Raw genomic sequence first — 63,667 nt, forward strand, 5'->3', positions numbered from 1 at the left:
TCAGTGACAATTGTTAAACCTGTGTGTGCCTACCTGATGGAGATGGGCTCCACAAAGGTTATTGTGGACAAAACTTAGCCTGAAAAGATGTGTGCCTGAGGTGATGGCAAGGGAGAAGTAGAACTCGTATTACTGTCAAAGCTCGTGAGTGTGTAGTTTTGCAGCTGATGCTCCCCCCACCCCAGCTTTTCCAGTTGTGAACTGAGAACATTTTATCTAGAGTCAAATTATATGGTAAATGTGGAACTTTGCAATACAAGTTTTGTTCGGTTGTTTTTCAAACTAGACTGGTTAAATTCATCATCCCACAATGAGACAAAGTCTTGGCATGAACCCTGAAGTCCTAACCCTTTGCTAAGCCACATGGAAAGAATTTGTTGCACATCTTGGGAGTGTTAAGTTCTGCTATCCTGAGCAAATGTCAGTTAAAAAGATCATAGTCTACAGACATAGAATTCCCTTTTGTTTTGGGTGGACAAAATGGTTTCACTCACATTTTTGGACCTGAACTTTTTGGGTGCCAATGGCTGATAAATGTATGCATACCTCTTATTAAAGAAGAGGGAGCTCAAGATCCTAAATAGTTCCTGCAGGAAGGGGGTTGCCATTCGTGTTCTCCAACTAGAGTAGTCTACAAGCTTAGTGTTCAAAACCAGTTGTGTAGGCTCCTTATGTAGTGAGTGTGAAAGGGCTGCTTATTCCCTGCTACAACAGGTGTTTGAGTTCAGGGATGTGACTCTTGAATGAAATTTTGGGAATCTTCAAAGAGAAGGACAAATTAGGGATGAAGACACCAAGGAGACATAAGTAAAATCCCTTGCAGTGCAAGATTCTTGCCTAGCATGATGCTGGGAAGTTGTTTATAGAACAGCTGTTCTGTGGGATTAAGAACAGGCTTAAGCATGACAAGCTCTGCAGCCCTTAAGCGTGACAAACTGTGACTTCCATGTGTCTCACCTACACTGCTGACTACTGGAGTGCAGACCTGAAGTATTCACACTCTACGTAGGAAGAGTCAAGCTCTGCCAAGGTGCTGAATCACGTTGTTGCGTGGTTGGGTTGGCATCAACTGTGCTCAGTTGGTGAGAGTTTAGGTGCCTTCTGGGCGATGGTCAGGCTTTTTTCCTCATCCTGGAATCTCAACCTCAGTCCAACCATGAGTGTATTGCTTATGTATAAAAAGGGAAAGCAGGCAAAACTGCTTAACTGACAGTTCAGTACTGTCTTTACACTGTTTATTTGACTTATTTGTTAGGGTGAAACTTTCCTTATCTCACAAAGCGAAAAATTTGTAATTCATGGTAATACAGTGTGGTTTGTGAGGTGGAGGAAAGGCACTGGGGAAATGAAAAAAAATACGGTCATTTGTGTCTAAGAAGCACTGGAGTGAGCACTTACAACTTATGTTGATACCTGTCTTTCCTGCAGGCTGGATGCATGCTGGCTACCCCATCATGGGCCACCTAGAGTCGGTGAAGGAGATGTTAGACCTGAAGCACATGCAAACTACTGGTCTTTGGGGCCCTGTCCATGAGCTGGGACACAATCAGCAGCAGCAAGCATGGGAGTTTCCTCCTCATACCACAGAGGCCACCTGCAACCTCTGGTCTGTCTATGTCCATGAGAACGTGCTGGGGATTCCCAGGCATCAGGCCCATCAGGCACTTAGGTCACAGTGTCGGCAGGAAAGGATAAGAGAGTATCTGAAGAAAGGCGCTCAACTAAAAGACTGGATGATGTGGACTGCTCTGGAGACATACCTGCAGGTAACTGGGAAAAGCAGATGTATTCTTAGTGCAGTCAGTGAAGCCTGTGTCAGAAGGATGTCTGCAGCCTGGTGACTGTAGCTGCCATGCCTTGTAAGTGTTTGCTCACGATCGGGGTTCATGTTGGGTCCAGAAAGCACCAGAGGCAGACTGTCTAATGCTGATGTCTCCTGAAAGCCTTCGTATGCCAGACTTGGGCTTAACTACTCAGGGAGAGAGCTTAGTGCAATATACTAATCTTTCTTCCTAGGAGAGAAACAGAAGCTGCTTCTTGTTATACAGCGTGGGAAAAGGATGATCAAACTTGGGCACAGCTCTTTAATCTGCTGCTGATTTCTTGTGCAACATTGGGCTAGTTGGCAAAAAAACCCTTGGCATTGTAAGTGTCTAGAAGAGCTGGGCTTCTAGCCGTGTCCTGGTGAGTTATGGGGCTAGGCTTCTCTTTACAAACCATAGCAAAGAGTGGGGTGTTTGTATCAGCCGATGCAAGCTGAGTGGAGCCAGCATCAAGTGGCTAGGGGACAGATTCAGCTTACCCTCCTGCACATGTAACCAGATCCCTCACTGTGGTCAAGACTCTAAATCACGAACCTTGTCCTAGACTGAAAAGCATTCTCTTGGGAAGCATGTGAGATTTTTTTCCTTCCCCCTTTCCCTTAATCCTTTTAGCAACTACTAGTCTAATGGAGAGAGCACTCAACCTGATTTTAACTGGGGACTGTAAGGTAAATGTCCATTATAATGGCTTAACCTACTGACTTTTGTGAGGTGAGTATCCCTCAGCCCCCTTGTCTCAGAAAGTGAGATGTAGGTCGTGGTTTGGTAAAGAACTATGGACATCGAGTAGACATTCTGCATCCTGTCATATTGTTGTTCCAAGTCAGCTCTTTGTATCAACCTCATCTTGAGCAACAACGTAGGTTTCCCATCCTTCTTTAAACTCATTACTCATGCAACAGCAGTTTTTCTGTCTGAAGCTACCTTTGTCCTTATTCCTAGCCAAAGCATGCCCTGCTCACAGTCTCTCCTTGCTGTTCTCTGATTGCTCCTTGTTTTCCTGTGCTACTTCTTTCTAGGTTTTCTGTCAGTGTCGTCTCTGATGCTTTTTCACTGCACAAGAAGCTTTCCTTTGTCCAAAGCAGCAACTTGTATAGTAGGTTGCTGACATTTCTGACTGCTCCCAATGCATCTTTCATCTCTCTTTGTTTTGGGAGGCCTGTGTAATGGGAAGGTTTATTTTTCTGTACTCTAGTGCTGTAAGTTATGCTCTGAAGCCTGAAAGTTGGATGCCTTCATCTAACTTTACATTCAGTCTAAAAGACACTGCAGAAACCTATGGAATTTTCTATTGCTTGTAACACAGGAATAATGCCAGTGAAATGAGAACTCCATTGTTTTTATACTATATTCTTCTCCATCAGTTGCAGGAAGGGTTTGGTTGGGACCCCTTCACCCACCTCTTCTCTGACTACCAGAAAATATCCACCGTCCCAAAAGACAACGCTTCTAAGATGAACTTGTGGGCACAGAAGTTTTCTCAGCAGGTGAATAAGAACTTGGCTCCATTTTTTACAGCCTGGGGATGGCCTATCAAGAAAGAGCTGTCTGTGGAACTGTCCTTTTTACCCAGCTGGGAACAGGACCCAATGAGATCCTATAGACCGTGAAGGAAAAATATCTAAACCTTGATTCTCATACTAGCTATGGCCTATCTTTTTCTCCTTGTGTGCTGCATGATAGCTCACTGGGTGCTTAGTTTTACACTGAATTCTTTAGCTTCTTGCTGTCAATAGAGGTCAACCCCACAAAAATACAACAGAAACTTGTGTGCAGATCAACAACCATCTAAGCCATCTTCTGAAGGGTTAAATAATGAATGAGCTTTGTTCTGGGTTCTTCACCTCAGAAGGAATATAATTCTGAGTAGATTTAGTTCCTGCAGAACCTTTCTTTGATGAGATGGGAGTTTTCAGGGTGGAGCAGTCACTGGAGCAGTCTCAAGGACAATACCAATAGAATATGGATCTTTAAAGCAAATAGTAGCCTCCACAATGTTGTATTCTTCAGTTATAATCTCAGTAACATGAGATTTTCATTATGGTTTTGGTTACCCTAAAACCCCTAGTTTTAATTTAAATACTCTTAAGTATGCAGAACTTCCACACCCACTATCATGAAAGTGACCTTGTAATGCTTATATACAGCTTATATAATACATAGCTGATACTTAAATGCTTTAGATTTCTTCCTACATTGTATGACTGTGTGACCCAATGTCCAGCTTTATGTGAATAAGTCAATTATAAGTTGTAACTCACTCTTACCATAGCCTGACAGCAAGATACATGCCATGCAAGATGGGAAAGTAGAAATGAAGAGGTGACTTGATAGTAGTCAGTAATGGTTTAACTCATGGACTCGTCAAAGATTAAAAAATAGGCACTGACATGACAGCAGGAAGAAGCAGAGAGAAGGAAAACAACAGTTCATCAAGGCAGAGGAGAAGCCTTTTCTAAGGAGCAACAGAAGTTAATGTTTCTCCCACCTTATTCATAATTGCTTGGCTATTATGGGGACTGGCAAGCATGTTAAATAGCCTAATAGCATACCTGTCCCGAACCCACTCCTCGTGTATCAGCAATAAATAAAACAATCACTGTGGACTTGCAGGTTGTGTATGTGGTCCTACCTTCATGTCTCTTATGCCAAGTAAAAAACAGCCTAAATAGAAGTGACCCAAAGGTTAGTTACAGCAGCTTTTCGTTTTTGTTCTGGCTCAGATGTGGTTCTGATTTCCCTGTGATTCATTTGCCTAATATTTTGCTTTGTCTTTCAAACTTTCTTTCCATTCTTATTCACTACTAGTATGAGTTGTTCTTCCAATAAAATAAATGCAGAGGCTAATCATAGCTTAGACAGTGTTTTCGTACTGGTTTAGTCCTGGTTTGGAGATTCAGAAGAAAATTTACATGGTATAAATATTTATACCTGACCCTACCTACAGAAGCAGATTTCACCCATAATGAGTTTATGAATAAAAGTTGAGTTCATGACCATTTAAAAAATGCTCAAAATATTGTCTGTTACCCAAGTATGGCAGGATCTATTCTTTTTTTTTTTCGTGAATGGCACAACAAAAAGGATCTTCAAATATTTAAGAGAAAAAAATGACAAAAGAAAAAGGTGATGGCTTGGATTCAGAGCTAGGATGGATTTGTCCAACCATAGGAATTCCAGTGGAGAAACTACAATTTACACCATCTCTAAATGCAGCCTGAAATATTTAGGCATGCATAATAAAGAATTTCAAAATTGGACTAACTCAAATAAATGTCACCCTCATGTCTGTTCTCCTCCATAAAATAAAAGAAAAAAAGCAATACAGCATAGATTAGTGAAAAGATTGGCACATTGCAGGACTGAATTCTACAATTGCGCATCCACTGGTGCGTGCTGGGGTAGCCCATCAAAGCAGAAAGGCCAAACTGAGGTCATAGCAATAAGACAAGAAAATGTTTAGCACAGAGACAGACTGCAAAATAACATGAAATATTTAATAATTTCTGTGAAAACGTAGTTCAAGCAGCAGTCACAGAGCAATTCAGCATGCAATCTGGGAAGATCCTAGGGCATACCTGAGACTCACCTGAGCAGGAGCTGAAATAGAAAAAAAGTAAAATAGACTAGGAGGCCACATTGACCTTAACAAAAATAAAACCAGAAACAGAGGATTTTCATGGTTTGATAAACTAAGAATGAACGGGTTGACTGGTGAGGTTTTCAAATTACATACAGACCTACTGGCTTCATTTTTACAATCAGCTTGGTTTTAGTGGAAAGTTGCCTGCTATTGCTATGTACTTCCTTCTGCGAGTAGGGAGCTGGAAGCCCAACAAAGATCTGACAAAGATTTTCCTTTTATTATCAGCTAAGGGTGATTTCACTAATAGGTAAAGTGTCAGATTTGCCAAGACACTTGGAGAAACACACAGAGGCTCAATATCTCTTCAAGAGCAAATGTGGAATAAAATACCAATAACTCTGTCAGTTTTATTGACTACTTTTTGGCTTTCTGGCTAGCAGCAAATTGTTTTTAAACATGCCTTTTCCTCTTGTTGGTAGTAAAGAACTCAGTGGTATTGAAGGAGCTGGTGATTTAATAACAGGTTCTGCTCATTTTGATTTCTCAAAATTTAGTTAGACAACTATAGAAATTTGTGCTATTTGTATTGATTATTTTAGCCTTTGATTCTCTGGCAACAACTTTAGGAAGTAATCCATAAATCAAGCATAGCTAAAATGGGATTCATCTGCCCTGGTTTGGCCTCCAAAAGTTAGCCATCTCAATCTGAGCTGTTCACCCAAGGCTCCCTTTAGGGACAGTGCGGAGAAGCAGGCACCTGCAGAGGGCACTTCATCCCTTAAGGCATCACAGGGGATTTGCCCTTTGGAGATCTCTGTTTCTCTCTAAGGTAGGTTAGATGAATCATCACCTTAGCATGAAAGAAAGTGAACTCTGCAGTATGGTAGTGACACAGATGATTTTTTGACCACTTGCCTCAGATGTTCAGTGCTATGTGCACCTGTCTCGAGGACTTGAAGACTCTTCCCACTCAATCTTGCATAGTATAACCATGCCAATAATACGAAAGCTGAATGTACGTGAGAGTGAGGAATAATGGCTGGAGAGGATGAATGACTGAAAGTGACACTTGAAAACATGCAGTATGAGTTGGTTGCTGCCAGAGCTGAGCAGAACTTGAATTTCAATTGCAGAGCAATGTGGTACTAGGGGTCCAGGGAGTTCCGTAGGATAGGAGTGGGATAAAAAATCTTGCCAAGTGATTTAATACTTGATAGCCTAAGGCCACACAAGAAAAAAAAGAAGCCTTTTGCAGGTATAGAGATTTTAGACAGTCAGATGGAACTGTGGAGAATGCAAGCTGTGTGAGTGAACTGAAGTTTGAATGGGCCACCGTATTTCCTAAATTAAACTTCTGGAATACAGGAATGGCTCTTTTCTTTGAGGAAATACAGTTGCTTTTGTACAATATTTTATGAAACAAATAATTCTGCTTGGTGTGAACACTGCATCACACAGTAGTTCCCCTTTAGAGAAGTTCTTGCCTTCAGTGCCACCTGTTCTGTGATACAAATGCAAGATAATGAAGGGAGGAGCCAGTGAGAGGCTTACAAGTCTTTAAAAAAATCTTATCGACAACTTTTGATAAAGTCCTCAGACATTTCCTGTTTGCAAGTTACAGCTCTACCTTGAGTGAGCAGCCCTCAGTTAAGCCCAAAGAAATGCTGTTGAAGGTGTAAGCATTTTTAACACCATTTGTTTGGTTCATTCACCTGTTTAAACTGAACAGCAGCAGTAACACGGTGCCTGATTTTAAATCCTCTGAAGTCAATGGAGGTCTGTTTTACAGAGAGCATTAAGTAGTCTTTGGGTCAGAACTGAAGCTGAAAAAATTCAGTCAGCCAGTTATGAAATGCAATTCCTCTTTTTCATCTTGCCCTTTGCTGTTCTCTGTACCACAGTTACGAGGATTTTAGCTTTGTCCATTCACTCTTCTCACTGTCCGCCATGATTTGCTTCTGACCTTTTTAACATACTCTGTATTTCCTCCTGATTTGTTTTGTTAAACAAAATCTCTTATCAATCAAATGGTCAAAGTCACTGCTGTCCAGGGCTGTGTGCCTTCTCTATTTTTTTTTTTTTAAATATATTTAGGATAAAAAGGGAACTGCTACATGAGAACTAGAGAATATAAATATTATAATGCAAGTAAAATATATTGAAAGCGTTACAGGTTTATTTTTGTACAAAGTTATTTCCATTGCATGTGTTACCTTAGATCCCCATTTTTTCCATTAAAAAACTCTTTATTTAATGTGGGAGTTATGAGACTTTCTACATAGGCATGATTATAGTTTTGAATTGTGTCATCTAAGATGCTTTTCTTCCTCCCGAGATAAAACTCCTTCTGTATAGGACAGAGATGGGCAATCAGGCAGTATTAAAGTGGAATGGCACCCTTAAATTTGGCAACCTTACTTTTTGCAACTTAAATAACATTGTTTTAGCGTTCCTAGACATTTTTGTATGTATCTAAATAGAATCATAGGATCATGAGGTTGGAAGAGACCTCTAAGATCATCAAGTCCAACCATCAACCCGACACCACCATGCCCACTAAACCATGTCTACAAGCATGACATCAACACATTTTCTGAACACCTCTAGGGATGATGACTCCACCAGTTCCCTGAAGAGCCTGTTCCAATGCTTGATGACTCTTTCAGTAAAGAAATTTTTCCTGATGTCCCATCTAAACCTCCCCTGGCACAACTTGAGGCCATTTCCTCTTGTCCTATTGCTTGTTACTTGAGAGAAGAGACTGACCCCCACCTCACTACAACCTCCTTTCAGGTAGGTGTAGGGTGCAATGAGGTCTCTCCTCGGCTTCCTCTTCTCCAGACTAAACAATCTGAGTCCCTGGTTGTCCTGCACATGCCATGTGAGTGCCCTCAAGATGAACCGCTCCATAACCTTGCCCGGTACCAAGGTCAGGCTGATGGGCCTGTAGTTCCCCAGATCCTCCTTCCAGTCCTTCTTGTAGATGGGCATCACATTGGCAACCCTCCAGTCATCTGGGACCTCCCCTGTTGACCAGGACTGCTGATGAATGATGGAGAGCGGTTTGGCCAGCTCCTCTGCCAGTACTCTCAGTACTCTCGGGTGGATCCCATCCATCCCCATAGACTTGTGAATATCCAGGTGGCATAGCAGGTCATTAACTGCTTCCTCCTCTATAAAGATGTATAAAGAAAACCAAGTAGGAACATAATTAGAAATGGAATTTGTCACATATATATTTATACATTTTCCCAATTTGATATTATTCAGTTATTAGCAGTGCAGTCATTACTCTACTTTAAATTTGTCTGCCTTAGTGTGAAACATGAAATTGTTTTAGTAAGTTGATAGCAGAGAGAAGTGAAAATAAGTGACTTCATGATGAATTATAATGTGTGTCAAAGCCAGGGATTTTACTATGTGTGTAGACGTGTACTTTATTAGATAGGAAATAGCCATTGAAGTATAAACTATGATCTTTCATTATTAAGATATTGGTGGCTTTTTTCCATAAAGTATACCATGACTTAATTCAAGATATGTGGATGTTTTCAGATCAGGCATACTTGGCATTTAACACCCTGTAGGGAAATGTATAGATCTGGGTTATTCTCACGCATTATTCCTTGTTCTCCACCATAATAATCCAGATTTAACCATGCAGATGTAGGATCTTCGAAGTGGGAACTTTATTATAACTGTGATTTCAGTAAAAAATTGATACAACTGAGAAGAAAGTGTTCTGATCGCTGAGCACTGAAGAAAAGGTCCCTCGTGACAGCGTTTCAGAGGCAAAGCACTACATTGCATATGCAGGCTGTGGCAAAGACACCGGCTCTATGGTACAGGTTATGTCTAGATCTCCTGGTAGAAATGCAGCTTATGCACACCAGAGCTACCTTTAAACTGTCATGAGTTGGAGGCTGCTCATGAGTAGCTGGCATAGCACAGGGCTCTGTGAGAGTTAATAAGTGCAAGCAGTAGCCTGGTTAAAGCCTGTGCAGGGCAAGACAGAAACATGCACACTGGCAAGAGTTCACCACAGAATGGCCACAGGGGACTGCAGATGTTTGGACTGTTCTGAGGGACCTGCCTTACGTACCCTGTAATCATGACACCAAATTAGAGCATTGTTTTCAGGCTTAATTTGCCTTTCCTAACAGTGAGCAGCTGAGTACCGTAACCTCCAAAACAAACAGAATTCTGCGAAGTATTAATTCTGGTACATGCCCTCTGTTCTTTTTTGGAAAAGAAACAGTATAGTACAGCTTGGGTGACATGACCTATCTTTTCATAGTTCACATTGCTTAAAATCTGTGGGCTTTCATGAAACTGTAATCCAAAAATCTACTACTTAAATGAGACTTCTTTTCAACAGTGGATTAAATGAACTGCATTCGTAAGTATCTGGTATTATCTTTCTTGTACACAATGTTTGCCTACCTTCTGTTTTTGGACTATCTGAAAAAGGGGTAAAAGCAGGGGACAATACTGAAACCCTGGACTACATAAATGAATCAATAGCCATTTCTTTCTGCATTTGCCTCTTCAATAAAAATTACTCTGGACTAACTCCTGCATTGCCAATAATTTAGATAGGCTCTGTGACTGGATGGAATAGGAAGAACAGCTGGTAATTATTTACACTGAAAGGCCCTTGGTAAGGGAAAAATGCAAAATAATATTAATGGCTGGCTGAGAGCACAAGTACTTACAAACCAGAAGCCTTGTCTTTGTCCAGCATGGCAACTATCTGGGGTGAAAGGTGGGGGGGGGGGTGGAATAAGAGCCCAGGAAGTAAAAAGTTGATAGAACATCAGGTTGGGACTCTCCCATTATGTGGTTCCTTCATGTGGCTAACGTGTACATCAGCTACTTGGGTCTTTGGACCTATTTCTTCCTCTGGGTCCTAAGGAGGTTCAGTATCACTGACTTTGAGGTCAGTACACTGACCACCTTGATTATTTCTTTGTGAGTTGCTTGGGTGTTGAATTCAATGGGACTGGATACATCACTCTTCTCCTCTCAATCAGTGAAGTCAAGAACGTCTACACAAGATGAAACTGAAATACAAAGTTTGGTGACCCTGTGATCCATAATCAGGAGCACACAATGCAAGTCTGTGAGTTTAGGTGCAGAACTGATGTGTGCACTGATGTAGACAGACTATGGCTATGCTCCAGCCTTCATATAGGAAGCTGACATGTGGTTGGAGATGACCCATAAGAAGTTGGAGGCCCATAGATAAACAGGATGACCAAGATGTATAGCAGAGCAGTGTTGAATATCACCAAGAGGACTTGGCAGGTGGAATGTTTGGTATTGGTTAGGGCTATGGCCTCACCAAATTGGCTGTGAATAAACAGGCAAAATTGAATACGGTCCAGCTGATGGTAATGGGTTGAAAATGTACCTAAAACCTACAGAGCTGGGGTGCATGGCCTGGTGCTGTTTCTTAAGTGGGAAAGTACAAGGCCAGGCACCAAATCAGCCAGAAGCTGCTGCTGCTTCTGCAGAATGTAAAAGGTACATGTAGGATGTACAACATATAAACTGGGACCCAGCTCCCAACTCCAAGGATTAGACCAGTCCAAAAGCAATCCTATGACCAGTGTGGGATTAAATAGTGGATTTGAATATACCATGGTTTGAAATAAACATACATAGGTAACTGCAAAACAGAGGAAATTAACCCACAAAAGATTAAGTGTAGCCAAGGGATTAATCTTAATCTACCTCGTAAAAAAGCATTTTCCAAAAAATTTTTGAAATAGAGCTCCCTGAAATTGCCACAGCACCTGAAAAACAAGTAACAGGGTCATGAGCTCCACGATGGATTAAACTGCTCAGTGGAGGAAAAGTGTGGGAGTACATAAGAACAATTTCATTTATGTTAGTATTGTAGAAGAGAGGAAGAAACTTAGAGACCTCTGTCAATAGACCTGTATATTTTTAGCCGTGCTTCAAGATGTCCCAGAATGCTCACATTGAGGAGAGGTTCAAGGATGTGTCAAATAGCAACAGTTTCAGAGGGGAGGGGCACGGCTATCATAGGGCTGTGGAAGGGGACATGGGTAAGTCAGGCGCCTACCAAACCTCTGTGATTTGAGAGGAAACGCTTGACCCCTGTAACTGGGGACTGACATCTATGTAGTATAAAAGACCTGGTGAGAGGTGGCTTAAACCATAACAGATGATCTCTTTCAGTACTCTTCAATAAGAGGTATATCAGATGGATTCCACAGCAGCCTATGCTGTGTTAGTTAATTTGAGTTCACAACAAACTATCACCCATGTGAACTGTTGCTCAATGGAGCTGAAGCCTTCCCAGTGCTGGTGAGCACCAATGGACAAGTGCTAATTGCAACATCTTGTTATGGGAAGGGCCGGACGGTGGTTGTTTCCCATGAAGGAATCTTGAAGGACTCCAAGTTTTCCCAGTTCCTCAGAAACGCTGTGGAGTGGCTCAGGCCTTCCCCCGAGGCCCTGGTTGGGGTCCATCCTCATTTGGATTCCCTCTCCCAGCTGCTGCTCAGAGCTGGCACCAAAGTACAAGCTGGGGCAGAGCTTAGCCCCTCCCTGGGGGTGTACTGTATGGACGCCTATGACAGCACGCAAGCGAAAGACCTGGTTGGCTTTGTAAAGGGAGGTGGAGGGCTGCTCATGGGAGGCCAAGCCTGGCACTGGGCTAGTCAACATGGCAAGGAGAAGGTGTTGTTTGAATTCCCTGGGAACCAGGTGACCAGCGTAGCTGGCGCGTACTTCACAGGCAGCGAGGGAGAGACTGACACTTTCTCAGTGTCCAAAGAAATGCTGAGGATTCCTCTGATCACCCAGTGCATATTTAAACATTTTTTTGCACTGTCTTTAGAGTGTATATAGTGTTTATTCTGCCTTGGGTTTTCTGCTATTAGCCTGCTGGAATAAAAAAGATCTCTTCACCTTGTCCCCCAAAAGAAATTACCATGAACAGAGATGGATGTACAGGAGTTGAAGGTGCTTCTACAGGTTATTGAGAAACTACTGTGGGAGAATAATGGAAGATTGGCAAAGGGGACAGTAAACACACTCAATTGACTTGCAGCTGGGGTGTTGAAAAACACGTATATTACACTAATTGTTGTTTAGTTCTGTGTGTTTGACAAGTAGAACATCTGTGTTCAGTTAACGTAGGCGTGTGATGGACTCGAAGGCACCTTATCAAACACACTTGAGATTCCTGCCCTGCTGTGGGAAAGATCAAAGCACACTGGGAAAATACACCTGGAAAAGTCCCTGTTACAACAGGTGAAAAACAGCAGGGCTGGTAGCTTTTTGCTTGTTAGCAGGACTGAGCTCTGCAGTGCCTGCATCCCTGCCTACATGCCTCTGCCCGGGTGCTGCTGCAGAGATCCCCCAGATCACGAGGTAACGAGAATAAATTTACTCTTTGCATTTCATCCATGGTTTGTGGTTGTTCCTGCATCCTGCCTGTGTTGGCTCACACAACTACCAAGAAGCTTGGCTCATGTGCTCCACATTAAAATGTGCAACAGTTTAGGAAGAAACTTTTGGTTGGGTCTGATCTGCAGTGCTATGACACATTTAGCTTTTTTTCACCACTGTGTCAATAGCACAGCTATGCAGCCACTTCCTGAGGTATTTAAATCCTTCCCGATGAAGGACCTGGGACACAAAAGATGACTTTTCTCTTTCCTGATAATATTCTGTGGCATGGTGTAAACTTTAAGGCATTTGTAACAGAGTTCTTAGCTTTGTTACAGGATATTGCTGCACTTCAGGGTGTACTTCAAAGTCTTGGGTAGGATGGGGTAGATATTGTGTGGATCCATGAGGTTTGGGTACTGTCCACACAGGGTCCATGACCTAGCTGTGCATTCCCCACTAGATTGTGTGTTGTGTAGATGCCTGTTAGTGGAGGCAACTAGACAGTGGCATAGGTGATCCTTTCCTGCCCTGTGCTGCAAATAGAATAGAATAGAATAGAATAGAATAGAATAGAATAGAATAGAATAGAATAGAATAGAATAGAATAGAATAGAATAGAATACTTCCAGCTGGAAGGGATCATCTAGTCCAACTGCCTGACCACTTCAGGGCTGACCAAAAGTCAAAGCAAATTATCAACACCTCTTCAATATTGACAGGGAAGGGGCATTGACCACCTCTCTAGGAAGCCTATTCCAGTGTTTGACCACCCTCTTGGTAAAGACATGTTTCCGAATGTCAAGTCTGAACCTCCCCTGATGCAGCTTTGAACCCCATGCATCCTATCACTCGACCCCAGGGAGAGGAGACCAGCACCTCCCTCTCCACTTCCCCTCCTCAGGAAGCTGTAGAGAGCAAGGATGTTGCCCCTCAGCCTCCTTTTCTCCAAACTAGACAAACCCAGAATCCTCATATGCCCCTCAGAGGACTTGCCTTCCAGCCCTTCCACCAGCTTTGTTGCCCTCCTCTGGACACATTTAAGTACCTTCACATCCTCCTTAGATCATGAGGTGCACACAGTACTCAAGGTGAGGCTGCACCAATGCTGAATACAGGGGGATAATCACCTTTTTCTGACTGGCTGGTTGTGCTGTGTTTGATGCACCCCAGGATGCCGTTTGCCCTCTGGGCTGCCAGGGCACGCTGCTGACTCCTGTTGAGCCTGCTGTCGACCAGCACCCCCAGGTCCCTCTCTGCAGGACTGCTCTCCAGCCACTCCCCTCCCAATCTATACTTGTGTCTCTCGTTACTCTGTGCCAGGTGGAGAATCTGGCATTTGTTCTTGTTCTATTTCATGCCACGGATGATTGCCCAGTGCTTCAGTCTATCCAGATCCCTCTGGAAGGCCTTTTGTCCCTCCAGAGAGTCAACAGCACCTCTCAGTTTAATATCAACAGCAAAGTTGCTAAAGGTGCATTCAAGTCCTGCATCCAGATCATAGACAAAAATATTGAACAGACCTGGCCCTAGGATTGAGCTCTGAGGAACACCGCTGGTGACTGGCCACCAACCAGGTGTAGCCCTATTCACTACAACTCTTTGAGCCGTGCCCTTCAGCCGGTTCTTTACCCAGCACACTATGAACCTGCTCATCTCACAGCTGGACAGTGTGTCCAGAAGGATGCTGTGAGGGACAGTATCAAAAGCCTTACTAAAATCCAGAAAAACTACATCCACTGCCTTCCCTTTGTCCACTAAACAGGTGACCTTAGACTGTTAGATTTTAGGCACTTTCTTGTCACAAGTCCCTGAAAGTGATGATCATTCTTCAGAGAATTTCTCACAAGTTAGGTGGGAATTTGTAGCTCTATGATTAGACCTCATACTTCTACACAAGGAAGAGTATAGTACAGCTTCATCTCTGTCTCAGAGCTATGTTCAGGCAAGGATAACAGATCATGGCTTGACAACAAGACTCAGCTTTGCCGTGCTCAGGAGGCAGCTCTGCTGAGGCAATAAGCCATTGTCTTCATAGTAATTTTTCAGGTGTTGTGCACTGCCAATACATTTAGAACATGCTGATGGAAATCTGAATCATAGAATAGTTGAGGTTGGAAGGGACCTCTGGAAGTCAATTGCTCCAATGTCTGCTCAAAGCAGGGCCACCTAGTGCAGGTTGTTCAGGACTCTGTCTACTCAGGTACTGAAGACAGAGATTCCACAACCTGTCTTGGCACCTGTTCAGTGTTTAATCATCGTTATGATAGAGAAAATTATTCTTATTTCCCAGGATGCAGAGGCAGGCAGGCAATGGAGTCTAAAGTTTAGACTGAACCCTGTGGTAAAGAGACTAGCAAGAGAGCAGATGACAACTTTGCAAACAATCATCACAGTTTTAACATTTTACTACCTGGTTCCTGTTTGCTCTATGAATGGAGGTTGCTACCTTGAAGCTGAACTGTTAGAAGAAAGAATGTTAGAACCCCTAGTCTTCCTGAAAGCAAAATGAGTTTAATTAGTTGAAGCCATAGCTGAGAATGTTTTGAAGTATATGTCTGCCTTTGCACTGAAAACAATTAAGAACTGCTTGTCTGATCTCTTATGGATCTATTATGTCCTAAGGACAATAGCTTCTTCTTGTGAAGGATAGAGACACCCTCTGTGAGTGGTAATATCTTAGCCCATTGCAGAAAAATCTAGCATGAATCATAGGCACACACCATTCTTGCCTGGAATTTAATTTATACCATGCTTAAGGAAAGCTGGTGATCCTGTAATTTTAATATTGCTGCCACTTCAGTGATACCTGTTGGGTTAACTTTCAAGTTTCTTTTGATAGTGATTAATATATTTGTCTTGATAACTTCTTGAAACAAGGAGTGCTAATAGGAAGTCATGACTCTATCACTACTAACAGGGCAAAGACAAGTACAGCTTTCAGCACTTATAAATCGATCTGGATGACAAGGATTTCTTTTGGTTTTCCAGACATGGACTGGATGCAAAAAAAAAAAAAATTCAGAAGTTCTTTTGAAAGGAATGGCCAAATTCAACATAGAAGATAGTAGTGTCCCCCTCCCATCTACTCATCCATGGTACATTAGCATCTCCCATTGCTGTGAATGACCACCATCAGGCATTCCCTGCAGCTGCACACTATGGCAGGGGCCATGTCGTGGTTCTCATTCGTGAAAACTTTTTCCAAACATTAGCAATGAAAACCTTTATCCTCAATGCCATTAGTTGGCTTGGTGCTGGGAAGAGAGGACAAGTTGGTATTGCTGGTAATCTGCAGGACTTTTTCACTCTCCTAAGCCAGGAGATGATACCTTGCAAGCTAACAAATCTTGAGACAACCTGAGCGTATACCGCCGCAAAGCCTACAGTGATGAGGAGTTGGAGAAGATTCATGAGTTTTAGGCAGGACAAGTGAGACCTTGAAACTTAAATTAAGGCATTGTTTAAAGGGCAGTGGTCTGCTGTTTGGAGGACAGACATAGTCCTGGGCTGCAGGCAATGCTATTGAGAATGCTATCGCTGGGTTTTCCCTGGGAACAAAATACTGCAAAAGTTTGGGGTTGGTATCTTAGGAGATAGCATACTAGCACCAAGTCAGCCAGTCTTACATCCTGATGAGACTTTCTCACAGTACCACTTTTGCAAGGCACTCTCCCAGTTTTGGCAAAACCTCAAGAAAAGCTCTAAAGCCACCATATTCCTCCTGGCTCAAGAAATTAGCACGGGACTCAATAGTGTTTCTGAGGATTCCAGCTCAGACCTCCCTAGCTATCTGCTTTCTTCAGGAGGAGATGACTGAGCTAGTGCTTTCCCAGAGGCTTCCTGATGTCAATGCTGACAGCCCAAAGGCAGCTCTGAGGAAACAGTTTTAATCCACATAGCTGCAGAGCTCTATGACAACTTCCCTGGTGCACAAAACCAAACATGTGCTCCCAACAAAAATCTTCCAGAAATTAACTACATCCCCAACTGTAACTGTTCATATTGATGGAAGAAATTAAGGTAGGGGATATTTTTCTATTTCTTTCCTCAGCAGCACCCAAACTGTGGAATGGAATCAGTCTGACCAGAGTAATCTATAAATATAATAGTGTAAATCTCTTCGCTTCCTTCCTGCCTCAGCTTTCTGCTGGGATTGCATGCTCACCATGTAATCAGAAATAACTTGGTCTTATGATGGATGCTGGCATATTGATCATTTGATTTTCTGTTGGGTACAGTTTTAGTCAGATGATGAATGAATTTTCGGTTATGCAATTGGGGAGCTGCCCAGGCACATGGCCCATAAATACTTCTAGAGGAAGTGCTTTAACTTGTTGGTCGATGTGAAGTACCACTATTGCTCTTTGTCAAATTCAGTTGCAAATTCAAGTGCAATGACATTTCACCTGAAGATGTCATTGCATGGAGTGTGGTTTGTCTTGCTTGAGGAGAGCTTCTCTGAAAATAAAAAACCCCACACCATTATGGAGTGTTTCTAGTTGGACATATAAAATCACAAGTCACTTTTGGAGATTGTCCTGCATTCTTTTCAGAAACAAACATCGCTTCTGATGTTTGTTGGTTGTTTTTTTTTTTAAAATAAAGTTTTACCTCAAAGGTACCAAGTTTACCACCTTGATACCAAGTTTATCCAACTGAACTAATTTTTATGATGTGAGGGTGAGGGAGGATTATATTGATAGTTTAGTTTGAAATTTCCTTGCACTTTCTCAGTTCCCTCATAATCATTAAGAATTCAAAGTTTTCAAGAAACATTCATGTGGCAGGTGCACCCACCCTGACCTGAAAACGACTAGGTCTGCTAAAGACCCAGTAATGCTCAGGTCTTTCAGGAGACTAGGCAAAACTCATGAAGATGGGGGCTTTTCGGCCATTGGAAACATGTTCACAGGGTTTACCTCATCTTCTGCTGGTGCTAGCTAATTCGAAATGACCACAGGCCAGACTCACCTTGGGTGTAAATGAGTCCCCACCAGAGAGCTGATTTGAGTCGGTCCTCCTCTGAGCAGCGGCTCTGCAGTCAGGGACTCTCCCCTTGGGTTGGGACACTGCCTGAGGAAACTCCACGGGGTTGAGTGCCCTCACCCCCCCATCTTTGGTGAGTGAATACTGCTGGATATATGCTTGAGTGAGCCCTTGCCCTTTTGGGTGAATGATTATAGTTTCTGGGTACCATACCCTTGAGTGAGAGATTTCCCCCCCCTTTTGTGGGTGAACAAGTGCACATTTTGGATTGTTTTCCTAAAAGGCCTGTTTAGATAACTTAGAAATTCTTAAGACAGCTGTGTAGTGATATATCCCCAACTGACATCTGAACCTTATTTTTTTCTGTCTGAGTGTTACCTAACTCTAGTTGGAATAAATCCCTGTCTTCGGAGTAGTTGCTCTGTTCTGTTTTGTGAGTGCCTCTGCCTGGCATCCATGCTTGTGGTTTGCTCAGGTCCATAGGGGGTGTTCTGAGTGACTGTTCTGCTTGTTATGTGGGTGCCTCTGTGACAGTTCAGCATTAGCTGTTGGTCAGATGGGGAAGGATTCAGCACAAAGGTGAAAGCTTCAGAAAACTGATTTATTAGAATTAGAATTGAAGCTGCTGTTGAATTTTATCTGTAACTTGAAGACTATCACAGGACTTATGTGTTTCTATGTTGATAATACCTGTGGTTCTTTCTAAGGTCCAGAAGCATGGAGAAGCACTATTCAGCCCAGAAGAATAGCCACTCTGCATTTTCCTGCTACTGCTGTTGCAGCTAACCTGGAGGTGAACATTTGGTTTTGTTTCTCATTACAGTCAGAAGAACTTTCCTTGCTTCCATTCTCATTTCTTTGAGGTTTGTCTTGTCCTTTATGAGACATGAATCACAAACAATTTCTCCCCAAGTTTCTCCTATCATAAACCTCTTTCTACATTTCTCAAGTATACTCTCTCACTTCTGTCCTGAAAAATGACTGCCCCATGCAGCTGTAATGGACACACCTCTGGTTTTCATCGTCTCCATACTGTGGCCATATCATGTCGGTCTCCTACATCCTCTGTGCCCTTCTCCATTCCCCTAGAGAAGGCAGTGGTCAAACAAGACAAAAATCTATATTGTTGCTTTCAAGATTAAAGGAATAATCCCTGTATTGACAGTGGATAGGATGAGAAATAATAAGGTTGAATGTTGTCTCTGTGGAGGAGACTGATAGATATTTCTGCCCACTATAAAAATATCTTACTTGCCCGCACCTTGCTGTCTCCTGCTGTCATCCTGCCTCATTTCAGGGCCTCCAACCTGTTTTCTTTCCAGTTTCATTATCTTTGCCATCAGGACAAACACCCACACTATAAAAAAAAAAAATAATTGTGGGGTTCATATCTTGACTCTGAAACCAGCCCCTACATAATCATAAGTGAAAAGGGTTAAACACTACAGCAGAGGTAATTATCCAAACAGTATTATCCCATAGCAGGGTGAGTTGTTTTTTCCTCTTTAAAGGGACAATAGAACAAGATTTTGGGCAGAACTAGTCTGCCATATCTTCAGTCACTGATGGTTGGCATATGTGGACATTAGTGTTTCAGAGAGTGCATGGAAATCAGATGAATTATTATTGGGGATGTAATCCCCTTCCCCAGCTTCCATTCTCCTCATTCATTTCATATCAGGGTAAGCTTTGCTTATGCTCTGCTTTTCACCTATTCATTTATAGCAGCACAGCTATGGTAGCTGTGATGAGAGGTGAGGGTGCTAGAACTGGGGCCAGCCAACTCCAAAATTTCTTCCTGTCTATGTTTAGCCTGTACGTAGGGCTAAACTGTGAGAGTCACTCTATCACCTGACAACCCCCTGCCAGCCAGGGAATCAGGAAGAAGGAGACCAGACCTATGGGTAGAAGTGAAACAGATTTAACAAAAACACCACCAATACCAACAGAGATATACTTAGCTAAATGAATAACCAGTCATCACAATTGACCAGAGAACAGTCACAGAATGTTAGGGGTTTGAAGGGACCTCAAAAAGATCACCTAGTCTAGCCCCCCTGCCAGAGCAGGACCACTTAGATTAGATCATACAGGAACACATCCAGTTCTCAGGAGAAGCCAGAGGAACCTCAGGAGAAATTCTCTCTCCTTAGTAAATCTTCCCCCTTTATAATGACCATGACATTGTGGGATGCGCTACACCTCTAGTTAACTCAGGCCAGCTTCCCTGGCTGACTTGAAAATGCTAATGGCCTGCCTAGCACAGCTGGCCTATGATTCTGTCCCAGCCAAACCAGGACACTTCAAAACCAGTGAAATCCCTTCTTTTGAACAGAGCTGTAAAAGAGAATTCTGCTTTTCTTTAGCAACTGATCCAGCATTTCCATTTTCTTCTTCGTAGGGCTTAAGTCTGCCCTTGAACTCTTTTGTGCTAGTTTCACCTGATTGATGTCTATGCCAAGGTGAGGAATAATGTTCCATATGGCAGTATAGCCTTTCCCTGCTGAGACAAGAGTGTCTGTTGCCTATGGTAGCTACAGAACACACCGAGTTTGGAGTGGAACTTTCCGATCCTGTCCAAGTTGCAGTGCCTTTCAGTGACTGTTGTTCCCCACCAGGTGCAGATTGGCTGTCACACTGATAACCTCAGCTATGCTGCAGAGCTGAAGTGGCCTGCCTTGGCAGTAAAGAAGTTCAAAGTTGAAAAAAACCACCATGGAAGTCTCTAGTCTGTTGGGTGGCCTTATATATATCGTTCTGCTGCTAAATCTGAGGCTATCCCAGAGTAAAACCCAGTGGAGGGAGACAGGCTGGCTGCCAAATGACATTTGTACTGTGTCATGTTACTCTTATTGCTGTGGGCATGAGTTTATGCTAATTACCACAGAAAGAAGGGAAAGTGAGCTAGCTGTTTCAGGCAGGACAAATGAGATTTTGAAACTTAAATTAAGACATGTGACAGACTGTCCTGGTTTGGCTGGGACAGAATCATAGGCCAGCTATGCTAGGCAGGCCATTAGCATTTTCAAGTCAGCCAGGGCAGCTGACCTGAGTTAACTACAGGTGTAGCCCATACCATAATGTCATGGTCATTATAAAGGGGGGAGATTTACTGAGGAGAGCGAGCTCTTGTGGGGTTCCTCTGGTAGTTCCTATGGCTTCTCCCAAGAGCTGCTCTTTGGTTGATTGTGATAGCTGTGTGTTTATTTGGCTAAGTTTAACTCTGTCTATCTCCATTGGTATTGCTGGTGTTTTATTAAATCTGTTGTACTTCTACCTGCAGGTCTGCTTTCCTTTTTCCTGTTTCTCCTCCCTGGCTGGTGAGTGGTTGTCAGGTGATAGAGCAACTGTTATAATTTAGCCCTGTGTATAGGCTAAATGTAAACACAGGCAGCCTACTGTGTAGTAAGATGCTGACGGTAGCAGGTATAGGATCACTTACATCAGTGGGGAAGTGAGGGCAGCGGTAGGGGGAAAAGTTTGTTATAAGCAGCATTTTGCTATCTGTCACTTAAGAAACATGCTGCTTAAAAACAATTCACTAGGCCAGTGGAACTCAAGCCTTTCTGGGTGGTAAGGAGGCTTCTAAAGGCTAAATCTCGCCATTCTTTGCAATTAGTTTTTGTTCCAGTATAGCACTTTTCTCAGTAGGATTGGCAGATCTTTCAGCTCTATTTGATTGTCACACTTAGAGGTGTTTCCTACTACTTGATTAAGTTCATTAATTGCCCAGGGCACCACTTTATCAATAATCCACAGCTCTAGTAGCTTAACTCATGTGGTGTAGTTGCTGTCAGTCAAGTGGGACTAATTTGAGAGAGGCTGGCTGGAGTGTAAATAACTTGCACTTCAGTTACTAAGAACCAGTTAATTACAATTGTTAGTGAAATATAACCAAAAGAAGAGATGGGAAGAGACTTTTTAGTAGGGCCTGTAGTGATAGAACAAGGGGTAATTGTTTTAAAGTAAAGGAGGGTAGATCCAGACTAGATATAATGAAGAAATTTTTTTCATGAGGGTGGTGAAATACTGGCACAAGATTGCCCAGAGAGCTTGTAGATGCCCTGTCCCTAGAAACATTAAAGGTCAGGCTGGATGGGGTTCTGAGCAACATGATCTAAGTTTGGGTTGGAAGGGACCTTAAAGATCATCTAGTTCTAACTCCCCTGCCATGGTCAGGGACACCTTCCACTAGATCAGGTTGCTCAAAGCCCCATCCAACGTGGCCTTGAACACTGCCAGGGAGGGGACATCCACAACCTCTCTGGACAACCTGTTTCAGTGTCTCACCACCCTCACAGTAAAGAATTTTTTTTCTACTATCTAATCTAAATCTACCCTCTTTCAGTTTGAAACCATTACTCCTTGTCCTATCACTGCGTTCTGTTGCAGCTGTTTTAGGCATCCCATGTCTTATGCTGCGGGCTCCAGAGCTGGATCAGTACTCCAGGTGGGGTCTTATGAGAGCAGAGTAGAGGGGCAGAATCATCTCCCTTGACCTGCTGGCCACACTCCTTTTGATGCAGCCCAGGATGCGATAGGCTTTCTGGGCTGTGAGTGCACACTGCTGGCTCATATTCAGTTTTTCATCCACCAGTACTCACAAGTCATTTTCTGCAGAGCTGCTCTCAATCCGTTCATTGACCAGCCTGTATCTGTGCTTGGGATTGCCCTGACCCAGATGCAGGACCTTGCACTTGGCCTTGTTGAACTTCATGAAGTTCACGTATGCCTACATCTCCAGACTGTCAAGGTCCCTCTGGATGGCATCCTTTCCCTCCAGCATGTTGACAGCACCACATAGCTTGGTGTCATTGGCAAACTTGCTGAGGGTGCACTCAATCCCGCTGTCTGTTGCTAACAAAGATGTTAAATAGTGTCAGTCCCAATACTGACCCCTGAGGAGCACCACTTGTCACTGGTCTCCACTCAGCCATCGAGCCATTGACAGCAACTCTTAGAGTGAGACCATCCAGCCAATTCCTTACCCACTGAGTAGTCCATCTGTCAAATCCATGTCTCTCCAATTCAGGGACAAGGATCACACAGGAAGAACTGACTTCCAAATGTGGGAATTTAAAATCTTGAATGTCTACAGATGGAAGTGAACTTTCAACTGCTAGCTCTCCCTTCTCTTGAGCTGCAGAGAAATAGGAGTGTTAAAGAACAGCATGACCCTGAACACATGCAGATTTGATTCACATCTGCTGTGAATCAGATCTTTCCAATGAGTTTGCACAGACTGAGAAGCTGCCCTGAGAAACAGTTGTTGTTTAGGTAGCTGCCATTCTCTGAGTGAAGCTGCATTTAGAAACAAAGACTTCTGGATTATTTATATATGTGGCTCCTTCTCTTAATGTATTCCAGCCCTCTGCACAGATACTTACCATATGATAGACAGCTATGTCTGCCAGAGGCCACACTGGTAGAACCCAACGTATAAAACTCTTCCAGCTTCTATTGCTCTTGCTGAAATGAGTGGAGAGTAGCACCATCTCAGAGATGTGAATGGCTCTGTATCCTCCCTGCACTATTCTGGAGCTGTAAGAAATCAGTGAAGAATCCATTAAGCCTACTGAATTGGCATTGAAGGAAAAAGAACTAAAGACAGTAAATTCCTATGAAGATTTTTAAAGTTGATTATGGTAGTCAGCAATACTGAGAAACTCATGGGAGATACTAAGGAGTCTGTTAAGCCTGTTTGTCTTTTCTGAAAAAAGATTTTTACAAACAGCATGCGAAACAGCAAAACTGGAACTGATGACAATTATAGTGAAGTAGTAACTGTGGCCATCAGCAGCAAGTTCTATCCAAAGCTGAAGTGAACTATGCAATACTGGAACAGGTTGCCCAGAGAAGCTGTGGCTGCCCTTCTCTGAAAGTATTCAAGGCTGGGTTGGATGGGACTTTGAGCAACCTGGTCTAGTGGAAGGTGTCCCTGCCCATAGCCGGGGGATTGGACTAGATAATCTTCAAGGTCCCTTCCATCCTATGAATTCTGTGAATATTTTTCAATAGTAAAGTGCTGCTTTACTAAAAATACTGACAACAATTTGCCTTCACACACACACACACACACAAAAATGCCAGCTCACATTTTGCTTTTTGGTACAACAGACATTGTCAGGCACTGTGGCGGCTGGTTCCTCAGGGACGGGGAGCCAGGAGCCAACTGCAGTAACACAGCCAGCAGGACAGGTGCCTTGCCAGCTGGGGGCCATACCGCAACACCTGAGTGAGGCAAGCAGGGCAGATCTGGCACAACAGCTAGGGTCAGCCGAGAGTCATGATGGCTAGAGAAGCCTTCAGGGATGAGGTAGGTCTGAGATCAAGCATGGAAATAAATCTGCAGGTCAGGGCCAGGTTCAGACATAGTGCAGTGATTACCAGGCAGGCCCATCATGATGAAGCACATCTGAAATCAAGTGAGGAAGTCAGACCATGGATCAGGGTCTGGATCAACAGGGTCCATGGCCAGATACAGGCATGGCTGTGACAGAGCTGGAGAGAGACACACCTACAACATAGCTCAGCAGAGACTGAAAGCCCAGGGCTGAGCTGAAATGCATCCCCTCGGGCCACGAACAGGAGGTGTAGGTGGAATCCCCAGGTGGGGCTGGCCAAGGCCATTAAAGCCTTTCGGTGAACTCAGGGCCGTGACACAAAGTTTTGCAATGAAACATTTTAGTCCCCTGCCTTCAAGATGAAAATCTGCTGCTTCTTTGGGAGCACTTCAGGAAAAACGATCCATTTTTCTACTTCATTTATGTCTGCTATTTATCATGAGGTTTCCCCCCCATGTATTTCTGCCAGAGACAGAACTTAGATTACAGAGTTTCTAGGGAGAGCTGGGGAGGGTGCTGAGGTATTTTTCATCAACACAAGTCATACAGTTATTTGGCTATAGAAGGATACAAACTGTCCTGGCAATAGCATCTTCCTTGCCAAATCTCAAAATAAGAAAACACCAGTGTCAACAGAAAATTCTTCTACAGGCAGAATTAGATTTCCACACCTCCTCTCCATTCCTGTAACTGAGAGTATAGTCATCTACAATGACTGTAGCTCTGGCAAAAGTAATTTGGCCTTTTTTTCTCTTTGAATTGGGTAGTGCTGAGGAGTGGAAGTGGAGCAGGGGAGCATAAAACATGCACGTTAAACTTTTGCGTTTGATACTCCAGCACATGGGGTGGAAGCACGTTGTGAGACGCATCCATTGTGACAAACAACTCAAAGAAAGAGTTAATGTAAAGAGAATTAATTTTCTCATTGTAGTGTTCTATCCCATGAGCTTTCCCAGACAGGTTGCCAAGATTGTTTGTGGTTTACCTTCCCTGCAGGTTGGATGCATGCTGGCTACCCAGTCATGCATCATTTGGAGTCAGTGACAGAGATGGTAGATGTGCAGTCTCTACAAGCCAATGGCCTTGGGGTGCCATTCATGAGCTGGACCACAATCAGAAGCAATCTGAATGGGAGTTTCCCCCTCACACAAGTGAAGTCACCCGCAATCTCTGGTCTGTTTATATAAATGAGACTGTGTTGGGCATCCCGAGAGCTAAGGCCCACAATGCACTTGCACTACAACTTAGAAAGAAGAAGATTCAAGATTACATTGAAAATGGAGCACAGCTGAAGGACTGAGAAGTATTTGCTGCCCTGGAGACATACCTGCAGGTAATCTGCAGGCAAATTAAGCTTGCAACAGATTTACAAATTGACCATTTTAATCCAGGGCTGCTTCTTTCCTTTTCCTCGCTTTCTGCAATCACTTGATGCCTACCCTGGTTTATCTCTCTCTGTTGACTATTATTCTCCAACAGTGTCTTTGTGTGCCAGCTGTTGGGATTCCACAAACTAACATGAGTCAGTCCTGATCTGCCACTAAGTAGCACACTTCAGTAGGAGACCCAGGGCTGCAGGGAAATGTTTTTGAGGCAGTTCTCAAAAAATGTAGTTGTTTTGAGTCATTTGTGATCTCAGCACAGTGTAAAGGTCACTGGTCTATGGAATGTACTGATTTGGGATGTAATGGTAAACCACAGCCTTTGAGCATTACCAAAGATGACTTCTGATCTTATACTGTTTCTCTTTTCTTCTGATTCATAGCTGCAAAAGGCCTTTGGATGGAAAGCCCTCCCTGAAATCTTTTCTGAATATCAAAATATAGCTGAGCTCCTGGATGATAATAACTCAAAAATGAATCTATAGGCAGAAACCTTTTCTTGTCTCGTGAAGAAGAATTTGGCTCCTTTCTATAAAGCCTGAGGATGGCAAATCCAGGGGAGCCTTTCCCAGCAGCTGGCTGTTTCTTTCCCCGGTTGGTCAGATGATCCAATGAAGAAATATATCTCCTAAGCAGTTTTTTGCTCATGAAAATGAAAATGTGATCATCTGTGACAAAGTCAGTGCTCTGCAATAGTTTTAAATTGTGTGTGAATGGGAAGGTATTATAATGGATCTGAGCAGCAGCTCTACGTTGTACATGTGATAGAAGAGTTCATTCTTGGCTCCCTCCCAAGTCTGTTTTTGTGTGTTAGGGTCCCACTACTTCCTTTTCCAACAGGAGTCATTTTAACCACAGAAGGGGAAATACTTGCTGTCTTAATACCTACGAAACAAAGCAACCACGTCCCAATTTTTTTTTCCTCTGTTTCCTTGTCTCTAAAAGGTTCTCTGTTCCAGACTTACTTTTGTTACAGGTATGCAAAGTTTGTTAATTAAGATCATTAGAAGAAGAGTAGGAACAGGGAAAAAAAGTCACTTTAAAAACAGAGACATGTTAGGAGATAACAAAGCTAGAATTAAATTGAAGAATTCAGGTGACATTATGGCTACAGCAAAGAGAAATAAGAATGATCATTCAAGGGAATACCTTGATCGATAGCATAGGAAAGGCCTTGATCTTTGTTCAGTGTTTTGAAAGGGGTTACCTTCATGCTCTGCTTTCAGAGTTAGTAGGTGTGTAGTGAGAAAATGCTGCTTTAGCTCATATTGGAAGCAAAACAGTGTCCAGGCAGTGAAGTTACCACCTTAATCCTCAGCTAGAATAGAAATGTTTCCTTCATGGTGTACCAGCAGAGTATGAAAAATTGTACTAGGCATGAATTTCATTTAGCATTTTCATCATGATCTCATGCTAATAAGTCTTGCTGATGCCACAAATACATGGACATTGTCGGTACAGAGTGTATGAACATTGTCTGAAAATAATGAGATATCACTGAAGACTGTAGTATGGGACACGGGATGAAATTTTAAAGTGCAGAACTCTTACAAACTCCTCATCAAGAGCTTCTTTCCTAAGCTAAGAGCTTATTGATGGGAAATGGCAGAGAAGAAAAAATCTGGGCATATTAGTGGGTCACTGAATAGCTTACAATATAGTGAAATGGAAATAAACGCAGAAGATAAGGGGAGGGGGAGTGAGGAACCAGCCTTAAGATTGGTTTTGTTAAACATAGTTTGCTTAGTTCTTGAAAAATTAAAGCCTGGGAGAGATTCTTTGATTATTCTCTGTGAATGATTGGACAACTGAAATCCAGAAATGCGGAAGAAACCTACCTCAGATATCTCCAGCAGCAGTAACTGCATGGAACCCTGTGCAGAAGAAATACTCAGGGGTCTGCCTGTGCTCTCAGATGCTGGCCCAGAGCTAGGGAAGATCTTTCCCCAACTTGGCATTATCAACATAAGAGATATCTGCTCTGTACATGTTTCCCCATCTTCTCCCCTGGGAAGGAGTCCGAGTAGTATGGTGTTTTATTTTAAAGCTGTAACACACACTCATGTGTTCAGGCATGGGTAGGTAGTCATTACTACTTTTTCACTTTAAAAGGGAGAAGGACCGTAAGGGATTGTGCTTTCTGCTCTGGGCAGAGGATTCATGATAACTCAGAGGATCTGTCTGTCAGTCTAGAACAGACTCCTGAGAGAGCTGTTTCCTATCTCAGGAATGCATTGTTCATCACAGCCATGAGCCCACAGCTTTATCTGATCCTTCAGATCCTCTAGGTGTGGGGTATCTTAAGAACCAAGGTTGCTCCTTTTATGAAAACCAGTGCAGGATCTGGAGCATGGTGCTTAGTGTCCTCGAGGTAGCCAAGGCTGAGAAGATGTGCTGCAGTGTTTTGCCTCTGCTAGCTTCTCCTAAAAGCTGCAGACTTCTTCCTTGGGTATACTGCACTGCTGTAGTGCCTCTGAGAGCTGGTGAGGACATGAACAATTTGCCAAGTTTGCCAGCTTAGGCCTGAAACCGCACACCAAATACAAACAGCTACTGTTATAGAAGATCTCATTTTTGTGAGCCTAATCTCCTGAAATGAATCAGCCAATTTATCATGGTTTATTATTTTCTCAGTGAACCCTAGTTTCTGCAAAGTGGTGGATAAACAGGAAAGCTGTGACAGCAGAAGGGATGAGAAAGAGCAGTGGTGCTATTTAAGGCTGAGGGCATCTCATTTCAGCCTCCCTGCTCATGCTCTACAAGCACTGGTACCATGAAAGGTCTCATGTCTTCTTGGATTCAACCTAATACAGCACATGCATGTGTGTACCCACCCCATTCCTGCTAGTGTACCCTAACTCTCAGGAACTCATATCCTATGTCCACACACTGCTCAGCCTTCAAGTAAACTTCAACTGGCTCCATATCATATCAATCTGCTTTCTGATTGTTCTCCTCCTTCCTGAACTTTATCTTCTTTCTCAACTTTAAATCCCAGAGACCCCACCTCACAGGAGCTCCTCTCCTCCTCGCTGTGAGGATTCTTCACAGAATCACAGAATGGTTGAGGTTGGAAGAGATCTCTGGAGGTCATCTTATCCAACCCCCTGCTTATCCAGGGCCAGTTGCCCAGGATCATATCCAGAGAAGTTTTTAATATCTCCAAGGATGGAGACTCCACAACCTCTCTGGGCAACCTGTACAAGGGCTTGGCCACTTTTACAGTAAAAACGTGTTTCCTGATGTTCAGGGGGAGCTTCCTATGTTTCAGTTCGCGCCTGTTGCTTCTCATCGTGTCACTGGGCATCACTGGAAGGACCTTGGCTCAGTGTTCTTTCTGCCATTGATAAGATCACCCCCAGGCCTCATCTTTACCAGACTGAACAGTCCCAACTCTTTCAGCTTTTCCTTGCAGCAGAGATGCTCCAGTCCCTTCATCATCTTAGTGGCCCTTTGTTGGACACTCTCCACTATGTTCATGTCCCTCTTGTACTGAGAAGCCTGGAACTGGACACAATACTCCAGGTGTGGCCTCACCAGTGTTGAGAGGAGGGAAAGTATCACCTCAGTTGACCTGCTGGCAACACTTCTCTAATGCATCCCAGGATACCATTAGCATTCTTTGCAGCAAGAGCACATTACTGGCTCATGTTCAAGTTGGTGTCCACTAGGGACCCAGGTCCTTTTCTGCCAAGCTGCTTTCCAGCTGGGTGGCCCCCAGCATGTACTGGTACATGGGATTGTTCCTGCCCAGTTACAGGACTTTGCTCTTCCCCTTGTTGAATTTCACAAGGCTCATGTCAGCCCGTTTCTCCAGTCTATCGAGGTCCCTCTAGATGGTAGCATGACCCTCTGGAGTATCAACTACTCCTCCCAATTTTGTGTCAGCAGATTTGCTGAGGGTACACTCTACTCCATCATCCAGGTCACTAATGAAGTTGTTAAATGGGACTGGATCCAGTTTAGACCCCTGGGGTACACCACTAGTTACTGTCCTCCAACTAGACTTTGCATCACTGATCACCACCCTCTGGGTCCACCGACCACCACCCTCTTCTTACCAGCTTGGCCAGCCTGTTGGCAAAGATGTGTGTGCCCCACTTAGTCAGATGGATGCCATCCCTTCCAAGCATCTCTTCCAAGCAACTGTTGGTCCTCAAAGAGGGTCCCATGGTCATAGAAACCAAACCCTGTTGCCAACTGTAGTGATGCTGACCAGAAGACCGTTGAGGAGTTAGTGATTCACATAACAATTAACCTGAGTAGACACAGGTCTGTGCTGTGCTGCTCTGTGATGTGTGTGCAGTGTGGTGTTCGTGTTGTGCTGCCCATATCCCTTGTCCATAGGATAAATTTATCCGGTTGATTGTAACAGGAGCCTGCAGGCAGTTCCCACTCATTATCAGCAATTACACCATGTATACTTACCTTTATTTAAGGCTGCAGCAAGAAGTACCCATGCAAACACCCTTTTGTTGGACAGAAGAAATGATAAATAGGATCTATTTCCTTGTAATAAAATCCTGTAAGGTTCAGAGGAGCTATATGAGGTAATGCTTGCAAAGATGGGATCTTCTCAGCATCTTGTGACCTGATTCTAGGACCATCCAGTGCTGCATAACTCAGGGTGCCCAGCATCTGCAGGGACATAAGATTACCTATACTATCCACTCTTTCTTTATAGTGTTATCTCTGATAAGTGTAATTTTAACTGGTACTTTACAGAGTCTGAGTGCCTTCTTACTGGGATCATAATGAAACAGTGTTTCTTGGTGCAAGCCACTGACATCAGCTGCACAACTAGTTGTTGACCCACGGAATTCATCTACTCCTCCTCAGACCCTTCCCCTTCGCTGGCATGATCAAGGCTGACATCACTTGGGCTCCCATGCCCTTCAGCCTTGCCCCCTGAGCCATGTAGTCCTGTTTGATATGCTCCACATTTTTGCCAGCAGTGTCATTGTTGCCTGCATGGAAGAGCAACAGGGAGTAATAGTCTGAGGGCTGGACAAGTGTTTGGCAATATTTCCACAATATCATGAACGCAAGCCCCTGGCAAACAACAAACGTGCCTAGATGATGTATCACGTTGGCAGATGGGGGCCTCAGTTCCCTAGAGCAAAGAACTGTCCACTGGGGCAGAGGTGGCTCAAAAGAGAGAGGATCCAATTCCTTCTGATCCAAAGAACACTTTTAAGAGGTTTCCCAGTTACCTTGAGTCTGTCTAGGAGATCCAAAAGGGAACTATAGCAGCAGGTTAGCACCTCAGCTTTGTACTACTTTGGTAGAAGGACATTAATAATGCAGCTGCCCTGGCACACCACCAGGATGGCTGAAGGTCTAGCTCCCCTGTTCTCTACAACACACCAGCACCATGGATCTGCATGGAGTCAGCAGTGTTCTACCACCACTCAACCCACGTGCCTAACAGAAATATACAATATTCTTCTGCCCATATGGCTGTGCCAGAAGAAAAATAGATGGCGATGGCAGGTCTGTGGTTGCCTTGCTACGTGTCAGTTGCAGCAGAGCTAGAACTGCACAGGCTGGTTTTTTGAAGCGATATATGCTGTGCCACTCTGCCTGCTTCCTGCCGGAACTGCTCGAACTGCTAGCCCAATTCACAGACGTGGGTAGGCATTCAGACAGAATGGGGTTGCAACTGCAGTACAAACAATGTTTTGGTGTAGACAGAGCCTCCCTCATGTAGTTACGTTTCTTTTGTTATGTATGTTTGTGCAGGAAGCACAGATGCTTGTTCTCATGTGGATACAAGCCATCAATAACTCCGTTGTTCGGAACTACCTAGGGCAGGGGACATGATACGTTCCCATTAACAGTGCGATAGTGTTGCTTGGACAGTTTGCATCTGCCTTCATTTGCTTTAATAACTCTTTGGTGAGTTCAGTATCTGTGGAGGGAGGCCTGTAAACCTCAGCACTCCAGAGGCAAAACCTGCAGCCCCCTGGAAACAGGAATCCACCACTTCTTGCTGTTCAGAACTGCTTGTCCTCCATGCAGAGGGTGAGGCAGGATCTGCTGCCCCATGGACTGGAGAGGTCTTCAAGTCAGCTAGTCCTGTGTATTGTCTGATATAAGGTTCCAGCAATGGGAACAAGCACTGCAATGAGATGGGCTCCCACTTGATTTCTGCAGGTGCTGAGAAGGTAACTACAGAGATCAGCAATTCTGGTAGGATCCTACACCTCCCACCTTGCACCCAAGTTGACCCTCTGTTTGGACTGCATCCACCCTCAGTCCCACAGTCAACCCACAGAGACTCAAGCCCTGCCTGTACCAAATAATTAATTTTATGTTTTAGCAGGATTTCCTTTTCTGCTCTAAGTACTTGTCCCAGGCAGCAAAGAAATAAACTTCTGCCTCAGTCTGGGCAGGCCACATTGCAATGTGTGTATGCTCTATGATGGAAACCATTTGTCAGAGCATACAAGGAGTAAGCAGGGCTGAAGATTATGTCAGGCATGTGTGCAGCTGGATGCTGAGGCACATGTGAAAGAGATCATTCTCCTTGCTCAGAACAAAGTTTTTCTGCTGAAAAGCAAAGACTGTGTTGGGAGAAACTCTTCTCAGGGCAAAGAAGAAAAACCTTTCTGTGTGATTCTGAGACTCTTTCCACCCCTCCAGCTCCAGCTCCAGCTCCAGCTCCAGCTTTGGAAAATCACGTTCATAATAAGTCCCTTCGGATGCAAAGACATTTCCCTCTTGCAGAGGCTGGTATCCAGAGGTACTTAATCATACAAATGGGGAGGATTTCTTGTGTTTGTGAAAGGAATAATAGAGCAGAATGCAAACAGGAATTGCCTACTTTTCCTTGACAGCCACATTTGTGGCACTCCAGGAAAACATCTGTGAAGGATTCATTGGGTCTCCTGGATGTGAACCTACAGCAAGAGAGACCACCCTGGCTCTCTTGAGAGAATCTGATGAGAGAGGACATGGGGAAACCCTGAATCGTGGCTCTTACTTTGCCAAAACAGAAGAGGGTGAGGTGGCCTAATTCAACACCTTGAAATCAAGAAACAAACATTATTCTTTTAAACAAATTTCAGACATTTAAGATGTGGCAGTGTAGGGCGGGCAACCTACCATGTAAAGACTCCTTATGAGTATCCAAACACGTTCTGGAAGAGGCTGCTTGGACACAGATTTTCTTGAGAAGTGATACAGGGAAAATGAGATCAATACAGCCAAACTTTTCAGCTTCTGTGTGAATGCTGTGGATCCAACAGGTTTGTCCAAGCAGGAGTGAGGAAGCAGCTCCTCTTTTCTGCAAACCTTCTGTGACAGCAAAGATTCAGCTTTTGGCCAATGAAGGACCAGACTTCTAACAGGTAATTGCTTTGGCCTCAGTGCAGATGTACATGATTCCAGCTGGGGACAGCGGTAGTTTCTAGTATCTTATAACGATTCTGAACAGTTTCAATAGGGAAGTGAAGGCCTGCCTCATAGTCCCTCCTCAGGAACTTCGTCCAGCCTGCTTTCCTCTAAGCCAGCTCAAATTGTGTCTCAATTTGTCACATGCAAAACGTCTCACAGTGACTGTCAGCCAGCCTAACCCACTTGGCAGCTGATCCACTGGCACCGCACACACCAAGGCAGAAACCCTCTGAAGCAAACATGTCTGCTATAGGTGTAGTGATGCAGGGCCTTGTGAGTGCTGTGCATATTTCCGTGTGGTATAGGTGCACCCTTCTGGGCAGAAGAATAACCAAAATTTCTGCTAAGCAGATGAGACTGCTTTGGGGGAACCTGGTGATGTGAAAGCAGTATTTTGATGTTGCAGCTTTGAAAAGATGCCTCTTCAGGGCCATGAGCGTCATGAGAAGTTTTCTGCATTGCAGCTGTCATGTCACAAGCTTGTAGCTCTTCCCCATGCAGTACAACTGCCAGCACACCCAGCAACCACCTGAGCTGCACCAGCAGCACACCCATGCCACAGGGTTATGGCCCAGGGCTGGTTGGTACTTTCCCTGACAGCTGAGCAGGGGTGGAGGGAACAGACAGAAGTCCTTGTCTCTCTCTTCTGACCTTTCCACCCTGCAGATCCTGGTCAGCTGCCTCTGTCCCTGCCTAACTGGTCTCACAAGCCCTCTCCCAGCTCCTTTCACCTCCTCCTGTCTCCTGGCAGCCACCCACATCGCTGCTGTCAAGTACATCCTGCTCAGGCCCTGCTGTCTCTTCCCTGTCTCTTGGCAAGCTGCACAAAAGCACAAGCATCCTGCAGCCCTGAGGGGCAGCCCTGGCCACCATGCTCCAGGCAGGACTGAGGCAGCAGCCCCCAGCTCAGGAGGAAGGCAGGCCAGCCTTTTAGCCAAAGACCCTTGCAAACAGCCTTCCTGCTTTTTTGTAATCCAAAAAAACTCTGCCTTGTGGACTACCTGATGATCTAGCTCTGAGCCCCTCACAAAGCCCTGACAGTGCCCTCACTCCTGCCCTGTAGACCCTTTTCCAGCCAAGAAATATAACCTTCTTCCCCAAAAGGCTCCCAGTCCTTGTTGGAAGAGCTGTAAGGATCCAAACATTTAATTTTAGGTTGGAGATCAAATTCGATTGTATCTTAGGTCATTTCTTGGAGCCTTATAATTGCTCACAGCTGGAAATGCCTTTATCTAGTGCTTCTAGTTTGGAGCCAGTGAGCAACTGGCACCACAAAAGTCTGAAATAACTAATTTTCTGAGGTGGATGAAAAGGACCCTTGAACTGGAATTGGTCATCAGCAGAGGATTGTTCCTACATCTGCTTAGGGTGGAAAGAGGAAAACATATGGTTTTTTATTTCCTCTTTTGTAAAATGATGAACAGATTTGAAATTATGTATTGATGGCTCAATGTAAAGGGAGTTGAGAATGCACAGGCTGTGGGTATTCCTTCCCCATAAGCTCATTAACCCATACATTCCCTTGCATCCTACCAAGGCAGTATGCTGAAGAACAGCAAAAGCAGTTTCATGCATTGCTGCAAGGGGAAGTTGGATCAGGTGTAAGAAACAAATTCTTCCCTGAGAGCAGTGTGGCACTGGAACATGCGGCCAGAGGGACTGTGGGATCTCCATACCTGACACTGTCCAAACTCAACAGGAAAAGGACCTAAGCAACTTCACGTAGCCTTGAAGATAGCCCTGCTGCTAGCAGTAGGTAGGACTGAAAACATCCAGATATGCAATCCCACCTAAAGTGCTCTATGATTCATCAAAGGTACCAAATATCAGGACAGCTTCATATTGCACTCTCACAGTACAGAAACTGTAGATAAGAAAGCACCATATGCAGCAACTGTCTTCCAAAGCAGATGCAGTGCTTTGGCACTATGCTTCTCCACCCTCAGGATTCCTCGGCCAAAGTCTACTCAGAACAGACCTCCATGGCTGCTTTGAGATATATGACTGAGTATCAGTTGGCTGCATGATCAAGAGATCCCCTTCTAGAGGAAAAAGAGTGCTTAATCACATACTCCTTCCACAGTAGTCTGATACGGCTGCTGTGTTTGGTACTGGTTGTTTGGCTGGTCCTTTTTGGATACCACACAAGGGCCTTTGGCAGCTGAGCTCAGAATCTGACTCGATTTGCAAAATCAAGAGCTTCAAACAATTCCTCCCTATCTGCTAGGGCAGATCTTAGTTTATTCCTGTCTCTTTTCCTCTCTAACTCCTTCACACCTAAGTTGCCTTTCCTGGTCTTATTCTGAACCAGTCAATATGGGACAACATGGGTGATGTGGAGGACCAGGGTGTATAGATGTATGGCAGAGATCAAACCCTGAGGTGACAGAATGGAAGAAATGTCTCTGCAGTGTGGGAGACCTGTACAATACGAGACTTCAGCATCTCACATCACACAGGTCATTCTCCCCAGCAGGTGTCCATTACCCTCAGGTGAATGGAAATCACAGTGACAGTGAGAGAGAGTGGCAGGCAACTTGCTGTGAGCAAGCGATGGTGCTGGAGTACTGGACCTCATAATCAGCTAAGGCATTTGCAGGAAACCAGGAAGTTGTCCAATAGCAGGTCAAGAGAAATTATTTCTAATTAAACAGCTAAGAGAGAGCAAGTATTGTGTGAGCACAAAAACAGAATGTGAAAAACCTTGCTCTGGTATGCAGACTGTCTGCATATAAAATAAGCATTCGTATTTAGTTGTAACCAGGTAGACATATAAAGGCTAAAGTCACAGGATTTGTCTTAGACAACATGTGAGGTAAACAATGGCTAACCAGCATGAACTGGAACACTGAAGAGGGGTTTGGGGGATCTCTTGGATAATGAAAATCTTGCAAGACCAACAGTACCTGAGTTACTACTAATATCTTACACAAGACTGCTTAGGAAATGGTTTCAGAAACAGCAAATTTGGGTACAGATGTAGCAAAACTGAGATCAATGGGGAAAGAATAATTAGATATATGGTCTTTACTTGGGAGGAGACTGGGTAGAGGAAGATTTGTGGCAAAATTTTGGCTCCAAAAATGGAAAAAAAGGAGAATAAAGTATAAAATCAGTCGAAGAACAAAGGAGGGCAGTGACGTGCGGAAAAAAACTTTACAACCTGAAAGGTTATAAAGTAGGTATGTTTATTGCACACAGATGCATGGGGGATCGCTCCAGCACAAATGTGCATGCCCATCGTGGCCGCTTGTCCAGTATTTATACAATTAAAACACTACATATTCCAGAGACATCTATACATATTCATGATCTATCCCCAAAAAGGCAGTTCCTTCCAGTCACTCCATTTCCATAATCTCTGCCTTGGGCCCCTCCTTGGTGCGCTTGCGCAGTCCCTCCAGGTGGTCATGAACAGGGGTCTTCAGGGATGAAGGCCATAGGTCTTCCTCGCTGTGTACTTTTCACCTCTCCCCTGAAATCTCTAATTTGGCTGAGCTTGCAGTCCCAGACCAGGACTGGTCTGTCCTTGAGTGCACATCTGGCTACCTCCCTTTTGTTATTGTTTGAAGATGGATGTTAGCTAGCCCTCGTTAGCCCTTATCTCCTCCCGCCTTTGACACCTTTGAACCATGAATTACATCCTTGGTTTCGTCTTTTCTGTTTCCCCTTATCAGCTTCTTTCTCCAGCATTCTGGGCCTCCTTCTCAGGCCGTTTGCAGGGGTTAGTAATTAATTGCCTACTTGCATGCATGTTAGTTCTGGGAAAGCAGGTTTTAATAGTTTTAGCGTTTTCTATGTAGCTCTCTATTAATATTTTCGATACATCTTCGATTAGAAAGTATATTTTCTATATGGCCCCCTGTCAGGCAGGTCTTCCAAAGGCAGGAATATGGATCCCTACAGCTTGTAGTGAACCTGCCTTGAGGATCCAAATTATGTTGGGCTCAGCATCTCACAAGTGCCTTTCTCCTGGTTTCTTTTATTCTCCTGTAAAACCACGGCCAGGCCTTTTTAGGCCTGTCTGTGCTTCTTTCAGCAGATCAGCGGCAAGAGACAGAGTGCTTTAGAGGAGAGGCTTCTTCCCACCATTATCATCAGCAGCTGGTTGCCCCCTCTGTCACCACAGTTCTTTGGTGGTGGTACTGATTTTAGTGTTTCATGAAAGTAATTAGTGAGAAGAATAAGGATTATTTTTCTTCATGACAAAAAAAAAAAAAAAAAAGGGAGAGAGAAAAAAGCAGTGGTCTGGTCTTAGACCCAGATTGTTTGGGGGTTTTTTATTATTATCCAAGACACAACACAGCACAGTAGACAGTTGTATCAGCATCAGGGATGGGACAGCTAACTGCAGAAGAGAGGTGAGAATGAAATGCCAGAGGGGAAAAAGTGAAATTATTAAACCAATACCACAGAGTTATAACAATGCCCCTGCAAGAAGTTTCAAGTGCATCAGCCATATACTGCCCTTTGACTCTCTCCTCCGCTGTCTTTTTTGGTTGCAATGCAAACATTGGAACTTAAGCTTTTACTAGTCTAGTCCTTCTACTTCATACCAGATGATGAACCTTTCAAGATAAGGATCATGTGAAAACATCCCATGCAGCAGAAATCACCAGTATTTCCCAGGCAGTGTGGCCAGGCTACTGTTATGATAACATCCATATTAGCTCATCCAATCCTGACTTTAGCTGAAGAGCAATTTAGCATTACAAAGTTGCACAGCAAACATGGCCAGCCTGCCCCAAGTGAGCTCACATGCCTATTGTACAAGGAGGATTTTACAGCCAACAGGAGGTTCTAAATCAGCTCACTACTCAATTCAGGCTACCAAGAAAGGGACACAGCAGGGATGCTCCATTCAGGGATGCACAGTAAGAATGCATTTGCACAGGAAAACCAGACTAAGGAAAAGGCGGTCAAAACAGACAGGCCTCCTGCTGGGCACTGCTGCCCACCGTTGTGTGGAGATCTTATTCCCTGATCTGTGACTTGCTCAGAAGGTGTCAGTGGTTCAGTAGGGTGAGTTATCAGAGTGATGGTTACTTTCAGTAGCATACTGCAGCATGGTACAAATCGTGATTCCTGGTGCAGCAGCTTTAGTTCAGTAGGAAGCTCATCCTACCTAATACAAACTTTTTCACAGGAGAGGGGTTCCCTTATGCCACTCTCTAATTTACAGCTCAGAAATATCCATTTCATTTCAATTGTCCGTTGTTTTTCATCTCCTTTACTTTTTCTGCTGCATTTAGTCTGCAAGCTTTTTGGGACAGGAACTGCCTTCTAACTTCTGCTAAGGGTATATCTAGTAACTGATTCTGTGGGGACCTACTCGGGCCTCTAAGAGGTACAGGAGTGGCCTGGAGAAAAGGAAAAATGGTTAAATCCCGTGTACCATCAAAGAAAATAACTGCAGAATAAAGTTTTTGGCTGAGTGTTACTTCTCATTGTCAGTGCATCTAGGAATAGCAAGTTTCACATATTCTGCAATCTCCACTTTCCTCTTTTCTTATAAACTTTTAAAAGCCAGAACAGATGTGTTTCCAGTGTCAGAACTCCTTTAAATGACATTTCTCTCTTATATCTCCCAAAACAACATTGTACACTTCTCATCTGTGGTCTAAAAAGAAAAGATAAAAGGAAACAAAATTAAAAAGGGAAAAAAAAAAAGGAATAAAGTCGGAAACAGCATGAGAGAGAGCGGGAGTGCAAAGAAACATAAAGAAGTGCAGGAATAAATGTTGTAAGGGAACATGGAAGAATTTGAGGTGGGATAAAAGAGAAAAAGGGGTAAATTGGGGGGGAATTCTGCTGTCTAAAAAAAGATCAAAGACCTTTGAAGGAATTTTTTATAGAAAATTCCTTAAAAAGAAGACAGTAGCTGTCATGAAAAATACATACATTTCACTTTATTTCTTCACTTGGCTTGGCAAGGATCATCATTTATTAGAGACAGTCAGGTGTATCCTATAATGAAGAATCATCTGTCAGAACTAAACAAAAACAGAGCAGCATGCATAGTGTAGAGATGTAATTATTAAGTCTCACCAGAAGAATCATGAACACTGACTGCTTTACATGTCCACTGCGCTACTAATGTCAGTACTAACTGCTGTAATCTCCCAGAGGTTTTGGTGTCAGTTCTCTGAGCAAGGGAGAAGGAAGGTAAGTCAGCACATGCAAGTGCTCTCCAAGGAAATAGGGAGTTTTTTAACAGGATGAATACACTGTTACTGTGATAGACCCTGCACGACCACTTCTCTCAGGTGTGATCCTATGAGCTAGATGTTGGTACCTGCACCTGTCTTGCCTTTTCCTGCTTAATGCCATCCATGGACACAATGAATATCTTCTTTAGTATCTGCACCAGCAGTAAAATGCCAGCTTATACAGGACACATGTTTGTATCGGACGTTTTCTGAAAACACAATGCAGTACTCTTTCTTTCCCACTCTTGCTTCTCTCTCTCTTCCCAGTAATGCCTGGCATTTTCTTTCTGTCTCTTGCTGATGATGCTATCAATGGACATAGTGCTTGCCAGCAGCAGAAAGGAAACCAATCTCCCTTTCTACTTGGGCTGCTATCTGAGCAGATGGGACAAAACCACCTCCCCCACAAGATTCTCACTGAGAAATTTCTAAGACTTGCAGAGTAGGACCAAGGGAGTGGGGAGAACTGGCTGTGCTTTCCTCTGCAAAAAGAAGCAATATGCAGAGCAATGAGGTCTATTCCCAGGCTGTTCTTCCAATATGGCTCTTCTGATGTTTTTCCAGCTGAAGACAACATCTCAAACACTGGGCATCACAGAGTTTCTTGAGGAAAACCAGAAGCTAGCTCAAGTTTGAACAACAACAGATTTTTTTTACTGCAGTCAGACCATGTCTTCAGTGTACGTATCCTCAGAAGAGAATGTCACTGTGGCTCCTCCCCTATTCTCAGACCTGAGTTCCTTTCCAAAGGAAAAGTTAATGTGCCAAAGAGTGTTGAGCATTCATGTCTTGTTCTGACAGGCAGTTGGGATGTGGCTAGGACGTCCACCTGAAAACAAGGACTGCCAAAGTCATCATGAGGTATGTTAATTTGATAAAATTTTTGTCCTTTCCACCCAACATCCTGGTTCAATATGCAGGGATTGCCATTCTGAAATTTTCTGAAAGTGCTATATCTGACTGTATTTCTTTACCTCTGCCTCTTGCTATGGCATCTGCTGCCTCCTGAATCAAGACAGACTTGAGACATAACGTCTATTTCTCATATGCTGGAAAAAGGTACCTCTTTCAGACAAATCCATATTGAAGAGGAATACATTTAGGGGAAAGCTTTTTGCAGTCACTGAGGTGAGCAGCTCCAGTGCTGGGGGGACCTCAGGGTGGGGGGCTGAGAGACCCGCCAGGAGCCCGCAGCTCACACCACGAGACCTGGGCAGGGCAAGGAGCAACAGCAGCCAAGCCCCCCACCCAGGTATAAAAGAAGCCCTTAGGGAACGTCAGTGACCAGGGTGGGCAAACCGGGTGTGGAGCAGCAGTTCATGCAGCAGAGTGCTGAAGGGTGCTGAAGCTCTGCCAGCTCAACCAGGGAGCAATGGTACCCACCCAGCAGAAAGCCATTGCCTCTTCAAGCTCTGCACCCACCATGACAGATGCAGCTGCCCAGACAGAGCTCTGGTGGGAAGATGCTGCCACCCAGGAGTCAGGGTGCAGGCTGTGTCCTGCTCTCAGGGCAGTACGGGATGGCAGCAGTGAGTACACCTGTGGGAGGTGTGCCCAGGTAGAGAAACTCCTCTGCTTAATGACAGAGCTCCGGGAGGAGGTGATTAGGTTGGGGAGTATCGGGGAGGGCAAGAGATAGACTACTGGAATCACTACCTTCCCTGGGATGGGCCCAACAGAGAGACAGGACACATGATACAGAGGATTTCCTATCCTCTCTCTGCCTGGATGAACACAGTGACTCAAGGGATAGTGGGGAAAGGTGGCAAGTTCCTACTCAGAGCAGCAGGTACATCTCCTCTGGGACCACCTCACCTTCCCGGACGGCCTTGCATAATAGGGATGAAGCTCTGCAAGTGGAACCGAACAATAACAAGAACGATGGCTCATCTAGCTTGAGGTGTCTTCAAGGTTAAATCAGCCTATGCCCTGCATCGAAACTGCTTCTATTAAAAAAAAAAAAAAAAAAAGATGAGTCATTGTCATAGAAGACTCCCTTTCGAAGTGCAGATCAGACCCACTTCTTAGGGAAGTCTGAGGCCTCCCTGGGGCCTGGGTTAAAGATGTGAAGAGACAGCTTACTACTCTGGTACACCCCTCAGATTATTATCCATTATTGATTTTTCAGGTAGCCAGCAATGAAGTTGCAACAAGAAGTCTGAGGGCAACCGAGAGAGACTTCAGGGCCTTGGGATGACTGGTTAAGGGATCAGGAGCACAAGTAGTGTTCTCCTCTGACATTCCAGTTGCAGGGAATGATGAGGGAAGAAACCCAGCAGATGGATACCTGGCTCCAAGCCAGCAGAATTTTGGTTTTTTGATCATGGGTCAGTGGCAACAGACAGGGTACACTTGTCTTAAAGGGGGAAAAGGATCTTTCAACAAGAGTTAGCAGGACTCATTGAAAGAGCTTTAAACTAGATTTGAAGGGGGGAAAGGGGTAAAACTAGGCTCACTAGATATAAGCCTGAGGGCAGCAGGCCAATGTTTGAGGGACAGTATGCTAGCAAGGTCCTTCAGTCTGCCATCTCAGTGGAGGTAGGGGATGGAGATCCATGTGGCAGCAAAGACACAAGGGTTATTGATGTGTTAGAAACCATGAAAGCCCCTGAGATTGGTCACACAGGCATTAGGGCTTCTCCCCTGAAAAAGGGTGGCAGGATCAATAGCCTAAATGAAGTGCATCTACACCAATGCATGCATCATGGGCAAGAAACAGAAGGAACTGAAAGCCATTGTGCAGCAGAAAAACTACAATACAGTTGCCATCACGGAAACATGGTGGGATGACTTGCACAACTGGAGGGCTGCAATGGACGGCTATAAAATCTTCAGAAGGGATAGGCAAGGAGTGAGAGCTGGTAGAGTAGTCCTATATGTTAGGGAGTGTTTTTACTATCTAGAGCTTAATGATGGTGACAATAGGGTTGAGTGTTTATGGGTAAGAATCAGGGGGAAGGCTAACAAGGCAGGTATCATGGTAGAAGTCTGTTATAGACCACCCAACCAGGATGAAGAGGCAGACGAAATATTCTACAAGCAGCTGTGAGAAGTCTCGCAATAGCTAGCCCTTGTTCTCCTGGGGGACTTCAACTTAGCAGACGTCTGCTGGAAACACAATACAACACAGAGGAAACACTCCAGGAGGTTCCTGGAGTGTGTGAAAAGAACTTCCTGACACAGCTGGTGAGCGAGCCAACTTGGGAAGGTACCCCACTGGACCTGTTGTTTGTGAACAGAGAAGGACTTGTGGGTGATGCAATAGTTGGAGGTTGTCTTGGGCACAGCAATCATGAAATGATAGAGTTTTTGATTCTTGGAGAAGTAATGAGGGGGGTCAGCAGAACTGCTGCCTTGGACTTCCAGAGAGCACTTTGGCCTATTTAGGAGACTTGTTGATAGAATACCTTGGGATGCAGTCTTGAAGGGCAAAGAAGTCCAGGAAGGCTGGACATTCTTCATGAAGGAAATCTTAAAGGTGCAGGAGCAGGCTGTCCCCATGTGCTGAAAGATGAGCCAGCAGGAAAGAAGACTGCCTTGCTGAACAGAGAGCTTTGGCTGGAAGTCAGGACCTTTGGAAGAAGCTGCAGGCCACTCAGGAGGACTACAAGGATGCCATGAGGTCATGCAGGAAGAAAATTACAAGGGCCAAAGCCCAACTAGAACATAATCTGGCTACTGATGTAAGAGACAACAAAAAAATGTTTCTATAAATACATTAGCAACAAGAGGAGGGCTAAGGAGATTCTCCATCCTTTATCGGATGTGAGGGGAAATATAGTGACAAAGGATGAGGAAAAGGCTGAGGTACTTAACACCTTCTTTGCCTCAGTCTTTAATGGTAAGACCAGTTGTTCTCTGGGCTGGAAGATAGGGATGGGGAGCAGAATGAAGACCCTGTATTCCAAGGGGAAATCATTAGCCACCTGCTACATCACTTAGAAATATACACACATCTATGGGGACAGACAGGATCCACCCAAGTGTACTGAGGGAGCTGGCAGAAGTGCTCACCAAGCCACTTTCCATCGTTTATCAACTGTCGTGTCTAACTGGGGAAGTCCTAGTTGACTGGAGGTTAGCAAATGTGACACCCATCTACAAGAAGGACTGGAAGGAGGCTCTGGGGAACTACAGGCCTGTTAGCCTGACCTCAGTACTGGGGAAGGTTATGGAGCAGATCATCTCGAGTGCCACCACCTGGCACATGCAGGACAACCATGTGATCAGGCCCAGTCAGCATGGGTTTATGAAAGGCGGGTCCTGCTTGACTAACCTGACCTCCTTCTACGACAAGGTGACCTGCTTAGTGGATGAAGAAAAGGCTGTGAACATTGTCTACCTAGACTTTAGGAAAGCCTTTGACACCATTTCCCACAGCATTCTCTTGGAGAAACTGGCTGCTTATGGCTTGCACAGGTGTATTCGCTGGGTAAAATCTGGCTGGATTGCCAGGCCCAAAGAGTGCTGGTGAATGGAGTTCAATCCAGCTGGTCACAAGTGGTATCTCCCAGGGCTCAGTATTGGGGCCAGTCTTGTTTAATATCTTTATCAATGATCTGCATCAGGGGATCAAGTGCACTCTCAGTAAGTTTGCAGATGACACCAAGTTGGGTGGGAGTGTTGATCTGACTGAGTGTAGGAAGGCTTTTCAGAGGGAGCTGGACAAGCTTGGCCAATGGGCCAAAGCCAATTTTATGAGGTTTAACAAGGCAAAATACTGGGTCCTGCACTTGGGTCACAACAAACCCAGGCAGCACTACAGGCTTGGGGGAAAGTGGCTGGAAAGCTGCCCAGTGGCGAAAGACCGGAAGGGGAGGGCAGCGTTCATCAGCAGCTGGCTAACTATGAGTCAGCGCGTCCTGGCTTATATCAGAAATAATGTGGCCGGCAGGAGTAGGGAAGTGATTGTCCCCCTGTACTTGGCACTGGCGAGGTGCACCCTGAATACTGTGTGCAGTTTTGGGCCCCTCACTACGAGACAGACACTGAGGGGCTGGAGCATGTCCAAAGAAGGGCAATGAAGCTGGTGAAGTGTCTAGAGCACAAGTCTGATGAGGAGCGGCTGAGGGAACTGGGGTTGTTTAGCCTGGACAAAAGGAGGCTGAGGGGACACCTTATCGCTCTCTACAACTACCTGAAAGAAGGTTGTAGCGAGGTGGGTGTTGGTCTCTTCTCCTAAGTAGCAAATAATAGGACAAGAGGGAATGGCCTCAAGTTGTGCCATTGGAGGTTTAGATTAGACTTTAGGAAAAATTTCTTCACCAAAAAGTTTGTCAAGCATTGGAACAGGCTGCCCAGGGAAGTGGTGGAGTCACCATCCCTGAAGGTATTTAAAAGATGTGGTGCTTAGTGACATGGTTTAGTGGTGGACTTGGCAGTGCTAGGTTACTGGTTGGACTCAATGGCATTAAAGGTTTTTTCCAACCTAAATGATTGTATGATTCTATGATTATTCTACATCTGTGCAGACACCTACTGTGCGCAGAGTCCATCCATGCCCTAAACTCTGAATGCTGCATTGGGGTGGACTAGTCAAGGGCATTGGCTTCTCTCAGAGACATGGCTGAAACTCGCTCAGAGTTTCACCACTTATCCTTCAACGGTGGCTGCCCAAAGCAGGGACAGGGACTAATTCCTCTACCTTCATTTGCTGTGTTGTACAACTAAGGTAAAAGACAGGGTTTGTACTTGTGTATGTGTGTTTGTGTTTGCAGGGAGATGGGAACAGGAACTTCCCTTCAGTGATTCTGTGGGCAGACCCAGTATCATCTCCCAAGATACCTCTTTTGTCAGGACATCTCACAAAAACCCCTTTGCATTCAAAATTTAGGGCATGAAGACTGTTTCTAGCAAGTTACATTTTCTTGCAATCCGGTCTTCTAGTGTGAGTTTTGCTCTGACCCGTACCACTTCCCAGGAGCCAGAACTGCAGTTGCCTCTAAAATCTCCTGTAAAATATTAGTCACTCTCTGTGTATCTTATCTGCCTCTTTTTCTTTGTCAAAATACTGCTGCTGTGGTTTCCAGAACTGACTGGGGGGAAATCAAAACAAGAAGTCCATTGCAATGTTTTTGTTTGCTGACATGTTGGACAGGACAACAAAGTTTTCTCCATTGTGAAAAGATCCCAGCAACTTTAGAAAATAGGAGGCTTTGTAACAGCCAAGCTTTTGGTGCAATGGCTAAAACAGAAATCTGACAAATACATTGCTTCAGGTGGAAATTAAACAAATCTATGCTCAGATTTTTGGTGAATAAAAAAAAAAGATCACCCAGAACTGACTTTTCAGGATGTATTTTTAGTCCCAAACTGGAAACTCCCAGCTCTTCAAGGAGTATAGATATCATTGATGAAAGGGGAGGAATATACAGGCAGAGGTTTGGGGAATTTGAGGGAAGCAGAGCACTCGCTGAAGAATTCTGTGTATCTGATTTGTAGTGATGCCTCTGCTAGGGGTCTTCCACCCTCTTCTCACATTTAAAATCCCTCCTGGGGAGACTCTGGCTTTTGTCCTTCATGTGATATTTAATTGCTTTCTCTCCCCTACATTGCCGTGCTTAATCCTGCCATATGTCTCAGCAGGATCTCCAAAATCCATCTCCTTTCTGCTACCTCCTGGGCAAACAGTTATTGGCATTCACTAATATCCAGCCCTCTCTGTTGCTTCTCTTGGATGTGATTCTCCAAAAGTGTTCAGAGCCTTTCTTACATGCTCTACAGATGAACACTAGGTTGTTCCTGCTCCTGGCCAGCCCAGCACACTCACAGTAATATTCTCATCTGCAGGTGCAAAACACACTGAAAAGTTAAAACCTTCATGCAAGGAGGTTGGGTTGGTGGAGGGCTGGGACTTGTCACGCAGAAGACAGACTCATGCAAAGAGCAGAATTAACATTTATTGATCTGTGGTTTATCTAACTTATCAACACAGAACACTCTGAAGGAAGGAGGAAATGTTAAAGGTACGCCACAAATAATTGTTCCCTTCAGGGGCTGGCCAAGCATACTCCACTGAACACTGTTCTTTCAAATTCTGGTCCACTGATTTGTAGGACCAGTATCCTTTCAGGGAACAGAGAAGGCCTTTTCTGCATCGAGATACCGACTGGGCAAGGAGTCAAGGAAAGTACTGGTGGATCACAGGGCACCCATCTGTGAAGAAGGAGAGTGAAAAGGGGCACAGTGGTCCTTGACATCAGGCTGAGCAATTTCATCCAGGATGGATCTCCAGCTTGGAAAGAGATGGAGGGGCACAGGCTGGGAACTGAGGTCCTTCAGAGCTGGGAATCTGTGGTAGGCTTGCTCGTCCTACATCGCAAGATAAAGCATTTGTGTGAGCTCAGGCAAGCTGCTCATTAGCTCTTTCATGAGCTGCCCCTTCTCAAGGATACTCCTTCAGGTCCTTCATCCAAACTGGAGTTCACTTCCTTTGACAAATTTGACTGTCAATTCACAAATTCGATAGCAACTTGTGAAGCAAAGGATGTTATTCCAGTTACAGTAAGTGCTGGAGTCTGTGTTTCCCTTGACATGAATTGCAGCACATTTTTCTGCAAAGAGTAAATTGGGTTCTCCATGCTTCCAGAACCTGTAAAAGAAAGTTCCTTTGTTGGGAATGCATTGGCATGCATGACAGCAGGAGAGAAGTCACCTCAAACAGTTGTGGAAGAGAAAGGGGAAGGTTACTGTGATAGAGATCAGGAGTCACAGTTTTGACTAGAAAACTAGTGAAGGGTTCTGACTTACATTCAAGTTGGAAACGGAAATCCCCCTCTGACACATATTTGTCTTACACAGTGAGTTGGTCACTTGGACTGAGGAGTGTGAACTAAAGGACCTCTCTTACTCCCCCAGGATACTCACGTGGCTGTCTTCGTATACGGAGTCTGATCCACCCACTGCCATTGCCCATTTTTGTAAGCAGTTAAGCCTATGTAGTATTTTGTTTCATAGGCATTAGTAAATACTCCTTTCGCCAAGTTGAAGAGGAACTCCTAGAAAAAGCACAATGTCCATGAGGTGCAGGACTGAGCAGAGGGAGGCAGCAGGAGTCCCCATGGGATGGGGCTGGTGGCAGAGGGTAGCCTATGCTGAAGGGATGCAGTAAGGACATCCCTGGTCTCCTGCAGGACAAGGGGTGGCTCTGAGTCCCCTCCAAGGCCTGGCACTGTGTCTCTGGCTGCTGTGCCCCTATCAGCCATGCTCATACCTGCTCCTCTTTGCTGTTGATCACCACCAGGTGGGAGCCCATCCCAGTGCAGTTCTGCTCACTCTCAAACCAGGACATCCTATCAGTGGACAGATAATAGCACTTTTCTTGAAAGCACCTCCAGCCCTCTGGGCAGCACATCCAGCCTTCCTCTGTGGGGAAAAAAAAAAATCCTGCTTTTGAACAAGATGTGCTGTCCTTCATCTCCAGGAGCTCAATGTAGGATCCCAGGTGTTAGGGGAGGGTTTTGAACCACACCTTTAATCTGGATAGAGGTAAAACTCTCTTTCATGTTCCACAAGAAAAAGCTGTCAACAGCCTGACAAGCTCCTGCCACAAGGCCCCTGCCTGAAGTGCCTTCCCCTTTCTCTATCTGTTCTGCCATGTCCACGCAACCTCTGTTCGGTGAGAGACACAGTTTCTGCCTTACCCTTCCTGAGGAAGAAAGATGGGAAGTAGTTGGCTTGCACTTCTCTAGGAACACTTCCATCAGAGAAATGTTTTCCAAGTGTTTAGCTCTCAACTCACGCAGTCTGACAGACACATACAATAAACTGCTCTGACAGCCTTGCTGCCACCACAGGCAGTTCCTTATATCAGCCAGGTTTTCCTAGAGATCTGCCTTATAGCCAGAAAATCACATGATGGATTAAAAAACACCGATGTAGTCTCTCAAAGCATGAGGCTACATGGGAACAGATCTCTGAACTGAGTTTGGGAGTTTGCACTGCAGGAATTCTAGCGGTTGTCATTGTCATCACTTCATGTGTGATTGCAGGCCAGCTCTCCAGCTACTATAAACTGCATAATAACAACCTCCTACCACTCCTACCTCTGTCCCTCATACTGATCATGATGTTTGTGTGAACAGGCAATGAGCCAGCACAGGGAGTGGAGCTGGATTGAATCAGCCTTTACAAAAGGATGAAGCGCTTTCAGAGAGATTAGTGAACTGCACTAGCAGTTGACGGGTTGTATGAGGGCCAGTGAGAGGAGAAGAGTAGGAAGGGTGGTCAAAGGCAGGTCTAGAGCAAGCCACCTTCTATCACTGGCCCAGAACATGCTTTCATAGCATCCTAAGTAATATTATGCAATAGAGCATCTTCTTTCCTCAATTCTCCAGCTTCCCTCCTTAAAACAATCCAGCTGTGGCTGACAATCACATTCCCAACCTCAAAGGCTGACTGACATCTGAGTAAATTTTGGTGAGGTTCTTAGTGTTGCTTATGAGACTCTTAGCATCACTCACTTTTTCCTGCAGATACGTTGGGGATGCAGCGCCACTCTGTACTGTTCTGGAGCAGAGTCTTGTGCTGGCCATAGCTTCCATGAAGGAAAACAACTGGGAAGAGAGGAAAGAGAAGGAAAGTGCTACTGCCACCCTTTCCTCCTCATTCACGAGCAATCTGTCTATCCTCCATCTTCTAGCTTAAAGCCCCCACACAGACCACAGTCTTTAACAATCTGTATTGTTAAATCTGTATTGAACAAGATTAGAAACAGCAGGCCGTTTCTCCCACTACTGGCCACTCCTTCTTTTGAACAGGCATTAATCACATGAGCTCCTCTCACCTCTGCTGCTTGAGAGACTCATTTTCCCAGCTGACAAAATCAGCTTAGACATCCTGTGAGGATGGGATCAGGAAAGGGTCAAAGAAGTCATGGGATAAGCTTAATAAAGGTGGAACATTAATATACATTCCCTCTTAATCTTCCTGAGCATAGCAGCTTTGGAGAACCACTTTTACGCCTATCAAGAAGGGGTAGAACTGTTGAGTGTTAACACCCAAGGGAGTTAAGAAGAAGCACAAAAGAGTCATCACAGAGCAACATGATACTCCAGGACAATGCAAGCAAAGGGTTTCCATTTTGGTCTGCCCAGGCAGTGTGGGTAGGAAACATTTTGATGGATTCACCCCCACCGTGCTAAAATACGGGTCACCTGGTACCAGTATTTCCAAGGACACCACACTGGCTCCTTGGCTGCAACATTGTCAGAGAGACCAAGGCAGGAGAACAACAGCCAGCCTTCAGGGAACCTACTCAGATGCCTTCTGACACTAAAGAGACTTCTTAGCTCTTGGTGGGAGGGGGGAAACTGACTGTTTTCATTCAGGGCTGGCTTTATTCAGGCAGGTGGGAACGTGAGAAAGACAGTGGGAAGGCCCTGCCAGGGAACGAACCTTAACTGTGGAAGGGACCCTACTCCCTGACTAAGAGGACAGAGGCTGGAGAGGGGCAGCAGAAGAGGCTGTTTGGGCCAAGGACATTTGCCTACTGGAAGAGAGACTAGGATATTTTTTCACCATCTGACAAAAGGCATTCAACTGCTTTCTTCATCCCAAGGGAATTAAGAGACCCGAGAACTTACCGAGGCAGATGGTTACAAAGGTAGTTTTGATGACAAGGACAGAAACAAGGAAGACCCAGGGGTTCAGCCACGAGCAGCTTCTCTCCTCTTCTGGGGCTGAAAAACACAAGGCAAGAGTGGGAATCCTCCAGCCCAGAGTCGGAGGCAGGATAACCCAGGTGGCTCTGTACCCCAACAACCTGCTGGTACCCTTGTTCCACGGACTGGGGAGCCCCACAGGAGCTGTAACCAGGTCCTGCTGTAACCAGGTCCTGCTGCCCGTTATTAGCAGTGGGTACCCACAGAGTAGGCCAACATATGGGTTGCACTGAAGCTGATCTTTTATTTCACTTTTTACCACAAGCCCTGCTGTACTCTTCCCAAAATGCACTCCTCCTTTCTTTGTCCTGTTACACCTCCTTTCTCCTCAACACATCTTCCTTGTTGCCCTCATTACCCGTCTTTCACTGACCTCCTCTTGGTGTACCTCCCTCCTCTTTATCTCTCTCTTTAGAGCTTCTTTCTCTCACAGAATCACAGAATGTTAGGGGTTGGAAGGGACCTTGAAAGATGATCTAATTCAACCCCCCTGCCAGAGCAGGACCACCTAGAGTAGATCACACAGGAACACATCCAGGCGGGTTTTGAATGTCTCCAGAGAAGGAGACTCCACAACCTCTCTGGGCAGCCTGTTCCAGTGCTCTGTCACCCTCACAGTGAAAAAAGTTTTTCCTTATGTTATAGTGGAACCTCCTATGCTCCAGCTTGCACTCACTGAGCCTTGTCCTATTATTGGCCATCACCAAGAAGAGCCCGGCTCCATCCTCCTGACACTCGCCCTTTACGTATTTATAAACAATGATGAGGTCACCCCTCAGTCTCCTCTTCCCCAAGCTAAAGAGACCCAGCTCCCTCAGCCTTTCATCATAAGGGAGATGTTCCACCCCCTTAATCACCTTTGTGGCTCTGTGCTGGTCTCTTTCAAGCAGTTCCCTCTCCTTCTTGAACTGAGGGGCCCAGAACTGGACACAATATTCCAGATGTGGTGTCACCAGGGCAGAGTAGAGGTGAAGGAGAACCTCTCTCGACCTACTGAGCACACCCCTTCTAATACACCCCAGGATGCCATTGGCCTTCTTGGCCATGAGGCACATTGCTGGCTCATGGTCATCCTGCTCTCCACCAGGACCCCCAGGTCACTTTCCCCTACACTACTTTCTAACAGTTCAGTCCCCAGCCTATACTGGTACATGGGGTTGTTCTTTCCCAGATGCAAGACTCTACACTTGCCCTTGTTGTATTTCATTAAATTTCTCCCCACCCAACTCTCCAGCCCGTCCAGGTCTCACTGAATGGCAGCACAGCATTCTGGTGTGTCAGCCACTCCTCCCAGTTTTGTGTCATCAGCAAACTTGCTGACAGTGCACTCTGTTCCCTTGTCCAGGTCACTGATGAATATATTGAATAGTACTGGTCCCAGTACCGACCCCTGAGGGACTCCACTAGATACAGGCCTCCAACTAGACTCTGTCCCATTGACCACAACTCTCTGACTTCTTTCCTTCAACCAATTCACAATCCACCTCACTACCTGATCATCCAGACCGCTCTTCCTCAGTTTAGCTGCGAGGGTGCTGTGGGAGACGGTGTCAAATACTTTACTGAAATCAAGATAAACTACATCCACTGCACTACCATCATCTATCCACCTGGTTATGTCTTCATAAAAGGCTATCAGGTTGGTCAAACATGACTTCCCCTTGGAGAAGCCATGTTGGCTGCTCCTAATGACCCCTTAAGTACCTTTATTTTGGCTCTATCCCCCAAGGCCTTTTATACAACAGCACACAGTAACTCAAAGGAATGACTGTCCACCTCAGTGTTTGCAGAGGCAGACACATGGAAGAGATTGTTTCCACAGGGAGAACGGGCACTTTGAAGCTCTTGGGACAGGCTTTGTTTGGTTCTCCTTAGAGACACCAGAGATGGGAGCAGTGACTTGTACTTACCTTGATGCAGGTAGTTTTACCTGGATAATGATAGTCGGATAGCTCTCTTCAGTCCATTGTTTACAGAAGAACTACTGAAGGGGATCGCAGACCATATTCTTCCTGGACTTTCATTCCCCCCTGGCTCTGGGAAAAAGGTCATTCTCCCAGCCTGGGCAATCCTCAGTTCTCTCATCTGTTGCTTTGCTCTTGTCTTAAGCCCGTTCTCCCAGTATGAGGCCAGCCACTGTCCCATGCCCATTATCTATCCCAGCCCTGTATTTTCCCCCACTTCTTCTACAGGAGGACAGAAAGGAAGGCTTTGTCGTTACCTGCAGTTCCAGGACTGACTCTCCCTCGGCAATTCATTATCTCTACCACAGTATCACTCTTCTCCAAGAATCCACATTACTGTTGTGGCCACAAATACAGTCTTCCTCCTGTACAGAAGACTGCACTAGGGCAGCTCCCACAGCGGTGAGGAGGCTTCACAGTCTCTAACCCAATATGTAGAAAAAGCCGTATCTTGGGTGTTCCCCACAGCACATAGAGATGGGGGGATTTTCATTATTTCTCTGCCAGGACGTTTCGCAAGATGCTCCTTGCAACACAGAAAGTCACAGAAGCATATGAAAATAGATGAAGAGTAGTATCATTCCAGGTCACACAATCTCCTTTTGCACATATTCAAGCAATTTCACAGGACATACTACTGGCCTTATCTCTCTGGTGTTTGTTCTTTCCTGGTGAGTGAGTATGTGTGTGAAAATGCCTATGCCATTGGTATTTGCTAGTAAAGGGCTAAACCCACTCATGACATCCTGCAAAAGGGAGTCAAAAATAGCAGGAAAGTGTATGTGTGACTCAGTCTGGGCAAGTCCCCAAGAGAAGCCTGAGCCCAGTAACCCAGAGCACAACAAAGAACTTGCCAACACTGTCTTTAACTAATTGCTTAGGAAAAGAGGGTGGAGCTTGAATGGAGGGATTACATATGACCTCTATGGAACTGGAGGTCAGAAGGGATCACTAGATGGTGCCAGAATCCCAGTGCATTACAGAGCACGAAGTTTTACCTGGTCATGACTACAAAAGGCAGAGCCATATGTGGTGGTTCTAGCACTGCTCAAGGCGACTTGATTCAAAACCCTGCAGGATAAAGTGTCCCTAAGGTTAAAGAATCCCTACTGGATCTTATTGTGCTCTGCGTGGACTATGGTGGGAATGTAGCCTTTGCTCTTCCACGTTCCATCAGCTAGTTTCTCCGGGTGAAGAGGCATGCATGGATGCACTGAGGAAGGAATGGGGTAGCTAATGCAATAGCACAAGCATATCAGTTAAGTCTCCAAAGAGCAGAGCACAAAGCAGGTTACAAATGAGGACAAGCCTAAATTATATGTAGAAAATTTCCTCTCAATATGTTTTTTCATGCACAACAGGCTGCAGGCAGGGTGGAATCATCTAACAGCTCTGCTACATCAGAAAGGTGGCCCATACATGTGCCTGCTGGTATTGTAGAAGTTATGAGCTACTAGAAGGCACTAGTTAGTGGATTCACAGTGCCAGTGAGAGATTCTCAAGTTCGCAGCCATCGTGCTGGGGAACAGAACTCAATTGCACCACAGATGCCCAAAAATGAGAATGTATTGTATTTGTTATTGGTCTAAAATACACACGCTTTTGTGCCTGTGGGTGTGGAACTGACTTCGTCTGATTAGTATGGAGAAAGCAGAGGGTGCAAACTGTCAGAAGGAAAATGTGTTCAGTTCATGTGGTTTAAACCTAAGCAGGATGGATCTGAGCAGTTTACTGATTTATTCATGACATGCAATTAACTGGCAAACCATGGCCCATATATTCAGGGTCAGTGTCAGCAATCCAACAGATAAAGCACAATACTAGGCAATATTAAAATATTAATAAGCACCTACAAATTTCTAAACATCTTTATGTAACTAATCCCCAAAAGCTCTAACCCCCACATACACACACATTCACATGATTACTTGCACAACTTCCCCTCTCCCACCCCCACCATAGCAAGTGCAGGCTGCAAGAACACACCCCCTTTTCTGGGAGCAGGGGTTGCCCTATTCTCACATACTTCCTTGCTGGAGATGTAAGGTTTGTGTGTATCCACACCAGTTCCTACAGTCTGACAACCAACAGGCCAGTGAGAAAGCACAAGGTCACCTATGCACACTGAAGTTGTGGATCCGCATGTGTTGCGCCCTTTACTGCCAAGAATGCAGGCTACCTACAGCATCCAACAGGGAGGATGCTCTGTTATAGACATAGATTGCAAAGTTGCAGGGCAACTGTCAAACCAGGTGTTGACTGACACTTCCTTCTCACTTCTCCTCTTCGAATCATAGAGTCATAGAATCATTAGGTTGGAAAAGACCTCTAAGATCATCAAGTCCAACCGTCCACCCAACACCACCATGCCCCACTAAACCATGTCCTGAAGTGCCATATCTACCGATTTTTAAAACACCTTCAGGGATGATGACTCCACCACTTTCCTGGACAGCCTATTCCAACGTTTGAACTCTTTCAGTAAAGAAATTCTTCCTAATGTCCAACCTAAACCTCCCCTGGCACAACTTGAGGCCATTTCCTCTTGTCCTATCGCTTGTTACTTGGGAGAAGAGACCGACACCCACCTCACTACAGCCTCCTTTCAGGTAGTTGTAGAGAGCAATAAGGTCTCCTCTCAGCCTCCTCTTCTCCAGACTAAACAACCCCAGTTCCCTCAGCTGCTTCTCATAAGACTTGCACTCTAGGCCCTTCACCAGTTTCATTGCCCTTCTCTGGACTTGCTGCAGCACCTCAATGTCCTTCTTGTAGTGAGGGACCCAAAACTACAGACAGTATTCAAGGTGTGGCCTCACCAGGGCCAAGTACAGGGGTACAATCATTTCCCTAGTCCTGCTAGCCACACTATTTCTGATACAGGCCAGGATGCTGTTCTTCTCTCTGTTAAAAATGTTCTTGCTTTTTCTAAACACCTGGGAAGGAAGAGGAGTTAATAGAGAACATCTGTCATTCATTAGTGACCAGCCCAGCCGTAACCCGTGACAGGGTCTAAAGCAGCGAGACAGCAAATGACTTTATTTTCAGCATCACAATCCAAGTTACTCTTCACAGCAAATCAACAGCTGACCTCACAACATTCAGGTGACCAACAGCTCTGTCCCAATCTGGGATAAAGAATCTCAAAGTGGTGACCATAGCCAAACTCTTCACTGGCCTGCACAGAAACTCTTTAGTAGTCCTGGTGGCAGGCAGCTGGGGCCAGTGATGGGAAAGGTTACCTCCTCAATTGGAAGGCTCTGGAACCATTACAAATATCTCACATTTCAAAAATGGCAAAAATTTATTTCTCTTTCCTGCTCCATAAACACCAGCAGCATGCTTGCGGAGAGCACATATGAATGACCTCAGTCTTCCTGTACATCTTTCCACAGTTCTGTAAGTAAAAATTCTCAGCTGTTTTCTACCTGCTCCACTTATGAACAGCTCCACGAGTGATCCTTGGTTATTACAATTCACAAACATATGTGTCAGATCAGTGTGCTGGGACAACAGGGTGGCACCTGGCAGTGCAGAATTGCCAGGAACTCATGTCTCTGAACCACTGAAGGCAGTGGTACTTGGTTATAACAGGTGCACTCCTAGGAGAGGCACTAGAGAACCTTGAATCTATTTTCACAGACTCCCGCAGTATAGACAAGAGTCAGCAAGCACGGCAAGATCAATGAGACATGAACTAAGGAAAATATTGCAGTTACAGGGTGTCTTGCAGGATTCAATGTTGCAGGAGAAAATATAGAATGCAACTTCCCTCAGAGGTACTTGGCATCTAAGAACCTGAAAGCCAGAAGCTGGAAGATAAAACTTCATCAGCTTTTATGCAAAATTATGCCACACAAGAAATTTGTTGCAGCTCTTATTTAAATGACGGAAACACAGTGAACCACGTATTGGGAGCACTGAAGGTACCTGGGTTTAGAAGCAACCAACCACTTGAAGCAGGATGGAGAACGCACAAGAGGGTTCCAAGCGCTAACAAAGAACAGCAAGTGTGCTCATGTTCAGAAATGAACTTGTTGGATCTAGTTAAATCTTTCTCAGGGGATGATGGCAGTTTATCCATGAACTTGAATGCCCTGGGGAGTCCTGCTTTCCAGTTTTCCAGAATTCAGAATGATTTGAAGGGAAAGACTTACCTGCAACAGTCAAATAAAAAAAAAGCAGTCTAAAAGGAAATACTAACTAAAGTGAAAGGCAGAAAACACAGAGGAAGTGCTACCAGCTGTAACAATACAGGAAGACAGAATTAATCACACAGGAAGTTGTTCTCAATGTGCCTGGTTGCTTTGCACTCTTAGGGATTGAAGACCAGTTCCACAGTCCTGAGCCCCAGCATTAAGTATGAGAGTGCAGCTAACAGAGGCAATCAGCCCGTTTAGCAGGCAGGCTTAGCAGGCAGGTTTAGTAGGCAGGCTTAGCAGGCAGGCTTAGCAGTTTGTGAAGCAGTTTTCAACCTTTGCTTTCAGCAGCAAAGTACAAGCAATCTAGGAGGTTTCTGGAGTGCCTTGATGATAACTTCCTGACACAGGTTATGGAGGACCTGATGATGAGATGTGCTCTGCTGTAGCTCACACTTACAAATGAGGAAGAACTGGTTTGGGATGTAAAGGCTGGGGGCTGAGAGATTTAGAACTGTTCAGCCTGGAGAAGAGAAGGTTCGTGCTCATCAACTGCCTGAGCGTAACACTTCCATTCAATATTCCCACTCAGCAGAGTGAAGATGCAGGCTCCAGCATTCACACTCATTCCAAAAATCCTCTGTGTTCTTATCAGGTCACTGCTGGTCTCTCAGTTTTACTCAGCATAAGTTTTTTTTCCATCAGACAGTTGATGCTTCAGTTTCAGAAATTTGAGGACAATGTTTCTCATTCATGTGGAAGATTGTTCCAGCTCTGGTGGACTTCTGCCTTCTGGTGGATTACAATACATGCATCATCGTTCACGTTAGTCAGTTCCCTGGGAATCCAGAACTGGAGACATGTCACCCTCTAGCATGGCCTTGTCAAGCATTGCAGGGAAAGGTCAGGTCCAGGATCTAGGGGTCCAGGGCTCAGAGGGACTTGGAGATGGACTGATGCTGATTCATTCAGAAATGCATGGATGAATCACCCCTGTCCTCCTACTCTGCTAATCCCACTGCCATCAGTCCTACATGGAAACCTGCCTTCTTCCTACAGTCAAGGCAAGAAGGCAATGTTCAGACCTGGCAGGCGGTGCTGCTCACCACAGCTCACCCCAGGCTCTCCACACCCAGAAGAGGGAACTGCTGGTCAGCTCTGTCATTCAAGGGCTGTGCACCTTCAGCTAGCTTTACCACTGCAGGCTTAACCTTCCCTCTGTTGGTTTGGCTCTTTTCTGGAGGAGGGAGGAAAGGAAATCTGCTTCTTGTTATTCTTGCATGCTAAGAATTATTGCAAAGTGAGGGCTAAAGGGAAGTCCTGCACAGCAATGAAGACAATTCAATAAACAATGCACTTCTTGAAGGGACCTCATGTGCAGCAGTAGCCCTCCCCCTTCCTGCCTCTTCTGCAGCATGGTCTGGGCTGGCCAGGTATGCTTTTACAGGGACCACTGAGGTGTTGTCCTCCGAGGAAGGCTGCTGCATCAGGTGACCTGGGATCAGCTCTGAGTTGTGAAGAGGACTTCTTCCTCGAGGTAGCACTGTCATTTTGCTGCTGGGGACAGCTCCTCATACTTGGTCAAGCATGGCCTGGCCTTGGTGAGACTCCTGGCACAATCTCCTGTTACTCTCTGGGGCAAGACTTCCAGACGTGGAAACAAATACTCATACTTTCCCTAGAACTGGTTTCCTGTGCCCAGTCCCGTCTAGAGCTTTGGCTGTGTGCAACGGAACTCTGTAGCCAGGTTGTCTCTGAGGGGTTTACTCTCACTGGGTGGATGCAACTTCTGCAGTAGTTGTGTAAGGTTGTATCCTGGCACAGCAACATCTTTCGATCCTGTCTTGCCCCCAAAAAAATACCCTACATACTGTGGGAGGAGATAAGGTCCCTGTAGTGCACATAGGGAAGTGGCTGGGGAAGGTGGTGTTGTCCTCCCATGGGAGTGAGTCCAGAGGAGCGCCACGAAGATGATCAGAGGGCTGGAGCACATCTCCTGTAAAGACAGGCTGAAAGACTCGGGGTTGTTTAGCCTGGAGATTAGAAGGTTCCAGAGGGACCTTATAGCAACATTCCAGTACCTAAAGGGAGCCTACAAGAAAGCTGGAGAGGGACTTTTTACAAGGGCATGTAGTGATAGGATGAGTGGTAATGGCTTTAAACTGGAAGAGGGTAGATTGGGATTAGATATAAGGAAGAAATTCTTTACTGTGACGGTGGTGAGGCACTGGAACAGGTTTCCCAAAGAAGTTGTGGATGACACCTCCCTGGAAGTGTTCAAGGCCAGGTTGGGTGGGTCTTTGAGGAACCTGATCTAGTGGAAGGTGTCCCTGCGCATGGCAGGGAGGTGGGGACTAGATGATCTTTAAGGTCCCTTCCAACCCAAACCATTCTGTGTTTCTATGATTATACAAAACACCTGCAGCTTAGATAGGGAAGGAGAAAGAGAGATAGACACACAGCACTGAGCCTTTTTCATTGGTCTAATACTGTATTTTCTCTCATATAAGAACTGAGTATTTGTTCAGCAAAACCAGTGCAGCTAGAGGATATTCTCTGTATGACTCAACAAAAAGCAGTACATCTGCTCAAGAAGACAAAGGTTTTTTTGTTCCTCCAAAATGGTCTTAATCTGTCTCCAGACGGGAGCGAGGTTAGCTGCTTCCTTCAAGCCAGTGCTGACCGAGTCCCACAAGACCTGACCCATATCGGCCCATATTCCAGATTCAAAGACGTCATTTGGGGTTTTGAAAAATCTTCGTCTTTGTCCCCAGTGCAACAATTCAGTCACAGTTTGTTTATCAATCTTCACATCTCTCTTAGAGAGTATATGTAGTAGTATCTCCCAAACCTTTTCTCCCTCTTAGAGGAATTTTTATTCTTCCCGGTCACCCACCTGTAATTTCCCAGGTGATTCGTGTGCATACTTCCCATCTCTCGGACGCCTGGAGAAGATCATCTTCTCCCCCCTGACCAGCCCCTTGCCTTCCTCCGATGTGCGATCAAGACTCCTTAATTGGTATCACGTCAGGGTTACCAATTGTAGTCGTGCAAGGATGGACTCTGCCTTCCAACCAATATGATTTCAAGCAAAAGCCATTTATTGAACGTTCGGCTGCATCTTATATACTGTTTTATTTCCGTACACGTGATCACGCATTCTGCCAAAAGGACATGTAAGCCTTGTCTTGTAGTCGACACTTTCTCGGGACTTGATTATCTTGCAGCTGCAGCTCTTCTTGCTTCTGTCTGTTCTCTCACGGGTAGACTGGAATCCTCTCAAGGTCAAAGTTGTCCTGTTCAGGGGCCTCAGTCCAGCTGAGATCCCCCACACCTGTGCTGTTCCCGGCTCACTGCTCATCTCTCAGTTTTACTCAGGATGAGAGTATCTCCATCACACTGTTACTGCTGCCGCTTCACAAATTTGATGTTGTCTCTCACAATTGACATCATTCCAGTTGTTGGGTGATTCTGTAATGCTATGGATTACAACACATTTCTGATCATCCATATTACTTGGTTTGTCTCTCTGCCAGAACCTGAGATAGAGACAGATGTTACTCTGCAGCATAAGCTGTAGAGCACTGCTGGAAAAGGCCACAGAAGGATGCAAGGCTTGGAGGGGAGAGAGAAAAATTTCAAGTGCTGATTCATGAACAGAAGCAGTACCCTTCCTCCCACTCTGATATCCCACTGACATAAGTCTTATGTGGAAACCTGCCTTCTTTCTACAGCCAACACAACAGGGCCCTGCTCAGTCCTGGTGGGAGGAGCTGCTTACCACCGCTCACCCCATGCATTTCACACCTGGCAGAGTGTCTTTCACCAGGGCAAGTTTGTCCTCCAGAAGAAGACACAGCAAGGACAGCCCTGGTGGTCTCTCCCTGTGCCCCATCTCTTCCACAGCATCATAGCACTGGCCATGCCCATGCACGTACATACACCTAGGCATGGTGGGGGCACTATGGAGGTCAGGCAAAACGGGTCATCTCTGAAGGGTTCTTCCTGCTGGCAAGATGCAGCTTCTTCTGTGCCTACAACATTGATGGCCACATCACAGGTAGTTAATTAATAACACATGGACAGGGCTGTGTGAACCTAGTGTCCTACACAGCTCTCTCCTGCTGCGTCACTGACTTTTCACAAGTTGTCTCACCTGCCTCTCATGCACCAACAGACACCCTCACATCTCCCCTACTTTCTTGCATTACCAGGAGCCACACCAAACATCCTCCATCCAGGGATACTCACATTGCCGTAGCATTAAATGGAGTCTGGTCCACCTGGTGCCACTGGCCCACCTTCTGTGCACTCAGGCCAATGTAGTAATTCTCTCCTCTTGAAAGCTATTTTACCTGCTTAGAGAGGAAAGTCTGGAAATCAAGGAGAGTGCAATGGCCATGAGGTGCAGGGCTGAGCAGAGGGAGGCAGCAGGAGTCCCCATGGTGTGGGGATGGTGGCAGAGGGTAGCCGGTGCTGAAGGGATGCAGAAAGGACAACTCCCAACCCCCCCTGCAGGACAAGGTGGGGCTCTGAGTCCCCTCCAGGGCCTGGCACTGTGTCTCTGGCTGCTCTGGTTTGACTTCTCCCTGTACAGTCTCCTTTAGGCCTTTAGCCCCAGGGAACAGGAGATGTTGCTTCTTTCCCTGGCTAGAGCTGCACTTTTATTATTACTCCATTGTTAACATTCCCTGTGCTGCTGTCCCTAAACTGTGCAATGCAATTGCTACCCTCTGCTAAGTGCAATTTGCACTTGTGTTTTCATTTAGATACATTGCTGTATCACTCTGCTAAATCAAAATCCTATGCAACATCAATTAACTTGGATAAGTAAATTTGCCATTAAAGATTAAACCTTCCATGTGTGGAACACCTAAAAGAACCTGGCCAGACAGTATCAGACTCTAACAGCCCACCCTAAACCTCCTCAACCATTTAACAGAGTACTATGAAAAGTTATCGCTTTGGGAACAAAGCAGTACAAACTTCTGGGACTCAGGATGTAATGACAACAAAAGAAAGGGCAGCGATTTATCCTGACAACATGCCTCTTCAAGAATCCATCATATTTATTGACACGTGTTTGCAGCTTTAGCAGAAAATGAAAATGAAACAGTGATCACAATCTCCACAAACAGCATATGCAAGAATAACTTTATGAATTACTCTAGTATACTGCAACTAACACTAAAAAGATGTGAGAGTTTTCACCACACAGTTAATCCTGGAGATTCCAAGACTGTGAAAAGCCATTTTTTCCTTTAGGATGCAAAGTGTGTCCGAGCACCTTAGAGAGCTCAAATGCAGATGCAGCTGCCTGTGTAGACACTTGTGTTCTCATCTCCATTTTTCTCCCCCCTCTGCTGAATGTAATTAAGTTCTTTTTGTGTGGTATGAAGGTAGAGAATTGTTCCACAGTTCCAAAGAGACCATGCAAGATGGGGATGTGCAATATGGGAACACTGTAAAGGGTAAACAGTGGAAGATTTGGGGGATGTATGCCGACATATACGAAGTCAGGGAGGAAAATTCTGAGACCTTACAGAAAGCCCAAACAACCCGGAAATTCTGAAGATGCCCATGCTTCAAGAAAGGCATTAGACTAAAGACCTCCAGAAGCCCCTTCCCACTTAACTCTTTCCGCCATTCTAAGAAAGAGGATGGGTATGGCAGAATCATCTGACATAATGCTGTGGTAGTCCTAGCTCCTGCCTACCTGTTGGCCAAGACATCTGATTTGGCTGGCCTGCAAGAGAGAAGTTTGTGTCATGTTACAACTGTACCCTTAAATCCCCAATGTTTAAATAGTCAGCAAAAATTTTGCTCCTAAACATACCTTTCAAATATTCAACATTCAGGTTTTCTGAGCCCAAATGTTGGTGCTTGTACTCTTTCTCGTGATAAAACTGTTCCTGAGTAAAAGCTCTCTTCTGGTTGGAAGATATTCCCCTCTGGGCTCTGATTTCTCTGCTTTTCTCCCAGCGCTTCCCCAGACCTCTCTCCTGTAACAGCCTGCACATACTCACCAAGGGGAGCAATAACAAGGGCTATGGACACCAAGAGGAGTAGCAGTGAGATCAGCCACGGGAGTCATGGGGGATATTTCCGGGGATGGTGCTCAAGCTTCTTCATCTCAGGAGGTACTAAAAGTAAAGAAACACAGCAAACAACACCAGTCAACTATGCTTCAGTCAGTCCACATACCAAGGATGTACAACTCAAGGGACAGCTGCTCCAAAAAAATGCAATGTTGAGATCTGATTTGAAAGGTATACAGTTTGGGAGAGGGGTAGATTGGGACAGAGCAGGGGACCTCTGTGGTTTCTAGAGAAGGTCAGGTTCAGCAACAGTGTTCACAGCCCCAGTCCAGCTGGGGAGCTAGCAATGCTAATTGCTGGTGTTTGGGGGTGAGACCTTCACATGGCCTCAAAATCTGCAGTTTAACCATGTCTTTCTAGATTGAGCCCAAAGCTGCCAAATACGATATTGCTCTATCCATAATACTTAAACATTCATATGAAGATTTCTTGTTGACTTTCTCCACAGAAAACTTTTTACACCTGCTCCAGTTCCTTCTTAGCTTTGTGGACTTTATGTGTAGAAGAAAGTTGGTGTATGCCGAATGAGGACAGGAGACAAAAAATGAGCCAAGCTGTGATGGCACAGAATCATTGGAAGATCAACAAAAGAAAAAATCCCTTTCCAGGCCAGGGTTCAGAGATTTGCTGTGGTAAAACTAGGTTGTGCTAGGCTAGATGCCTGGGGAGAAGGGAGGGTTGCGTCCAGCAGCCTGAGTAAAGTTTCCCATCAGATTCAGACTTACCAGGGCCTGACTTTTGTGTAGAGGGTATCCTACTCAGATTCAGACTTGCCAGTAGTGAGGAGGTTTGGGAGCAGGCAGGAGAATGGGTCACAGGGAAGGAGAAGCAAACACTTGTTAGAAGACTGTTCTAGGTTGTGGCAGTTACACAAGCCAGGGCAAAGAGGAAGGTAAAGAGACAGCAGCACTCACTGCAGTACAGGAGTGAAGAAGTTTCAGTGGAAACTTATCTTAGTGATAAGCTTTAGAGACCTTATTCATTATTCAGCATGAAACTCCCAAGTCTGCCAGCAGCCACGTGTGTCTGCCAGCCATGTCTAGCATGCAAGACTTCTAGAAATCTGCTGTCTGGGGAAGCCCTCTGACTACTTCCTAAAGGCTTGGGGGAGGCTGTTACAGCAGGGCAAAAAGCATCATCTTTCATTATCAGAAGAGAAAGTGTCCATAGGCAGACAAGATCCAGATTTCCCTGGCCAAATCATGTTTTTCTAGCCAGAGCTTTTGTCTGTAGTGAAAACAAGGACTCAAATCATGATCTGGAGTCCAGCCACCTGCTTTGGAAAATAGATCTGACCAGTCCAGCTGATTTTTTGATGTGCTGCATGTCCACAGATTGACTGTTCAACCTGTGCCCAGTCAGACCTGTGCATCCCACACTCACACCCAGGTGGCACAGACAGCACTGCCAGTGTGCATGCACCTCACCAAGACTGCCGAAATGCAGTAGATCTTGTGCATTCTCAGTGGGTTAGTCTCCCTGCAAAATACTTCCTACAGTTAGTCTGCATGCTTGCAACGTGTCCAGCATGATCACAACAGACCTAATGAGCATATGCTCGTTATTCAGAATGTGAACCCAACATCTCCTAGGCACATGCAACAAGTGTGGTGCAGCACAGATACCTACCTTTCTACCTGGGAAATCCTGGT

At 45.0% G+C, this 63,667-nt stretch overlaps 2 protein-coding genes and 2 pseudogenes across 2 annotated transcripts in view; 2 read left to right on the plus strand and 2 right to left on the minus strand.

Annotated features, from left to right (window-relative positions):
• The window catches only part of TCAF2 (TRPM8 channel associated factor 2), a 10,395-nt gene extending 6,962 nt beyond the window's left edge, over positions 1-3,433 (plus strand). Inside the window, exons 5-6 of the mRNA XM_086460850.1 lie at positions 1,429-1,766; positions 3,188-3,433. Coding sequence (XP_086316976.1) covers positions 1,429-1,766; positions 3,188-3,433 — 584 coding nt within the window. The remainder of the gene's footprint in view (positions 1-1,428; positions 1,767-3,187) is intronic.
• Positions 3,434-10,246: 6,813 nt separating this feature from the next.
• Positions 10,247-26,091, plus strand: LOC104354577 (TRPM8 channel-associated factor 2-like; annotated as a pseudogene).
• Positions 26,092-46,539: 20,448 nt separating this feature from the next.
• Positions 46,540-52,075, minus strand: LOC104342194 (C-type lectin domain family 4 member E). Its single transcript, XM_009950394.2, has 6 exons — positions 52,039-52,075; positions 49,740-49,835; positions 48,618-48,710; positions 47,369-47,520; positions 47,023-47,153; positions 46,540-46,747 (listed from the first exon to the last, which is right to left on the minus strand). Exons 1-6 carry the CDS (start codon positions 52,073-52,075, stop codon positions 46,564-46,566), a joined length of 693 nt encoding a protein of 230 aa, XP_009948696.2. The 3' UTR covers positions 46,540-46,563.
• A 6,671-nt stretch (positions 52,076-58,746) lies between these two features.
• LOC104351456 (C-type lectin domain family 4 member A-like) overlaps positions 58,747-63,667 on the minus strand; it is a 6,881-nt pseudogene continuing 1,960 nt past the window's right edge.

This window comes from Leptosomus discolor, chromosome 1, assembly GCF_034619465.1.
Source record: "Leptosomus discolor isolate bLepDis1 chromosome 1, bLepDis1.hap2, whole genome shotgun sequence".
Classification (NCBI taxonomy): Eukaryota; Metazoa; Chordata; class Aves; order Leptosomiformes; family Leptosomidae; genus Leptosomus; species Leptosomus discolor.

What these genes read in the sequence shown, in the direction of transcription:
- LOC104342194 (XM_009950394.2), bottom strand. Translation starts at nt 52,075, where the DNA reads ATGAATTGCCGAGGGAGAGTCAGTCCTGGAACTGCAG. An exon ending in CTTTGTAACCATCTGCCTCG is followed by an intron (nt 48,711 to 49,739) that starts GTAAGTTCTCGG and finishes CTCTCTTCCCAG; the next exon opens with TTGTTTTCCTTCATGGAAGC. An exon ending in TCAACAGCAAAGAGGAGCAG is followed by an intron (nt 47,154 to 47,368) that starts GTATGAGCATGG and finishes TGCTTTTTCTAG; the next exon opens with GAGTTCCTCTTCAACTTGGC.